Source organism: Eriocheir sinensis, chromosome 54 (assembly GCF_024679095.1).
Source record: "Eriocheir sinensis breed Jianghai 21 chromosome 54, ASM2467909v1, whole genome shotgun sequence".
Taxonomy (NCBI): domain Eukaryota; kingdom Metazoa; phylum Arthropoda; class Malacostraca; order Decapoda; family Varunidae; genus Eriocheir; species Eriocheir sinensis.
In genome coordinates, this window is record NC_066562.1 from 3,992,365 (window position 1) to 4,062,688 (window position 70,324).

At 44.7% G+C, this 70,324-nt stretch overlaps 3 protein-coding genes and 1 long non-coding RNA gene across 8 annotated transcripts in view; 3 read left to right on the forward strand and 1 right to left on the reverse strand.

The window, feature by feature from the left end:
- Positions 1 to 9,823: 9,823 nt before the first annotated feature.
- On the forward strand, positions 9,824 to 23,294 carry LOC126983560 (uncharacterized). 5 transcript variants are annotated; one of them, XM_050836353.1, is made up of 2 exons: positions 9,824 to 10,147; positions 15,031 to 16,770. In XM_050836353.1, the coding sequence occupies exons 1-2, from the start codon at positions 10,013 to 10,015 to the stop codon at positions 16,111 to 16,113; spliced, it is 1,218 nt and encodes a 405-aa protein (XP_050692310.1). In that variant the 5' UTR covers positions 9,824 to 10,012; the 3' UTR covers positions 16,114 to 16,770. The 5 variants fall into 5 exon arrangements, with proteins under 5 accessions (XP_050692310.1, XP_050692309.1, XP_050692312.1 ...); XM_050836352.1 differs by having other exon boundaries at positions 9,828 to 10,111; positions 14,995 to 16,770; XM_050836355.1 differs by lacking the exon at positions 15,031 to 16,770 and adding an exon at positions 20,892 to 23,294 and having other exon boundaries at positions 9,961 to 10,111.
- A 24,468-nt stretch (positions 23,295 to 47,762) lies between these two features.
- LOC126983561 (low-density lipoprotein receptor-related protein 6-like) overlaps positions 47,763 to 70,324 on the forward strand; it is a 38,827-nt gene continuing 16,265 nt past the window's right edge. Inside the window, exons 1-11 of the mRNA XM_050836357.1 lie at positions 47,763 to 47,932; positions 50,790 to 50,872; positions 52,525 to 52,653; positions 54,739 to 54,929; positions 57,257 to 57,467; positions 58,396 to 58,506; positions 64,660 to 64,873; positions 65,482 to 65,645; positions 66,626 to 66,799; positions 67,693 to 67,923; positions 69,851 to 69,992. Coding sequence (XP_050692314.1) covers positions 47,872 to 47,932; positions 50,790 to 50,872; positions 52,525 to 52,653; positions 54,739 to 54,929; positions 57,257 to 57,467; positions 58,396 to 58,506; positions 64,660 to 64,873; positions 65,482 to 65,645; positions 66,626 to 66,799; positions 67,693 to 67,923; positions 69,851 to 69,992 — 1,711 coding nt within the window. The 5' untranslated portion in view covers positions 47,763 to 47,871. The remainder of the gene's footprint in view (positions 47,933 to 50,789; positions 50,873 to 52,524; positions 52,654 to 54,738; positions 54,930 to 57,256; positions 57,468 to 58,395; positions 58,507 to 64,659; positions 64,874 to 65,481; positions 65,646 to 66,625; positions 66,800 to 67,692; positions 67,924 to 69,850; positions 69,993 to 70,324) is intronic.
- On the forward strand, positions 50,885 to 52,518 carry LOC126983563 (uncharacterized). Its single transcript, XR_007735973.1, has 3 exons — positions 50,885 to 51,220; positions 51,627 to 51,846; positions 51,984 to 52,518. It is a non-coding gene; the product is annotated as an uncharacterized LOC126983563 (long non-coding RNA).
- On the reverse strand, positions 59,862 to 64,646 carry LOC126983562 (uncharacterized). Its single transcript, XM_050836358.1, has 2 exons — positions 63,777 to 64,646; positions 59,862 to 61,356 (listed from the first exon to the last, which is right to left on the reverse strand). The coding sequence occupies exons 1-2, from the start codon at positions 64,197 to 64,199 to the stop codon at positions 61,066 to 61,068; spliced, it is 714 nt and encodes a 237-aa protein (XP_050692315.1). The 5' UTR covers positions 64,200 to 64,646; the 3' UTR covers positions 59,862 to 61,065.

Sequence of the window (70,324 nt, forward strand, 5' to 3'; positions counted from 1 at the left end):
CGAATAAGAGAAGGAAGAAAGAGGAAGAAAACAATAAAGAGGAACACGAATAAGAGGAGGAAGAAAGAGGAAGAAAACTATAAAGAGGAACACGAATAAGAGGAGGAAGAAAGAGGAAGAAAAAGAAATCTACAGAGAAGACATTAAAGGAAGAAAAGAGAAGATGAGGAAGAAATACAATAAGAGGAAGAAAAAGAATAAAAAGAGAAAGTATAAGAGGAAGAAAAACAGTAAAGAGGAACACAAATAAGAGAAGAAAGAGGAAAAAAAAGATAAAGATAAAGAAGAAAACAGAAGCAGACGCAATGAAACAAAAAAATAACACATAATCAAGAAAGTTTGCAGTAAAATGAAAATATATGAGTTTGAAATAAATACGCAAGTTCTCCCTGTAAGAGTCCCGTTTTCTCTCTCTCTCTCTCTCTCTCTCTCTCTCTCTCTCTCTCTCTAATCCTAATTTGATCCAACTAATCAAATACCAATCACAGCGAAGTTGATTTGGCATTGCAAGAAGGAGGAGGAGGAAGAGGAAGAAGAGGAGGAGGAAGAGGAGGAGGAGGAGGAGGTGCATACCAACGAGAATGCAAGACATACTCCGAGAAAAAAAATGGAGATAAAAAAAAGGAAAGATGGAAAGGAAGGAAATGCAAGGAAGGAAGGAAGGAAGGAAGGAAGGAAGGAATAATAAAAGGAAGAAAGGGAAGTGTGTGTGTGTGTGTGTGTGTGTGTGTGTGTGTGTGTGTACTAATAAAAAAGAGAATAGGTGACAAGAAGAGGAAGAGGAGAGAAGAAGAACGAAGACGATGAGGAGGAGGAGAAGGACGATGACGAGGACGAGTAAGAGGAAGACGAGGAGTACGACAAAAGGAGAAGAGGAGGAAGAGGAGGAGGAGGAAGAGGAGGAGGAGGAGGCAATAATGGATGAACAAAGAGGAGGAAATGTCACCTTGCAAGACGCTGGGCCCCAATCTTGTCCCTTTGTGTGTGTGTGTGTGTGTGTGTGTGTGTGTGTGTGTGTGTGTGTGTGTGTGTGTGTGTGTGTGCCCCTTCCCTTACCCCCCATCCATATTTCTCTCTCTCTCTCTCTGTTCACAAACTTCCTTTAGACATAATAGAGAGAGAGAGAGAGAGAGAGAGAGAGAGAGAGAGAGAGAGAGAGAGAGAGAGAGAGAGAGGAAATTAGGAAGAGAACACAAGAACCCGTACAAAGTGTGTGTGTGTGCGTGTGTGTGTGTGTGTGTGTGTGTTTACCCCTTAATTATTAGGGAAGCCGAGTTATTCACACACACACACACACACACACACACACACACACACACACTAATAATAATAATAATAATAATAATAATAATAATAATAATAATAATAATAATAATAATAATAATAGTAATAATAATAAACTAACCAACCAATCTCTCTCTCCTCCGCCATCCATCACTCTCTCCCTCATCCCTTCTCTCCCTCACAAACTTTCCTCCATCCTTCCTAAACCCCTCCATCCCACAAGGTATCCTCCTCCTCCTCCTCCTCCTCCTCCTCCTCCTCCTCCTCCTCCTCCTCGTCTCTCTCCTTCTACTTTGTTTTTCTCTTTTTCATTTTGATTTACTTCCTTTTCATTCTCCTCCTCCTCCTCCTCCTCCTCTTCCATCTCACCTTTCTCTTTCTATTCTTCGTCTTGATCTTCCTCCTCCTCCTCCTCTTCCTCCTCTTTGTCTTTCTCCTCCTCTTCTTCCTCTTCGTCTTGATGTTCCTCTGTCTCCTCCTTTTCTTCCTCCTCCTCCTCCTCCTCCTTCTTTCAGTGTTCTTCCTTTTCCTTCTACTCCTCATTATTCATTTTTCCTCTTCCTCATTCTCCTCCTCCTCCATCCATTTCCTTTACTTTCAATTACTTCTCCTTTTCCTCCTCCACCTCCTTCTCTTCACCCTCCTCCTCTTCCTATCTCCTTTTTTTGTTGTTGTTGTTTCTTTCGTCATCTTCATTTTCTCCTCCTTTCCTTGTTCTTTTCTCTACTTTATTTTCATATCTTTAAATTTCCTTCCTATTATATTATTTTTCTTATTTTCCTTTACTTTCATTATTATTCTCTCTCTCTCTCTCTCTCTCTCTCTCTCTCTCACACACACACACATACACACAAACACACACACACACAACACCACAAAGCTTACCTCCCCTCCCTCCTCCTCCTCTTCTCTCCCTCCCTTTCTTTCTCCCTTTCTCCCTCCCTTGCCTAACTTTCCTCCATTCCTTAACCCTTTATCCTCCCCTCCTCCCCCCTCTCCCTCCCTCCCTCCCTCCAATATATCTTAAAACATTTGCATATTTCTCCCCATTCAATTTTTTAATGAAATGACTCAGCGAGGAGGGAAGAAAAATGGAACCAGAGAAAAAGAAAAGGGAAGGAAAAGAGGGACAGATGTAGGAAAATGAGAAGTGAGAAAAGAATTAAAGTAGAAAACAGAGAAGAAATGGAATGAAAAGAGGAACAGATGTAGAAAAAGAGGAGGAGGAAAAGAATTAATGTAGAAAAACACACACCCACAAAAAGAAAGGGAATGAAAAGAGGGACAGATGTAGGAAAATGAGAAGTGAAAGAATAATTACTGTAGAAAAACAAAGAAGAAATGGAATGAAAAGAGGAACAGATGTAGAAAAAGAGGAGGAGGAAAAGAATTAATGTAGAAAAACACACACCCACAAAAAGAAAGGGAATGAAAAGAGGGACAGATGTAGGAAAATGAGAAGTGAAAAAATAATTACTGAAGGAAAACAGAGAAATAAATGGAATGAAAAGAGGAACAGATGTAGGAAAATGATTAAGGTAGAAAAACAAAAACAAAAAAATGGAATGAAAAGAGGAACAGAAGTAGGAAAATGATTAAGGAAGAAAAACAAAAACAAAAAAATGGAATGAAAAGAGGAACAGAAGTAGGAAAATGATTAAGATAGAAAAACAAAAACAAAAAAAGAAATGGAATGAAAAGAGGGACAGATGTAAAAGAGAAAAAATAGCAGAGTTAAAATAAATTAGCTTAGAAAAATTAGAGGAAAAGGAAGAAGTAAAGAAAAATGGTACGAGGAAAAGGTAGGAAAAGGGGGATAGATGTAAGAGGGAAAAAATAGTAGTTAAAATAAAGTAGCTTGGAAAAATTAGAGAAAAAGGAAGAGAAGTGAAGAGATATGGAACCAGAGGAAGAGAAAGGGGAGGAAAAGAGGGACAGATGTGGAAGGGAAAATATAGCAGAGTGAAAATAAAGTAGCTTCGAAAAATTAAAGAAAAAGGAAAAGTAAAGAAAAATGGAAGCAGAGGAAGAGAAAAGGAAGGAAAAGAGGGACAGAATCAAGAGGGAAAATGAAAGAGATAAAAAGAAAAAACGCAAAAACTTCAAGAAAATATAAGAAGTAGAAGAAAAGAGTGAGACAAAATTAGCGTAGAAAGCGAAGAAGAAAAAATAAAAAGAAATAAGTTAAATAAAGAAAAAAAGAAAGATATGAAAAGAAAAAGATACAAGAAAAACATTATGACAAAAAATGGTATAAAAATAATTAGTGTAGAAAACTTGTATATTTAAATGGTTCGATAATTTAACTAGATATATATATAGACAGTTAAATACAGACAGATACATAGAAAAATAGGTTATTCAGTTAGACATGCAACAAACCGATAACAGATTGATCGGTTTTGACACTTTCCATTCTTACATCAGCAATTTCTAAAGGTCAAAGAGGGGGTCAGTCGGGTTCAAATGAGTGTTATTTTAGGTTCATGGTACAGAAGAAGGGTCACACTACCACCAGGGTCATAAAACTACTCCTGGAAATGCCCACAACTCCTACGAAAGCCTTGTCAAATATATGTTTCTTTAGGTTCATGGTACAGAAGAAGGGTCACACTACCACCAGGGTCATAAAACTACTCCTGGAAATGCCCACAACTCCTACGAAAGCCTTGTCAAATATACGTTTCTTTAGGTTCATGGTACAGAAGAAGGGTCACACTACCACCAGGGTCATAAAACTACTCCTGGAAATGCCCACAACTCCTACGAAAGCCTTGTCAAATATATGTTTCTTCAGGTTGATGGTACAGAAGAAGGGTCACACTACCACCAGGGTCATAAAACTACTCCTGGAAATGCCCACAACTCCTACGAAAGCCTTGTCAGATATGTGTTCTTGGGCGGCGAGATGTTTTAAAATACGACCCATTGACTCATAAAAAGTTCAATGGACAAAACAGACGTTAAAGAAGAAAAATGAATGAGTGGAATAAGTTAGTTCATTAGCATTATAACTCATGAATATATTGGAGATGTGAAGATAAAAAAAAGTTAAGTGCAAGGATGAATAAGCTAATGAGGAAAAAAAAAATACTAACAAAAACAAACTCCCTCCTTTCCTCCCTCCCTTCTTTACCCTCCCTTTATCCTCCCTTTATCCTACTCCCCTTCATCTTCCTTTCCTTGCACCCTCTTCTCTATCTTCTCTCTCTCCTCCCTTCTTCACTCTTCTTCCTTTATCCTCCCTTTCTCCTACTTCCCTTCATCTTCCTTTCCTTGCACCCTCTTCTCTATCTTCTCTCTCTCCTCCCTTCTTCACTCTTCTTCCTTTATCCTCCCTTTCTCCTACTTCCCTTCATCTTCCTTTCCTTGCACCCTCTTCTCTATCTTCTCTCTCTCCTCCCTTCTTCACTCTTCTTCCTTTATCCTCCCTTTATCCTCCTTTCCTTCACCATCTTTACTTCCTTACACTCTCTTACTCACCTTCTGTCTCTCTTCCATTCTCTACTCTTCGTTTATTCTCCCTTTCTACTCCTTCCCTTCATCTTCATTTCCTGACACCCTCTTCCCCACCTTCTCTCTCTCCTCCCTTCTTTCCTCTTCTCATGTTCTCCCTTCCTCTTCCCTTCATCACCTTTCCTCTTCTCACCCTCTTTCATCAATCTCTGCTTCCTTCTCCTTCCTTCACTTTTCTTCCTTTCTTCTCTTCTCTTCCTTCCCTCCATCACCTTATTTCTTTCCTCCCTTAAACCCTCTCTCCCTCATCTCTCCTCCCTCCCCCCTTCCCTCTTTTTCCTCCATCCCTCCAACTTCCCTTTGTCTTCTCTCTCTTTTCTCCTCCCTCCTTCCCTCCCCCTTCATACTCATCCATGTTGCCTCTCCCTTTCCCTTCCTTCTTCCCCTCCCTCCCCCACCCTCCTCCCCCACATCCCCTCTCCCCTATATCTCAATCCCTCCTTCCCCATATTCACCTCCATCCTACCCTTTCCCACACATCCCCTTCCTCCCCACACCCCCTCCCCTCCCCTCTATGCCTCAATCCCTCTTCCCCATACTATTTACCTTCATCCTAAACTCCCTCATCCTTCCCCTACCCCCTATCCCTCCCCACCCCCACTCTTGCTTCCCCAATCCTCCCTCCTTCCCCACCATACCTAAACCCCAATTTTCCCCATCTTTACTTCAGTTCTACCCTTCCTCACCCTCGCCTCCCCACCCCCTTCCCACCCCCCCTGTTTTCCCTGTATTTACCTCCGCCCCTACCTGCCTCCCTCCCCCTCCCCCTGTCCCCCCATCCTCACTCCCCCCCCCCGTCAGTCTTTCATTTCCCTCCGTCGAATCAAAAATAGAATTACTCCGCGGCATCAAAACTGTGTGGAATTTCATAAATAATTTCCATTAATTTGTCGCCGCCCAGCATGGAGGGGGGGAGGGAGGGAGAGGGGGAAGGAGGGATGGTGGGAGGAAGGGAGGAGGGAGAGAGGGAATGAGAAGATAGATTGGAAGGAAAAGGGGTGAGAGAGAGAGAGAGAGAGAGAGAGAGAGAGAGAGAGAGAGAGAGAGAGAGAGAGAGAGAGAGAGAGAGAGAGAGAGCAGATGTTTTCTGTATTATCATTTTCTTCCTTCAAAAATGATAATAACAATAATAATAATAATAATAATAATAATAATAATAATAATAATAATAATAATAATAATAACAATAATAATAGTAATAACAATGATATTCTTTTTCACAAACTAACATGAATACTGAGATTTTGGAGTAGGACAACAAGGAGCTAGGAGGCAAAGAAGAAGAAGAAGAAGAAGAAAAAGAAGAAGAAGAAGAAGAAGAAGAAGAAGAAGAAGAAGAGGAGGAGCTGAAAGAAAAATTAAGAGTAAGAGAAGGAGAGAAGATTGAGAATGAGAAGAATAAGAAGAAAACATCAGGAAAGAGAAGAAATTAAGAAAAGATGAAGAAACAGAAGAAGAAAAAAAAGAAGGCGAGGAGGAGGAGGAGAAGGAGGAGGAGGAGGAGGAATGAATATGGAAATACCCAAACAGGGCTCCATCAAAAATCTTCTTTATAATTATTCTTGGTATGAGGCCTAAAGAGGAGGAGGAGGAGGAGGAGGAGGAGGAGGAGGAGGAGGAGGAGGAGGAGGAGGAGGCTTTCTTCTCCCCACCTTGATGTCTCCTCCATATCATCCATTCTCTCTCTCTCTCTCTCTCTCTCTCTCTCTCTCTCTCTCTCTCTCTCTCTCTCTCTCTCTCTCTCTCTCTCTGAAAACGTAAATATAATACATCTTTCAAGGCAAAAAGAGAACGTAGGAAAAAAGAAAGGGAAAGTAAAACAGGACATAGTAAAATAAAAAGAAAGAGAATAACAAAAGACAAGAAGTATTAAAGAAAGTAAGTAAGGAGGAAAATAGAAGTCAAAGAAAGGAAATAAAGATAGAATGGCAATAAAAGGGATAGGAAATAAATGGGAGGCAATAAAATAAAAATAAAAATAAGTGAGGACAGGAAGGATGAGATAATAAGGAAAGGGAAAAGTTTGAGTAGATTAGTATGGAAGAAAAGGCAATAAAGAAGAAGATAGATAGATAATAATGAAGTATGATATAATAGAGAAGAAAGGAAGTTGAAATAAGAAGATAGAGCAGAAAAAAATAGAGAAAAAAAAGAATAGAGAAGAATAGAAAAATAAAATAGAGAAATAAAATAGAGAAATAAAATAGAAAAGAATAGAGAATTAAAATAGAAATAAAATAGAAAAATAAATTAGAGAAATAAAATAGAGAAATAACATAGAGAAGAAAGGAAGTTGAAATAAGTAAATAAGGTGGAAAAAAATAATAAAAAATGAAGAATATAATGAAATATAAGATAATTAGGAGTAAAGGAAAGGTTTTAAGAAAGTAGATAGACAGGAAAAGGCGATAAAAGGAAAGACGAATGATGAACTAAATAAACGAAGGAGGAAGGGGAGAAAAGGCAATGTTTAAGAAGATAAAGAGATAAAATAGATAAGAGTTTAAATATATAAAGACTGAAGACGATAAAGACGAAGATAAGATATAGTAAGATGAGATATTAAAATACAATAACAACTACTACTACTACTACTACTACTATTACTACTACTATTACAACAACAACAACAACAACAACAACAACACATACCTTTTCCGGGGTCGAAGGTTGAGGTGGTGGTGGAGACGGTGATGGTGGGGGGTGAGGGAGGGGGTGGAGGGGGTTGGAGGTGGGGGGTGAAGGGGGTGGTTGCTGGGGTGGTGGTGTGGTGGGGGTGGGAGGGTCCTGCGGGGGGGCGCGTCCTCTGCCCCCCCCCGCCCCCCTCTCCTTCACCTGCCCCCCACCTGTGCGCCCGCTGCGACCTCGGGCCATTACTGTAATAAAGGAATAATTGCATAAATAATTAATTACGTAAATATATACATAAATACATAACTCTCTCTCTCTCTCTCTCTCACTGTGGTCTTTTTATTTTTTTCCTTTTCATATCATACTTTCTTCCTTGTATTGTATTACCTTTTATTTATTTTATTAAACTTCATTTTTTTTATTCTCCCTTTTAAACTTATATTCTCCCTCATATTTCTGTACGTTTCCATGTATGTTTTTTTCTCGTATTCTCCACGTTTTATTTTCTATAGTGTATTGACCTATTTATTCTTTCATTGCATTTCCACTTTGCAGCAGCTTTTTCCTATTTTTTCTTGGCATTCATCTCTACCCTTCATATCATTCTCCTACTCCTTTCCGTGCTCCCCTTCTGTCTGCAGGTATAGGCGTAACAAACTGAAGTGGCGTGATCTCTTAATAATTGCACTTCGGGGCAAAGGAAATACCCTATGACGTGTGTGTGTGTGTGTGTCTGTGTGCGTGTCTGTGTGTGTGTGTGTGTGTGTGTGTGTGTGTGTGTGTGTGTGTGTGTGTGTGTGTGTCCTGTGCAAAGGCGACGATGGCATATTTATGTTAGGTTTGCTTGGATTAAGTTAGGTTAGTTTTTAATTATGTGCGTTTTTACACATACCAAGCTACCCCGTGAATCCCTAACACTACTAATTTCCCTGCCTCTCCTTCCCGATGTGTTACGAAGAGTTTTAAAATAGTTACGGTTAAAGGACATGTATTTTCACCCTTCACCCCATAATATGAATTCGTATGGTATTTGAAGAGGCGGAGAAAAAAGCTAAACTATACATTTACCGATACAATAAACTTTAATACGGTAATGACCAGCATGAGCATAATTAAAGAGGAGCGGAGTGGCTCAACATCTGAGGATTTTCGTATTGGCAGAAATTACCAAAAAAAAAAAAAAACGCCAATATGCACGCAAAGTCAAAGTTAACAAGAATAAACAATAGAAGGGAAAAGATAAGGAAAAGTTAGGTGGAAAAAATATATAAAAAAGTTAGGCAGAGAAAAAATAGGTGGAAAAAAATATATATAAATGCTCCTCCTCCTCCTCCTCCTCCTGCTACTACTACTACTATTACTGCTGCTGTTGCTTCTATACTACTACGTCCACTAGCACTTTACTTTAGAATCCCCGTTACTTAAGGCCAAAGAAAACGATCCCACTTCAAACCCTCACAGAAAACGTCACTTTACCTGGGCTAACTCTACACACCTTTTGGACTTGGTTTATTTCTTCACATTAATTTTTCTAGAAGTTTTCGCCTGTTATTAAGAGTAAGCTGTCTGTTTGTTTCGTTGCATGAATGTACTAAACGTGGTTACATTGTTTTTTTCAGTCACAAATTCTTTCCTCGGCAGCTTCCTTCGCATATGTATCTAACTCTACGCTCCCGCCATCCTTGATCAAATACAAACCCTCGGAAAACTGATATTCCTAGTAACAAGAAGAATAAAAACGAGAAGCTAGGAGCATTAACGAAATAACACAAAAGAGCAGCCTGAAGTCCTTCAAATGTAACTATGATGATGATATTGATGATGATGATGATGATGATAATAATAATAATAATAATAATAATAATAATAATAATAATAATAATAATAATAATAATAATAATAATAACGGGTGGGAAGGAATGGGGGAGTGAGGTGTGTGAAGCTGAAGAGGTCGGTGTGTACGGGGCCTGACAGAGGTGTGCCCGACGCCCTGCTACGCCCAGTGGTGGGCACGGTTCCAATAATCCGCTAACCGCTAACTAGAGAAGCTACCTTTTTTCGTTAGCTGATTAGCGTTTTCGCTAACTTTGGAAACAGTTAGTGGACCAATTAGCTTCCGCTAAATGTAGTTCCTACTCCGCTAACTTTGAGTCCACTAAAACATAGACAGGCTTGTTCTCGTCCGTTGTGGGCAGACACAGCACCAGTTGAGCCACATGGCGCAATAATTCCAGGGCTTCCACTTTTGGATAAATTACGTCTTAAAGTAAGGTCATTGGACAGTTAATAAGGAAACTATATCTAAGCTACAACCGAAGCTAAATCCATAAAAAAAGTTAGCGGTTAGCGGTCTGCGTTAGCTTCCACAAGTTTCTTTTATCAGTTTAGCGGTTTAGCGTAAGAGAAGCTAACTTTTTAGTTAGTAGCTTACAAGTTAGCGAAGCTAACTTTTCGGTTAGCGGTGCCCACCACTGGCTACGCCACACTTGAAGGCTACTCCCTTGTTATCAGGCGAGGCTTTGGTTATCAGCAGCAAGGCTGCAGCGGTGGCGGCCGTCAGTGTGGCCTCAGCACCGTCACGATGCGAGAGGCGCTGTGGCGGGGGTGGTTGTTGTGGGCGAGTCTGGCTGCCGCAGCGAGGGTGGCGACGTCCTCTGTGGTGGCAGGGGAGGTGCCAGAGGTGGTCAGAAAGGGTGGAGGCCAGGGAGAGTGTGAGGTGCTCGATCTTAGTGAGATGTCTCCCGGTTACGTTCTGCCCACAAACATCACCGTGAGGCCCTCGGAGGCAGGGTGGCGGTTGAACGTCACCCTGGGGCGGGGAATGGAGGCAGCAGTGTGTGTGCGGCTGGAGGGCAAGCAGGACAGGCTGAGGGTCACGGTTCTGGCGGAAAGATGTGAAGGAGGGGCCTTGATTGATTACAGCTATATGAACGTGTCTGTCCCGCTTGGCGTCTGGACCAGCCTCAGGGTGGACGTGGCGGCCAACACAGTCATCGTGTCGGCGCCGGACGGAACCAACACCTCGGTGGTGACTCGCGGTTCCCCGCTGCCTCGCAACGGCACGCATATGAAGTTAACAGGGGCGAGGAACGTGGAGGCCGCGGTGGAGTGCCGTATCAGCTGCCCGGGGTACAGACACGCCTCGCCGGGGATTGACAAAAAGGTGATTGTCAAAGAGTGGTCTGAAGACAGTGTGCAGTTCTACTTCCGCCCCGGCAACAAGTTCGTCAAGTTGGATTACGAGGTGGCGTGCACCACGCCGCTGGGCCACATAATGTTTCCTCAAGTGTCGGACATTACACCGGGCTCAAACCTGTACCCGTGGCACCCGGTACACCTGCACCACGGCAGCGGTCTAGCCACGGTGAGCCTCGACAACATGCCGCTGAAGAACAAGACCCTGCCTGAAGGCTGCACCTTCAAGAGGCACACTATCAGAGTGATGGGGGACGGCCTCTTCAGTTTCATCTGTAATCCCTTCAACGGAGAGGTGGAGTGCATGGAGAACGAGGGCAGCTCTGTGGCGTCTGTCGCTGCTACCCAGGCCAGGATGCCGGAGGTCGCTGTAGCGGTGATCACTATCGAAACCATTGTCGTGGTGCTGCTGTTGATAACTGTCTTGTGGTTAGTGAATAAAAGGCATCAATCGCAGAAGCTCTCAAATGAAACAGTTGAAAAGCAGGATAAATATAAGTTGTTGCTGAAAAAGTATCAGCAGCTGGAGAAGGAGCATCAGCTGCTGAAAGAAAATAATATGCAGCAGAACAATCAACAACATGAACAGCATCAGACACAGCAACACCAGCACCAGTAACATTAACAAAGAAATAAACAAATAAAATCAGGAAACTCCAACAACAAATACAGCAAAACAACAAAAAAACACGTTATGGCAAGGCAACACACTATCAAAACAAAACAAAAGTGAGAGGTAGAGGCACAAAAGTTCACGAGATGGCGGACTCACATAAACACTAGCCAGGCAGTGACGAGTGGAGAGTGTACATATGCCCCCACAGACCCTCACCAACACCCAAACGTCTGCCTCTCTGCCACACCGCCACTGCCCCCCTCCCGCCCATATACTTCACCACCACACCCATCAGCCCCTGCTTCCCCCAACCTACCTTCCCCATTTAGCTATCACATCCCCTCCACTCCTCCTTAACACAGACATATTTAACAAGTTTACGATACGGAGGAACTGTCATGGGTCACATTTAGGTACTTATTTAGTTGTAGCATGTGTACCTCTAAAGGGCAGCCGCTTGTTTGTGTGTGTGTGTGTGTGTGTGTGTGTGTGTGTGTGTGTGTGTGTGTGTGTGTAAATGACTATAACTGTGCATGTATTTTTGTGTTTGTTGTTATTTATGTATAGGTATGCAAACATGTAGGTACATTCCTATGCTCAGAAGACATTGCTATTGTTCTAGTCGTTGTTTTTTACTCTGTTATGTGTGTAACTTTTTACGTACTGTTTTTACTATCATTATCATCTTTATCCGTACTCATGTGATTGTTTTAAGTCCCAGTGATGTTATTATTTATTTGAATCCTGTACAAATTCCTTACGATTTCTTCCGATCTTTCGTAACCAGATCAAAATCAGGTGCTGTTCGCCGGCATGGCTGGATAACCTTTATTAAATATTTGTTGATAAGATGACTTACTTTATCTGGCCTCTGTGTGTGTGTGTGTGTGTGTGTGTGTGTGTGTGTGTGTGTGTGTGTGTGTGTGTGTGTGTGTGTGGTGTGTGTGTTATTATTGGTCTGCTCGCAAACAAAACAAAAAGAAAATAAATAGTTAAAAAGTTTAAAAAAATAAGATAAAACGTATTTAAAAAAATATAAACCACTAAATATGAAGGTAATCTAAACAATGTTACTAACTCAATGAAGAAAAGAAAACACCTTTCCATGCACAGTTACAATGAACCATAAACACACACACACACACACACACACACACACACACACACACAGCGTATGACCCGAAGAGCAACGACAAGGGAATGAACTGCTAGAAAGTGTTGTTGAAGAGATGAGAGGACAGACCAAGAAGAATGGATGGATGAAAGGGCTAATAGAAGACAGAAAGGGTGGGAATAAGAGAAGGCACAATAACAAACGACGAAATAAGAAAAGAAGTTAAAGCATGGGACACAAAAATGTGGAAACAAGAAATGCAAGAAAAAGCAACCCTGAAAATATATAGAACCTGGAGAGAAGAGATGGGAGGACAAGAGGAAGTGTACGACAACAGTGATGCATCAGCCATCCTTTTCAACTGCAGAACAAATAACATGAAGCTGAGAGAAAGGAAAAGAGTTAACAACGAGAGTACGGCGTGCATCATGTGTGGAGACGAGCTGGAGGACCTGAGGCACTTCATCCTGCACTGCCCGACCTACGACGAGGAGAGGAGCAGCATCCCCGCACTGCAGCGTCCATACCACCAGGACGAAGAGGACACTATCGGAAGAGCTCTTTTTGAAAACACAGAAATAGAGACAGTAAAGGCAGTACTATATAATTTTTGGCAAAAAAGAGAAAAGAAAGGAAAGGAAGAGGAGACGTAAAGAAATTTAGAAACTCAAAAGACCCAGACCGAGAAAGACCGAGAAAGACCACAGACCCAGAAAAAGCTACATCAGGGAGTGCAGTTACAAAGGCGAGACTCCCGACCGACAACTCAACTCGACTCAACACTAAACCGTCATCTTGAGGTGACCGCCCAAGGAATCTAGAGGAGGGGCAATGGTACCCGAGAGACGGAGGAAGCGGACTCGTTAACCAAATCGCACCTAGATGGCACCACCATGTCTGAAAGGGTGAGGAGGTTAAGCTTGTTCGATAAGTTTAACCTCCTCCTATACCATTACTGCGCGTTGAACAAACTGCTTTTAAAATGATCAAGGTCCCGTATAATTTCTACCGGTGTTGAAAAGTCTGTCACACCTATTATAAATAAAGTTATTGATAGCCTACTCCTGAGAAAAAATTCTCTCTCTCTCTCTCTCTCTCTCTCTCTCTCTCTCTCTCTCTCTTACACACACACACACACACACACACACACACACACACATTGCATTACTTCAACCATATTCGGCTTTCCGTATTTCCAGCTTTGAAAGAGGTTGGAGTGTTTTGACATATGTTAAATAATTTTCTCCTAGAGATTTACAGGAATTACCCCTAGAGCCAGGACTATAAGGTGGAGGAGGAGAAGCATAGCTGAAAGAAAAGTTATAAGTAAGAGATGGGGAGAGGAGTGAGAAAGTGAAGAATAAGGAAGAAGAAAAGACAAAGAAAGCGAAGACTAGAGAACACTGGCATGGTTGGGTTTGGTTAGGTTAGGTCAGGTTAGGTTAGGTACCATCCATGTGCGCCTTCATATTATGGCTAAATGAACATGTATTTTCGCCCTTTGACCCATACTATGAATTCGTGTATAGTATATCCGGAGGCGGAGCTAAACTACTCATTAACCGATATAATATAATTTAGTAGGGTAATTATCAGCGTGAGGCAGAGTGAGAAGTAACTCCACAATTATCGAAAAATGTTCGTACTGGCAGAAAATAGAAGAAAACCCTAGAAAGTGTGAGCGCAAAGTTAAAGTAAATAAGAATAAACAACAGAAAGGAAAAGATGAGGATAAGATAGGTGGTGGAAAAATATAAATAAGATAAGGAAAAGATCGGTGGAAAAGATATATAAAAATGCACCTCCACCTCCTTCTCCAACTCCTCCTCCTCCTTCTCCTACTACTACTACTACTACTACTACTACTACTGCTGCTGCTGCTGCTGTACTAATACTACGTCCACTGGCTCTACCTTACTTTAGAATCCCCGTTACTTAAGGCCAAAGAAAACGATCCTACTGCAAACCCTCACAGAAAACGTCATTTCTATCTGGGCTAACTCTACACACCTTTTGGCCTTGGTTTATTTCTTCACATTAATTTTTATAGAAGTTTTCACCTGGTAAAAGTAAGCTGTCTGTTTTGTTGCATGAGTGTATTAAACGTGGTTATGATTTCGTTTCATCCACAAATTCTTTCCTCGGCAGCTTCCTTCGCAATTTTATCCAACTCTACGCTCCCGCTATCCTCGATTAAATACAAACCTTCGGAAATTAGTAATCCTAATAAATAAAAAAACGAGAAGCTACTAACATTAAAGAAATAACACAAAAATGCACGTTAAAGTCCTTCAAATATAACTATGATAACAACAACAACAACAATAATAATAATAATAATAATAATAATAATAATAATAATAATAATAATAATAATAATAATAATAATAATAATAATAATAATAATAATAATAATAATAATGGTGGGTGGGAGGGAAGAGGAAAGTGAGGTACAGGCTTCACAAGTGTTATCAGGCGAGGCTTTGGTTATCAGCGGAAAATCTGCGGCGGTGGCGGCCGTCAGTGTGGCCTCAGCACCGTCACGATGCGTGGGGCGCTGTGGCGGGGGTGGTTGTGGTGTCTGGCTGCCGCAGCGAGGGTGGCGACGCCCGCTGTGGTGGCAGGGGCGGTGCCAGAGGTGGTCACAAAGGGTGGAGGTCAGGGAGAGTGTGAGGTTCTTGATCTTAGTGAGATGTCTCCCGGTTACGTTCTGCCCACATACCTCACCGTCAAGCCCTCGGAGGCAGGGTGGCGGTTGAACGTCACCCTGGGGCGGGGAACGGAGGCAGCAGTGTGTGTGCGGCTGGAGGGCAAGCAGGACAGACTGAGGATCACGGTTCTGGCGGAAAGATGTGAAGGAGGGGCCGTGAGTGACTACAACTATCTGAATGTGCCTGTCCCGCTTGGCGTCTGGACCAGCCTCAGGGTGGACGTGGCGGCCAACAAAGTCATCGTGTCGGCGCCGGACGGAACCGACACCTCGGTGGTGACTCGCGGTTCCCCGCTGCCTCGCAACGGCACGCATATGGTGTTAACGGGGGCGAGGAACGCGGAGGCCGCGTTGGGGTGCCGTATCAGCTGCCCGGGGTACAGACACGCCTCGCCGGGGATTGACAAAAAGGTGACTGTCAAAGAGTGGTTTGAAGACAGTGTGCAGTTCTACTTCCGCCCCGGCAACAAGTTCGTCAAGTTGGATTACGAGGTGGCGTGCACCACGCCGCTGGGCAACATGATGTTTCCTCAAGTGTCGGACATCACACCGGACTCAAACCTGTACCCGTGGCACCCGGTACACCTGCACCACGGCAGCGGCCTGGCCACGGTGAGCCTCGACAACATGCCGCTGAAGAGCAAGACCCTGCCTGAAGGCTGCACCTTCAAGAGGCACACTATCAGAGTGATGGGGGACGGCCTCTTCAGTTTCATCTGTAATCCCTTCAACGGAGAGGTGGAGTGCATGGAGAACGAGGGCAGCTCTGTGGCGTCTGTCGCTACTACCCAGGCCAGGATGCCGCAGGAGGTCGCTGTAGCGGTGATCACTATCGAATCCATTGCCGTGGCGCTGCTGTTGATAACCGTCTTGTGGTTAGCGAATAAAAGGCATCAATTGCAGTCGTTGCTGATGAAGTATAAGCACCTAAAGAAGGAGCATCAGAATCTTCTGAATGAAAATAAGCTGCTGCAGAAAATCAACAACATGAAAAGCATCAGACACAGCAACACCAGCATCAGTAACATTAACAAAGAAAACAAATAAAATCAAGAAACTCCAGCAACAAATACAGTAAAACAAACAAACAAACGTTATGACAAGGCAATACACTGTCAAAACACCCAAAGGAAGAAAGGGGCAGAAGGAATCGGATAAACACTAGCCAGGCAGTGACGAGTGGAGAGTGTACATATGCCCCCCACAGACCCTCACAAACACCCAAACGTCTGCCTCTCTGCCACGCCGCCACTACCCCCCTCTCGCCCATATACTTTACCACCACACCCATCAGCCCCTGCTTCCCCCAACCTACCTTCCCCATTTAGCTATCACATCCCCTCCACTCCTCCTTAACACAGACATATTTAACAAGTTTACGATACGGAGGATCTATCATGGGTCACATTTAGGTACTTATTTAGTTGTAGCATGTGTACCTCTAAAGGGCAGCCGCTTGTTTGTGTGTGTGTGTGTGTGTGTGTGTGTGTGTGTGTGTGTGTAAATGACTATAACTGTGCATGCATTTTTGTGTTTGTTGTTATTTATGTATAGGAATGCAAACATGAACTTTCCTACGCTTAGACGACAGATTGTTATTGTTCTAGTTGTTTTTTTACTGTTTTTCGTGAAACTTTTTACGTACTGTTATTACTATCATCATCATCTTTATCCGTATTAATGTAATAAATGTTTTAAGTCCCAGTGATGTTATTATTTATTTGAATACAGTACAAAATCCTTACGATTTTTTCCGATCTGTCGTAACCAGGCCATTAGGAGGTGCTGTTCACCGGTATGGCTGGATAAGTTTATCAAATATCTGTTGATAAGATAACTTTATCTGCCCTCTGTGTGTGTGTGTGTGTGTGTGTGTGTGTGTGTGTGTGTGTGTGTGTGTGTGTGTGTGTGTGTGTGTGTGTGTGTGTTCTTGGTCTGCTCGCACACACAAAAAAATAAAATAGAAAATAAATAACAAAATTTGAAGAAAAAATAAGATAAACCGTATTTTAAAAAGGAAGTCTATCCTAAGTATACGCGTGAATAAATGGTAAATAAAACAAACAAGCTATCAATTAATAATGACGTAAGTGAATATATGATAAAGCAATTAAACCACTAAATATTAAACTAATTTTAGCAATGTTACGAACTCAATGAATAAAAGAAAAAACCTTTCCATACACAGTTAGAATGAACCATAAAGTCACACACACACACACACACACACACACACACACACACACACACACACACACACACACACACAGCGTATGACCTGAGGATCAACACCAAACCGTCATCTTGAGGTGACCGCCCAAGGAATCTAGAGGAGGAGGGGCAATGGTACCCGCGAGACGGAGGAAGCGGACTCGTTAACCAAATCACACCTATAGTCTGTCCAAATTAACTTGGCCAATTTGCACCGAGAAGCCCCTCCCCCATACTGGCTAAGCTCCGCCCCCCTTTCACCTGATTGGCTATTGTTGACATCATTTATTGTTTCAATGACACGTACCAAATATATATGATTGAGATAATCTAGCTAGTTTCATGATTAAAAAATATTCGTAATATAATTGAATGATGCCACTCTACTTTAACAACCAATCACATCACCTAAGAAACAAAGTACAATAATAATAATACACCAGTTTTCAAGGGAGAACGGGCCCTTCAAAACAACGAATGTAGCAGCATTGAAGGCGGTAGTAGGCTACCTATAAAGTAAGGCACACTTTCCGTCATTATTTCCTACATAGCTCATTCACATAGGCATACTAAATATAATCACAAAAAGTATCTTCTACAGTAAACTTTCATAGGTAGGAATCGGAGGACGGGCGCGTCGTCTGGCGCGCTCTCCGTCACCCGCTGTTGCGCCGAGCGTACGCAACCGTCCCTCCAAGCCACAGACACAAAAAACTTATGTCTTAATACAATGATTCCTACCTGTATGAAGTTACTGTAGAAGATACTTTTTATGTGATTATATTTAGTATGCCTATGTGAATGAGCCATGTAGGATGTAATGACGGAAAGCGTGCATTATTTTATAGGTAGCCTACTACCGCCTTCAATGCTGCTACATTGCTTGTTTTGAAGGGCCCGTTCTCCCTTGAGAACTGGTGTAATATTATTATTGTACTTTGTTTCTTAGGTGATGTCATTGATTGTTAGAATGCCGTCATTCAATTAAATTACGATTATTTTTTAATCATGAAACTAGCTAGATTATCTCAATCATATATATTTGGTACGTGTCATTGATACAATGCATGATGTCGTGAACAGCCAGTCAGGTGAAAGGGGGCGGAGCTTAGCCAGTATGTGGGAGGGTTTCTCGGTGCAAATTGGCCAAGTTAATTTGGACAGACTTATTATAGATGGAAGCAACCATGTTTGAAAAGGTGAGGTTAAGCTTGTTCGATAAGTTTAACCTCCTCCTATACCATTACTGCGCGTTGATCCAAGTTTTTTTTTTTTTTAATGATTAAGGTCCCATATGACTTCTACCGGTGTTAAAAAGTCTGTCACACCTATTATTATAAATAGAAATTATTGATAACCAAATCCTGAGAAAAAAAATTCTCTCTCTCTCTCTCTCTCTCTCTCTCTCTCTCTCTCTCTCTCTCTCTCACACACACACACACACACACACACACATACTTGTCTCACCGGCTGGATAGATTAGCAGGTCATCGCTAACCCCATAAGCTGAGTGACGGCCGACACCGCTTCTACCTGCACCCCTGCCATCAACTGCGACCTGGTCCTTTTTTGACCTGGGGTTGACCTGGGGCTTAACACCTGACCCGCCACCCAGAAGACCACACCGCCTCCAACCGCACCAACGCACTGCATTCCACCACCTCACCTCCCCCCCACCTCCCCAGACCCCCTATACCCCTTTCATATTGTACATTTTCCTTATTTTTTTGAAAATTGTATTTTAATGTGTATATTTTCAGCTTTACAGCTGCAATCACTTAATAAACCGTTTATTATTATTATTATTATTATTATTATTACACACACACACACACACACACACACACACACACACACACACACACACACACACACATTTCATTACTTCGACCCTATTCGACTTTCCATATTTCCAGCTTTGAAAGTGGTACCCGAAAAAAAATTGGAGTATTTTGACACGTTAAATAAAAATGGATAGTATTTCTCTAAAAGAGATATGTACACAAATCACCCCTAGAGCCAGGACTATAAGGTGGAGGAGGAGGAGCAGAGCTGAAGGAAACGTAAGAGGTGGGGAGAGGAGTGAGAAAGAGTCAGAGATACGTCAGTCCTCGTCGACAGACCGACTTGGTAGGCTAGATTTCGATCGCCGATAGAGTCGGTCTGTCGGCATCCTGCTACGGGCCACCTTTGGCAAAGGCCCGTGGTCCCTCGTGCAGGGAGGGAGCAATCTTTTCCCTCTTAACGTCTTCGGACTAGGGCCCGTTTCCCCTAGTGATACTAGGGGATAAATATTTAAAAACAATGAGAAAGTGAAGAATAAGGAAGAAGAAAAAAAGGAAAGCGAAGACTAGAGAACGCTGGCATGGTTGGGTTCGGTTAGGTTAGGTTAGGTCAGGTTAGGTACCATCCATGTGCGCCTTCATATTATGGCTAAATGAACATGTATTTTCGCCCTTTGACCCATACTATGAATTCGTGTATAGTATATCCGGAGGCGGAGCTGAACTACTCATTAACCGATATAATATAATTTAGTAGGGTAATTATCAGCGTGAGGCAAAATGAGAAGTGACTACACAATTATCGAAAAATGTTCGTACTGGCAGAAAATAGCAGAAAACCCTAGAAAGTGTGCGCGCAAAGTTAAAGTAAACAAAAACAAACAACAAAGGAAAAGATAAGGAAAAGATAGGTGGTGGAAAAATATAAAAAAAAGATAAGGAAAAGATCGGTGGAAAAAAATCATAAAAAATGCACCTCCTCCTCCTCCTCCTAATACTACTATTACTGCTCCTGTTACTACTATACTACTACGTCCACTGGCTCGACTTTACTTTAGATTCCCCGTTACTTAAGGCCCAAAAAAAAAAAGAACCCATTGGAAACCCTCACAGAAAACGTCCCTTTTTCTGGGCTAACTCTACACACCTTTTTGCCTTTTTTTCACACTATTTTTTTCTGGAAGTTTTCCCGTTAAGAGTAAGTTGTCTGTTTTGCTGCATGAATGTATTAAACGTGGTTGTGATTTGTTTTTGTTTTTTTCAGTCACATTCTTTCCTCTGCAGCTTCCTTCGTATGTTTATCTAACTCTACGCTCCCGCCATCCTTGATTAAATACGTACAAACAATCGGAAAATTGATACTCCTAATAACAAGAAAAACGAGAAACTAGGAACATTAAAAAAATTAAACAAAAGTGCAGCTTAAAGTCCTTCAAATACAACTATGATACTACTACTACTACTACTACTACTACTACTAATAATAATAATAATAATAATAATAATAATAATAATAATAATAATAATAATAATAATGATGTGTGGGAAGGAATAGGAGAGTGAGGTGTGTGAAGGTGAAGTGATCGGTGTGCAGGGGACTAGTAAGAGGTGTGCCCGACACCCTGCTACGCCACACTTGAAGGCTACTCCCGTGTTATCAGGCGAGGCTTTGGTTATCAGCGGAAAGTCTGCGACGGTGGCGGCCGTCAGTGTGACCTCAGCACCGTCACGATGCGAGAGGCGTTGTGGCGGGGGTGGTTGTTGTGGGCGAGTCTGGCTGCCGCAGCGAGGGTGGCGACGCCCGCTGTGGTGGCAGGGGCGGTGCCAGAGGTGGTCACAAAGGGTGGAGGCCAGGGAGAGTGTGAGGTGCTCGATCTTAGTGAGGCGTCTCCCGGTTACGTTCTGCCCACAAACCTCACCGTCAGGCCCTCGGAGGCAGGGTGGCGGTTGGACGTCACCCTGGGGCGGGGAATGGAGGCAGCAGTGTGTGTGCGGCTGGAGGGCAAGAAGGACAGGCTGAGGGTCACGGTTCTGGCGGAAAGCTGTGACGGAGGGGCCGTGAGTGACTACAGCTATATGAACGTGCCTGTCCCGCTTGGCGTCTGGACCAGCCTCAGGGTGGACGTGGCGGCCAACACAGTCATCGTGTCGGCGCCGGATGGGATAAACGCCTCGGTGGTGACTCACGGTCCCCCGCTGCCTCGCGACGGCCAGCAGGTGGCGTTGACGGGGGCGAGGAACGTGGAGGCCGCGGCAGGGTGCCGTACCACCTGCCCGGGGTACAGACACGCAGCGCCGGGAAATTATGAAAAGGTGACTGTTAAAGAGTGGTCTGAAGACGCAGTACATTACTACTTCCGCCCCGGTAACGCGTTCGTCAAGCTGGAGTATGAAGTGGCGTGCACAACGTCCCTGGGCCCCACGATGTTCCCTCAAGTGGCGGACATCATGCTGGACCTAAACTTGCCCCGGTACCTGTGGCACACGGTACACCTGCATCACCAAAGCGGCCTGGCCTCGGTGAGCCTCGACAACACATCGCTGAAGAACAAGACTCTGCCTGAAGGCTGCACCTTCAAGAGGCACACTATCAGAGTGATAGGGGACGGCCTCTTCAGTTTCAGCTGTAACCCCTTCAACGGAGACGTGAAGGGGATGGAAGACGAGGGCAGCTCTGTGGCGGGCGTCGCCACCGCCCAGGCCTATATGCCGCTGGAGGCCGCTGTAGTGATAGACATTATCGAAGCCATTGCCTTGGTGCTGTTGTTGATAGCCGTCTTGTGGTTAGTGTATGAAAGGTATCAATTCAAGAAGCGATTAAATGAAATAACTGATAAAGCAGAAGCAAAGAAAACAAAAAAAGACAAAAATATGAACCAATTGTTACCCAATAGTATAAGAACATAAGAAAGTAAGGGGTCTGCAAGAGGTCGGTAGGCCTGTACCAGGCAGTTCTTGTGAACCTAACCCCACCTAACATCACTATCCATGAATTTATCTAATCTTTTTTTAATGTGATTATTGTATTGGCGCTCACAAAATGACTGCCAAGCCTGTTCCACTCATCCACCGAGAATGAAGTGGAGCAGTGGACTGGCCGCGCACCGCTCTTTTGTGCGTTGGCTGGGCTCAGGATTCTGTGTGCGTAGGATACTGGATGTTTTAAGTTAACTGGATGTTTAAACATCCAGTCGACAGACCTGCAGGCTCTGCCTAGCCACCGGAGGGGCGGAGCCAACTCCAACAGCCAATCAGAACCTACTGCGCATCACGTACACGGTGTCCTGAGCCCATCCAGCGCATAAAAGAGCGGTGCGCGGATTCCCTCTTTTTAGGGGGTAAATCCCTGAAATGAAAAAAACAGTCCGTGCTCCCTCGTGCGAGAGGGAGCAATCTTCCCCGCCCCCCCCCCCCCCCCACAGTCCACTACAGTGGCGACTTAATGACATTACTACTACCTAAATCATTGATATAAATGATAAACAGCTGTGGGCCCGATCCCGAACCCTGTGGGACCCCACTTATAACAGCCCAAGTCAGATCTTTTAGCATTGATTTGCACTCTTTGGCACAGACCATTATCTCCCCTCTCGCCAACACACTTCACCACCACACCCCTCAACCCCGACTTTCCCGGTCCCCCATTAGGCTCTCTCGTCCCCTCCTCTCCCAATCACTCACAGTAACACCACGGACATATTTAATAGTTTACGATACAGAGGAACTATAAAGGGCCATATTTATATTTAGGTACTACTCTAGATGTAGCATGTGTATCTCTTAAGGGTAGGCGCGTGTTTGTTTGTGTTTAATAATAATAATAATAATAATAATAATAATAATAATAATAATAATAATAATAATAATAATAATAATAATGTGTATGTATAATTATGACTGTACATGTATTTTTGTGTTTGTTGTTATTTAAGTGTTAGTATATGCAAACGTCTACATTCCTATGCTCAGATGACGTTGTTATTGTTCAAGGTTGTTTTTTTTGTCCTGTTATTGGTATAACTTTTTACGTACTATTATTACTATCATTTATCATCATCCTTATTCGTATTAATGTGATCGTTGGTTCCGCAAGTTCCCATTGATGTTATTATTCATTAGCATCCTGTATAAATTCTTTACGATTTCTTCCGATCTTTAGTAACCTGAACATTAGAAGGTGTTTTTCGCCGGCAAGACTGGAAAACCTTCATTAAATATCTGTTGAAAAGATAACTTATTTTATCTGTCCTCTGTGTGCGTGTGTGCGTGAGAGAGAGAGAGAGAGAGAGTTTAAGAAAAATGTTTTGGTCTGCTCGCACACAAAAAAAATATAAATAAAATAAAAAACAAAAAATAGTTAAATAAGGTAAAACGCATTTTAACAAAGGGAGAATCTAACCTAAGTAAACACATAAATGGTAGATGAAACAAACAAGTTATCATTTAACAATGAAGTGAATATAATTATGGTAAAGCAATTAAATATTAAGGTAATTTCAACAATGTTACTAATTCAATAACAAAAGGAAACATGTAAGAGCAATATCTATTACGAAACCATTCCATACACCGTTAGAATGAACCATAAAAACACACACACACACACACACACACACACACACAGCGTATGACCTGAAGATCAACACCAAACCGTCATCTTGAGGTGACCGCCCAAGGAATCTAGAGGAGGAGGGACAATGGTACCCGCGAGACGGAGGAAGCGGACTCGTTATCCAAATCATACCAAGATGGCAGCAACCATGTGTGAAAGGGTGAGGAAGTTAAGCTCGTTCGATAAGTTAACCTCCTCCTATACCTTTTCAGAGGCATCGAACCCTAACGAAAACCTCCACACAGAAGGCGAACCCCTCGAGTATGAAAAAAAAATCATACAAAAATGAAGAAAAATGGCTTTAAAATTCGAGTATATTTGGATAATAGAAAAAAATATATCTCATTTTAATTAATATAAAAAAATGAAAGAAAAGCAGGCATAAAATTCAATTGCAAAACTGCAGTGTATTCCGGAGAGCTTTCGCCGAACCCCTGATAGTGGTTCACCGAACCCTTGGGGTTCAGTCGAACCCAAGTTAAAAACCACTGTCCTATACCATATGTGGCGAGACCAATAGTGCCCCGCTGAAAAGACACATCCAAGGCGTTTTGAACCAGACGTACGATTCAATTTCGCTCTCCACTTCCCAACGCCACGGTGGTCAGAGGTAGCCACAGACACTCCCCTCTCGCTCCCTTTATTTCTTCTGAGTATATTCATAGGTTATCTCGTTTTATGATTACAGAAGTTATTGATAGCCTACTACTGAGGTAAAAATCTCTCTCTCTCTCTCTCTCTCTCTCTCTCTCTCTCTCTCTCTCTCTCTCTCTCTCTCACACACACACCACCACCACCACCACCACTATCCCCATCACACAAGTAAATCGACATCAAATAGTTGAAACAGTGCCCCCTCACTATGGGCACTACTCCCTCCCCCTCCCCTTTCATTTAATTTCCTTCCCTCCGCTTCCCTTCCCTTCCCTTCCCTCCCTACCTCTGCCCTCCTTCTCCCCCTCGGCACCCCCTTTGTCTTTGCTAATGAATAGGCGGAAAAAAAGGGTTGGAGGCGCCAATTCCAATTTTGTGGGGCCGATTGGGATTTGCGATTCAGTAATTTAAAAAAATGCCTAATGAATCTTGGTCCTTCGCTCTTCTTCAACCAAGTCTACCTTTTTCCATTTTCTTCCATTTGTTCGCTGTCCTTTCTATCCCATTCTTCTTTATTGTTCATTTTGCAATCGTTACTGTACTTGACGCTGTTCTTCATCTCATCAAAGTTGTATTATAGATTAATTTATTGTCCTCTCTCTCTCTCTCTCTCTCTCTCTCTCTCTCTCTCTCTCTCTCTCTCTCTCTCTCTCTCTCTCTCACCTTAACAAATCGACCAAACAAAATCTAACCTCACCAAGGCTAACCTACCTCTATCTTACCTGCACTCAGTCATAAATTCAATATTAACCCTTATGTAGCCTACCGGGGATTAACGTAGTCGTAAAATGATTATCACTTTCCAGAATGCCTCAATACAACTCACATGAACTAACGAAAAGAAAACTCAAATGGAAGAAACACAAAATGGAAAGCAGTAATAAAAAAAAGTAAACACCAATAAGACAAGTGAGAGGTTATAAAGAGGACAAGAAATAACAATAAAAGGAAGACATAATAAATAGGTAGGCAATATAACAGAGGATGAGATAATAGGGAAGGATGAGATATAATAAGGAGGAAAGTAGAAGTTAAAAGAAAGGAAATATGGAGGAAAAGGTGATAAAAGGAAAAATATAGATAACTAAATAAAAGACCGAGTAAACAAAGAAACAAAAGGCAATAAAAAAGATAAAAGATAAAGTACAAAATAACTGAAGTAAATGACCCACCCCTCCCTTCCCTTCCCCTTCCCTTCTCTCCCCTATCCCTACCCTCCTTCCCCAGCCTTCCCTCAACCCACGAAACCAGCTGACCGTTGACCCTGACTAATGACCTTGACCACTCAGCCCTCGCCCCGCCCCAGCCAATCACACCCCATCACTACCTCACTATTGACCAATGACAAGTTACTGGGTGATAATAGGTCGTAATAATCCCCGGTATTATTCTAGTGTTTGCCACACTCACCCCTCGCGACCAAAATTGGCTAGGGGGCCTTTGAGACTGCGGGGAATGCGGCGGTACACGTGAAATGCGTCGCAAATACATAATTTTTGAGTTATGGGGGGTTGAAAAATACCCTAATGTAGGGAAATTCCTTACATTTACCTAGATGTAGGGAAATTCCATACATTCTGGGATTTTTTTACCGCGTACGGAAACCACGCAATTTCACTGTCTCCATACCAAAGGGGGATCGAGGGGGGGCAAATCCCCCCGGTTATGATTCGTTTTAGTACCGTGCCAGTATTTCATTCCCTACCTTATGAAACATCACTAATTCTTCATATATCTTTACTACCAACGTTCAACAATCATGGAAACGCTTTCAAAATCCAATTCAAGGACTATTTATTGTTGAAAATAGCGGATAATATATTCACGAAAGCGCAGCCTCCTCTGGCGGCGGCCGCGGCGACGGTGCAGCCGGCGTTGCGAGAAATACCTCCTCGCAGAAATAAGTCGCATATACATAAGGGGGGGGGGGTCCAGACGGGGGCGCAGCTTCCCCCCTGGTTAGAATGGGGGGTCGAGGGGAGCGAAGCCCCCCCGTTAACAGGTCGTTAAGTTCGGTTGGAGTAGTTTAAATATGCTCCCCGACCCTAAACCCTCTGCGAGCCATTTTGCAGCTGCGGCGGCTGCACCGTCGCCGCGGCCGCCGCCAGAGGAGGCTGCGCTTTCGTGAATATATTATCCGCTATTTTCAACAATAAATATTCCTTGAATTGGATTTTGAAAGCGTTTCCATGATTGTTGAACGTTTGTAGAAAAGATATATGAAGAATTAGTGATGTTTCGTAAGGTAGGGAATGAAATACTGGCACGGTACTAAAACGAACTAGTGGGGTCGCGGTAATGTCTAGGCGTGCGTGATTGGGGTCGCCTGAAAAAAAGGTAGGGACCCATGGCTCAGTAGTTTAAATATTAAGCCCCCCACCTTAAATAACCGATTTCTCCCTTTTTCTTTCCTTCTAAGTACTTGCACCTTCATATTATGGTTGAGGGACATAGGTATTTCGTTCCTTAACTATTATATAAAGGCGTATTATCGTATTTGGAGGCACGGACTCAGTCTCCACAATTACCTTCAATTACTGGTAACACGAACGCGTGAAGCACAGATTCGAAATGCGGTTAGTCAGGATTCACGTGCTCGAACAGGTCGGGCAGGAGGTTCGGGATAACACACACGGCATTACCAGCACTCGGCAGTTGCTCCTAGAACGCGGCGCTGGACGGACCACGAGTGGCCAGTGGTCTTGCTTGTGTCAGTGATAAACAATGAAGATACATCCTAAATCAAGCTTGAGGCTAGTTTTGCACTCGGCAGTTGCTCCAAATTATAATAGGATAATGGTGACTAATAGATAGTGATAATGGGTACTAATGGGTGACTATCTACCTCGTGCCCCCTTAAGGTCTTGGTGTTAATGGGAAATAATAATAAAAAGGATAATGGTAAAAGGGTAAAATGATGGTAATGGGTGATGGGAAGCCTAGTGCCCCATTTAACCTCGTGATAACAGGATAATAGATAGTTATAGGATAATAAATGACAATAGGATAATAGGTAATGGGATATAATGGAAGGGAAGGGAAATAATGGGTGACTCGCGTGCTTCCTTCAACCCACCCATCAAAACCTCAACACACCATCCCAACTTCATCCCCATTTTTCCCCTATCATGCCCCATTATTCCCCGCCATTATGTACTCACGCTGGGCCCCCAATGTCCCTGCTGTCCCCACGCGGCGCCATAACGACACACGGCAAAGCACAACGCGGATTAGGAGCGATAAATACGGAGTACTCAACACTAAGCAGACGCCATGACAGTCACCGAGGAAGAAGAAGAAGAACGAGGGATAGTTTGTTTCGCTTTTGTTTTCTATTTTATTTTCGTGGTTTTTAGTGCTAGCGTGGATTTTATTGGGTTTTTATGTGTTTATTTGGGTTTTATTTACTTATTTGGGGTTTTTAGTAAGGAAAATAGAAGATATTCGTGTTTTTTCCTGTTTTCTGTTCGTTTCCAGCACTTATTTTCGTGATTTTTTTTATTGCTGGCGTTGATTTTATTGGGTTTTGTGTGTTTATTTGCGTTTTATTAATTACTTTTTGTGTTTTCAGTGAGGAAATGTGAAGATAATCGTGTGTTTTCCTGTTATTTTTAGATTGTCGAAATTGGCACATTTTCTCATGCTTTTATTGCTAGCTTGGATTTTATTGCGTGGTTAGGTATTTATTTAAGCTTCATTAATTTATTTTGTGCTTTTTGTGACGATATGATACAGAAATCGTGTTAGTTTGCTGTAAAAAAAGGCGAATATAGCATTTCTTAATCTGATCTAAAGTCATATTTTACGCATTCTCATATCTATTTTCTTCTTATAAAATATTGTCGTACTATTGTGGCAAGGTCTGGTATTGAATTTCATTCTTTATTCTTGTTAATTTATAGTTTGCTGTAAAAATCTTAGTTTCTATTTTTCCATCGGTGCTACAAAACCGTGACCGAGCCGTCGCTGTCTTCTTTGTCACCAAAATCAAAGTATAACATCAACTTTAGATACATGAACAAATAGCTAATATATTTTTAAAAGGTTCATGCACAAGGGAGCAAAAAGGGAAAGAAAATAATCAAGAAGGATGAAAAAGATTTGAAAGGACAAAAAGGGATTCACTAGCCTAGCCTAAACTTTATATACTTGAATACGAAGCTAATATATTCTTAAAAGGTTCATAAACAAGGTAGCAAAAAGTGAGAGAATAATCAAGAAGGAAATATATAATAAGGCGAAAATAAGAAATGGAATGAAAAAAGGGGTCAACTAGCCTAGCCTAAACTTTATATACTTGACCACAAAGCTAATATATTCTTAAAAGGTTCATATAGAAGTGTGCAAAAAGGGAAACTGAATAATCAAGAAGGAAATATATAATGGGGTAAAATAGAGGAATGGAATGAAAAAAGGGATGAACTAGCCTAGCCTAAACTTTCTACACTTGAACACAAAGCTAATATATTCTTAAAAGGTTCATATTTAGGTGTGCAGAAAGGGAAAGAGAATGATCAACAAGGAAATATAAGAGGATGAGAAAGAGGAAGGAAAGCAAACAAAGGGTTAATCCAAAATAGCCTACTCCTCCTTCTCCTTGCTATTATTGTTTATCATCAAATTCCAGGTATTATATCAAATTTGGATACAGAAACATAGGCTAATATATTCTTAAGGCGTTCATATATAAGTGTGCAGAAAGGGGAAGAGAATAAGCAAGAAGGAAATATATGAGGATGAGAAAGAGTAAATAAAGGGATAATTCAAAATAGCCTACTCCTCCCTCTTCTCTCCTGTTGCTCCATTTCTTTCCACAACCTTCCTTATCTTCACTACTTGGCTTCCCTTCTTCCTCTCCAGCCTCCTTCACTTCCCTCTTCCTATGAACTAACCTTCCTTATCAACTTACTTTATTATCTTTCTTCATCATCTTTCTTTATCTTCACTAATCAGCCTTCTTCCATCTCCTTAGACTCCTTCATTTCCCTTTTCCTTTAAACATTACCCTTTCTTTATCAACTTCCTCTATCATCACTACCCTATCTCACTCTATCTTCCCTATCCTCCTTCATCTCCATTATCCCTTTCCCTTCTCCTTTCCTTCTTTTATTAATTCCATCCTCGTCCCTCATAGCCTACTTCATCTCTCTCTCTCTCTCTCTCTCTCTCTCTCTCTCTCTCTCTCTCTCTTCTGCTTATTTCCTTCCCTTATCTTTTCTTTTTCTCCGTTAATGCCCAATCTCTCTAACTAAACATGATATAAACTCTGTCTATTCTTCCCTGCGTTGTGTCCTGACTGAGTTTTGTAAATATATAAAAAAAAGAGTAAACAAAGAGGGATGGCAGTAATTAAAGAGCAAGGCAAGACTCTTAGTAATGAGTTTAGCTTCAACAAAATAAAGATGTTAGCTAGAACTGATTTACTAACAGAGTGGTGGATGAGTGGAACGGGCTTGGCAGTCATGTGGTGAGTGCCAATACGATAATCTTCAAGGAAAAATTACATAAACCTAACCTGACCTAACCAAACTATATCCTAATCTCACCTGACATGCCTCCCAAGATGTCCATATACGATATTCTAACCTAGGCCTACATGAACATTTTTTTAAGTTTCCCTAGTTTCCCGGAAGCTATTAGTCACTGCACTGCATTCAGATAAATACAATACTCCACAAAGTCAGTATTAACCTCAAGCGAGATGTTTAACCTTATTTTCAAAACATAGTGGAAGATGAATGACTGGATAACTAAGATAGATGTTATGTAGGTTTGCAAAAGCTCTCCTGATGAAGTATGATCTTGTGTTCTTATGTTCTCTCAATCCCTTTCCTCTTTATTTCCTCTTATAAATTTTACCGCCATCCATCTGGTTTCTTTTCACACTTTTAAGCAGAGACTCGCCTAAATATTTTCTCCACACTCTTTCATCTCTCGTTTGTCCGTCATTCCCTCCCTCTCTGGCTATCTTTCCTCCATCTATCTCTATCATCTCCCTACAGTTACCCTTCCTCCCTCCCTCCATCTCTCCCTTTCTTCCATCTCTCTCTCCCTTCATCACTTCGTTCCCTTGCTCTCTCCCACACACTCACGTTTTCTCTCACACGTTTAAAGGGAGAATGAAAGTAAATATGTTAGTCTCCCCTTTTACCTTACTTCCTTTTCTATATTTCTTTCCTTCTTAACGATATACCTCCATTCCTACCTCTCTTCCCTTCCTCATTCCTTTCCCTTCCTAATTCCCCTCTTCTTTATCCTTCCTATCTTCCTCAAGCTCCCCTTCTCCCCCTTCTCTGCCACACTCCTCTCTCCTCCATCCTCTACCCCTCTTCCTCCTTCTCTTCCTCACACTTTTCCTCCTTCTCTTGTTCTTCCATCCATCTCTTTCTTCCCTCCATCCCTTCCTTTTCTTCCTCCTTCGTTCTTGTTATCAAATATATTTTATGAAGGACTCAAATTATTCTTTTCCCTTCAATCCTCATCTTTCTTCCCTCTTTCCTCTCCTCCATTCTTTCCTTCCTCTTCCTTTCACCTCTTTGAACATACCAGTACCTCCTCTTCTTCTCTCCTTCCCTCCTTTTCTTTCTCTTCTCTTTCCTTCTCTTCTCTCTCCCTTTCTCTGACCCACTTTCTTTTAAACACAAAATCGTTTTCTTTTACTTTTTCAAGCGGAAACTCGTGTAAATTTATCTGCCTCTCCTCTTCCTCCTTACCTCTTCCTCTCCCGTCTCTCTTCCCCTCTCTCTCTCTCTCTCTCTCTCTCTCTCTCTCTCTCTCTCTCTCTCTCTCTCTCTCTCTCTCTCTCTCTCTCTCTCTCTCTCTCTCTCTCTCTCTCTCTCTCTCTCTCTCTCTCTCTCTCTCTCTCTCTCTCTCTCTCTCTCTCTCTCTCTCTCTCTCTCTCTCTCTCTCTCTCTCTCTCTCTCTCTCTCTTTGCCTTGAAGGGGGACTGTGCTGGGTACCGTGAAAGTTGCGTGTGTTTTTGAGTTAGATATTAATTAAAATAAAATAAAGTTGATATGTCGATTTGCGAGAGGAAATATAGGAGTAGATAAAAGGTACTAATATTTTGTCGTTCGTGATTTTTGTTGTTTAATAGAAAAGGCGCCCGCATGTTAGATAATTAAGATGAAACGAAGGAATGAAATTGGAATGAAACTGAAACATGTTGGAAATTCCTTTGTTGAATGTTAGTGAAAAGGAGAATTTTAACTTAGAAGCAGAAAAATGTGAAAAATCATTATATACAAAAAGAAAAAAAAGAGCAATACGAGAGATAAAAAAAAAATAGATACAAAAGAGAATATGATGAATTTGAAGATGAAGGAATAAAAAGGGAATAAATTAAAAAAATACAAATAAATTAATAGATAAGAAATGAAAGCTTAAAAAAAATTATGCATCTCTTCTTTTGTGTATTTATGTGAAGGAAAAAGAGGAAGAGAAGAAGGAGGAGGAGGAGGAGGAGGAGGAGGAGGGCGCTGCCAACAATGAATAAATTTGTTGATATCTTGCTTCCTATTAATTTTTTCTCTCTCTCTCTCTCTCTCTCTCTCTCTCTCTCTCTCTCTCTCTCTCTCTCTCTCTCTCTCTCTCTCTCTCTCTCTCTCTCTTATTATGATTACGGTTGTTACTTTTAATCGTCTTCATCAACATTCAATTCATCCACTTTTATTTTATCTTTTTTCTTTTGTTATTTTCTTCTTTTTCTTCCTTTTCTTTATCTTAGTTTTCTTCTTCTTCTTCTTCTTCTTACTCTTCTTCTTTTCTTTCTTCTTCTTCTTCTTCTTCTTCTTCCTTTTCTTCTTTTTCTTCTTTTTCTTCTTCTTCTTTTTCTTCTTATTTACATTCTCTTCCTCTTTCTTGCTTTCCTTTCTTGTAGCTATTCTCCTCCTCCTCCTCCTCCTCCTCTTCCTCCTCCTCCTCCTCTTTTATTCTTTTACTTGCATTCTTCCATTTTCCTCCTCCTCTTCCTTCTGCATAATTTATCTTCCTTCTTTCAATAATTCTTCTTCCTTTGATACTTCAGTCTTCCTCCTCCTCCTCCTCCTCCTCCTCCTCTAAAATCTAGTGATCCCATCTTCTTTAAATCACTACCTTCCTCCTCCTCCTCCTCCTCCTCCTGTCTCTTACACCTGTTCACTCTTCTTATTCTATTTTTCAGTGATTATTGCTCCTCCTCCTCCTCCTCTTCCTCCTCCTCCTCCTCCTCCTCTTCCTCCTCCTCCTCCTCCAGCTATATTTCCTCACCTCATCTTCCTTCTTCCTCTCCTCCTACTTCTTATTTGTATCTTCTACCTCCTCCTCCTCCTCCTCCTCTTGGTCTTCTTATTTCCCCTCTCCCCTTCCCCCTCCTCCTTGCCTCCTTATCTTCTTTTCTCTCTCCCCCTCCTCCTCCTCCTCCTCCTCCATCTTCCTCTCCTCCTCAATATTATCTCCTCCACCAAATATATCTCCTCTCCTCACCTCTCCTCCTCCTCCAACTTCTATTAATCCTCCTTCATCCTCTTCCATTTCCTCCTCCACTTCCTCTTCCATCTGCTCCACTTCCTCCTCATCTTCCATTTTTTTCCTTCTTTCATTCCTTCTTCTTCTCTTTTTTCTCTTCTTCCTTCTCTTCTTCCTCCTCCTTTTCCTCTTCTATTCCATCTCCTTTTCATCCTCTTTTATTTATTTATTCGTCTCTTACTTTCTTTCTCCTCCTCCTCGTCTTCCTCCTCTTTCTCCTCCTCTTCCTCCTCCTCCTCGTTTGCTTCCACCTCCTCCATCCCTTCTCCTCCTCATCTTTCTCGTTTGTTGTTGTTGCTGTTGTTGTTCTTGTTCATCTTGTTCTTCTTGTTCTTGTTGTTCTTATTATTATTATTCCTACTACTGTTTCGAATCGAGTAATCCGTCACTACAACAACCTTCCTGCAAAAGTGTTCAGTGCGGAACGATCAACGCCTTTAAAAATCGCATTGACTCACTTTTTTTTTTTTAACCCCCGTCAAGAGTGAAGTGAACGGCCCCTCGCGTACGACTGCAAGGGCTTTAAACTCATACACACACACACACACACACACACATTTAACAAAGCTTTCATAGAGGTTTGGGGGGATTTTCACGGGTAGTCTTATGACCCTGGTGGTAGTCTGACCCTTCTTCTGTATCATAAATGTGAAGAAACAAATTTAAACCCGATTAACCATCTTTTTGGACTTTGGAATTAGTTGATGTGAGATTCGGAAGCGTCTGAGAACACTGGCCTTGAGAAACGTTCATAACAAGAGCCACAAACGTTTGATAATACTAATGTTCGATCGCTATTTCACACGCTTCCATCTCTCTCATCAGCTATTTCCAAAGGCCGTAAAGGAGGTCAATCGGGTTCTAATGAGTGTTTCTTTAGGTTCATGGTGCAGAGGAAGGGTCAGACTACCACCAGGGTCATAAAACTACCCCTGGAAATGCCCACAACTCCTACGAAAGCCTTGTCAAATGTGTGTTTCTTTAGGTTCACGGTACAGAAGAAGGATCAGACTACCAGCAGGGTCATGGAACTACCCCTGGAAATGCCCACAACTCCTAGGAAAGCCTTGTCAAATGTGTGTTTCTTTAGCTTCACGGTACAGAGGAAGGGTCAAACTACCACCAGGGTCATGAAACTACCCCTGCAAATGCCCACAACTCCTAGGAAAGCCTTGTCAAATGTGTGTTTCTTTAGCTTCACGGTACAGAGGAAGGGTCAGACTACCATCAGGGTCATGAAACTCCCCCTGGAAATGCCCACAACTCCTAGGAAAGTCAAGTCAAATATGTGTGTTTTGGCCGTCGAAATGTAAGAGTCTCCCCCTAAATCACTAAAGCTGTCAGCCTTGTTATGGGCCAATAGACTTTATGATAGCTGTTCTTTTTTATGTTTCTGTGTTTTCATATTTAATCCTCTTCCTCCTTCTCTTCTTCTTCCTCCTCCTCCTCCTCCTCCTCTTCCTTCTTCTTGTCTGCTTCATTTCGTATTCCTCCTCCATATTCTTCTAACTTTTTTTTTTCTCCTCTTCTTCTTCTTCCTCCTCCTTCTCCTTCCTTTTATTTGTCTCCTCACTAATAATGCAACTCCTCCTCCTCCTCCTTCTTCTTCTTCCTTCTCCTCCTCCTCCTTCCTCCTTCTCCTCCTCCTCCTCCTCCTTCCACCTCCTTATCCTCCTCCTCCTCCTCCTCCTCCTCTTCTTTATCTATCTTTATTGACTTCTCTCTTGATTCTCTTCTTCCTCTTCTCTTTATCTTCTTAATAATGTTCGTCTTCCTCCTCCTCCTCCTCCTCCTCTTTTCCTCTTCCTCCATTTTGCTTTCCTCATCCATTTTCTCTGCTTCTTCTTTTCCTCCTCTCTCCTCTCCTCCTCCTCCTCCTCCTCCTCCTCCATCTTCCCCATCTTACAAGTAACTTAGCAATAACTTCCTAAAAATCATGAGAGAGAGAGAGAGAGAGAGAGAGAGAGAGAGAGAGAGAGAGAATCTTCTTTGTCAGTCTTCCCGTTTTCCTTTTTCTTTTTTTCTTCATTTTTCTTTATTTTCTTCCTAACCTTTTTTTCCCCTTTTGTCCTTTACTACTACTACTACTACTACTACTACTACTACTACTTACTACTATTATTATTATTATTATTTCATTGCTATGGGATTTTGTTCATAGATATTTTGTTAACATATAATTTAGTAACAGACAGACAGACAGACAGACAGCGTTATCAGGTTCCTCGAGGGGGGGAGGAGGGAGATAGTTCAGGTGGAGATAAAGACGGAGAGAGAGAGAGAGAGAGAGAGAGAGAGAGAGAGAGAGAGAGAGAGAGAGAGATTCTTTGTCAATACTCTCCGTTTCCCTTCATCTCATCCATGTTTTCTCCTCCTCCTCCTCTCCTCCTCCTCCTCCTCCTGTTTTCATATCCTGTTCCACAACCAATACCATCTCCTCCTCCTCCTCTTCTTCCTCCTCCTCCTCCTCCTCCTTCTGCTTATCTGATTTCTCTTATCCTATTCCTCCTCCCCCCTCCTTATCCATCTTATCTATTTCTTCCTCCTTCTCTTCTTCTTCCTCCTCCTCCTCCTCCTTCTCCTCTTCCTCCTGCTCTTCCTTCTTCCAATTTTACTCGTTCCCTCACCTCACATTACTCCTCCTCCTCCTCCTCTCTTCTTTGTCTTCCTCTTCTCATATATATTTTTTCTCTCATCACTTTCATCTAAATGTGAGTTAGGAAATGAAAAGGAAGGAAGATAAGAGAAAAATTATAAAAAAAGAAAACCAGAGAGAGAGAGAGAGAGTAATTTTTCCACTATTTTTTTTTACGTTCAAACTTGTTCACCGCCAGAGGAAAGTTTTGAGCTAACTTTGGGAGAGTATTGATCAGGGAGAGTGACGGGCTGCTCTCTCTCTCTCTCTCTCTCTCTCTCTCTCTCTCTCTCTCTCTCTCTCTTTGTCACTCTACTAGAAAATTCGTTCCTTGCTTTCGATTCGCTTCGCTAACTTTTGTGTTTTAAAATATTTTGTTGATTTATTATGAATTAGAAGGATTTTTACTATTACTACTACTACTACTACTACTACTACTGCGCCTGTTACTACTGCAACTACTACTACTACTACTACTACCATATTTCAACTACTACCAAATTTCAACTACTACTACTACTACTACTACTACCACTACTACTACTACTACTACTACTACTACCACTACTACTACTACTACTACTACTACTACTACTACTACTACTACTACTACTACTACTACTACTACTACTACTACTTCCTCCACCATTCAGTTTTAATCATCAGCTTCAAAAAGAGAGAAAAAAACAAGTCATTTAACGAACAAATCATCAATAGAAATCAAGGAAAATAAAGAAAACAACAAAGAAAATTATAATAAAAGAAAAAAAAGCAAGATAAAATGATGAAATAATGATAATAATGAGATAATAAAAGTGATTGGAAAAGTAAATACAGATAAAGGGTTGTAGAGTTAATTAAATGGACTCAGGTAATTAATAAAGGGAAAATCTCAGGTAATTGGGACGTATTTTTTTAAAGGGTCTGCAAAATAAGTCCCACCTGTATTTTTTAAAGGTCTGCAAAATAAGTCGCACCCTTTATTTACCTCAGTTTCTCTTTAATTGTGAGGATATTAATAGTCCAGAACCCGTTTTCTGTGTGATGAAGTGTGTGTGTGTGTGTGTGTGTGTGTGTGTGTGTGTGTGTGTGTGTGTGTGTGTGTGTGTGTGTGTCGCTATGCTCTCTCTCTCTCTCTCTCTCTCTCTCTCTCTCTCTCTCTCTCTCTCTCTCTCTCTCTCTCTCTTTTACTCAATATATATCGCTTTGTTGCCGCTTTTCCTGCTCTCTCTCTCTCTCTCTCTCTCTCTCTCTCTCTCTCTCTCTCTCTCTCTCTCTCTCTCTCTCTCTCTCTCTCTCTCTCTCTCTCTCTCTCTCTCTCTCTCTGGAGGAGGGAAGAAGAGGAGGAAGGAGGAGGAAGAAGGGAGGAGAAGGAGAGAGAAAGAGAGAGAGAGAGAGGAAGAGAGAGAGAGAGAGAGAGAGAGAGAGAGAGAGAGAGAGAGAGAGAGAGAGAGAGAATATTGAAAGGAGGAAAGAAAAATCTCTAAAAAAATGTTTGACCAATTTTTATTTTCTCTTTCTCTCCCTTCCGCTCTTCCTCCATTTTCTCTTCCTTTTTTCCTCTTCTCTCCATTCCTCCTCTTTTTCCTCTCTCCTTTATTTTCTCCTCTCTTTCCTTCTTTCTTTCCTCTTTTTCCTCTTTTTCTTGTCTTCCCTCCTTTCTTCCTCTCTCCTCTTCCTTCCTTCTTTCCTTCTATCTTCTTCCTCCTCCTCCTCCTCCTCCTCCATTAATGTTTCATCTTTCTCTCTTCCGCTTCATCTACTAATCCATTTTTCGTCCTCTCCTCCTCCTCCTCCTCCTCCTCCTCCTCCTCTTCCTCCATCTAACCTCTAACCCTTTCTTATCTTCCTATACCCTTTACTTTCCTCCTCTTCCTCCTCCTCCTCTTTCTCCTTTTCCTCTTTCTCCTCCTCTTCCATTTTTCTCTTTTTCCTCTTCTTCTTTAACTCACTACTTATTTTCGTTTCCTCTTCCTCTTCCTCCTCTTCTTCGACCATTTATTTTTCCTATCCCTCTTCCTCCCCCTCCCCCTCCCTCCTCCTCCCCCTCCCCCTCCCTCCTCTTCTTCGTAAGGCCATAACTAGGAAGCTTTATTAGTAAACTTCATGTATTTTGTGTTCCTTTTTTTGTTCATTCTTCGTCAAATTCGCGTCCTTTGTTTGCTGTGCAGGCGCCGGGGAGAAGGATTAGGGCGGGGCGTGAAGGAGCTAACCCACAAGGCGGCGGGAGAGAGGAAAACACGCCTTGTGGATGAGGGGAATAAGGGCGGGAATGAAGCGTGAGGGGGAAGGTGTCGGTGAGGAGAGTGTGTGTTGAAGGGGTGAAGGTAAGGATGAATCTTTAACTGTGTTGTCTTGTGTTGTTGAGAGAGAGAGAGAGAGAGAGAGAGAGAGAGAGAGAGAGAGAGAGAGAGAGAGAGAGAGAGAGAGAGGGGGAGGGGGGGAGGGGCATTGTTATGTGTCTCAATCCATCCTGTCTCTCTTCTTGCCTCCCTCTTTCTCTCTCTCAGCGACTCCTCCAGTTAAGGTAAGAAGGAAGGAAGGAGGGAGGGGTGAGGGGTGAGGGTCGTGCGGGGCCGCGAGGGAGAGGATGCTTGATGCTGTGAATCAATAGCTGTTGTGGTTTGTGACTGACTCACAAGTTTCCTGTTTCCTGCCCCTCACAACTTGTGTCCGCGCCCCGCCGCCCGTGCCCCACCGTGCCCGCCCCGCCCCGCTCGGCCCCGCCCCGCCCCGGCCCCGCAGCGTGCCCCTCACAGCTCCCCTCGCCACAGCTCGTGAGGGGAAACTATCTACCGTCGTGCGCCCGCCACCCGCGCGGGTCCCATTCACAGCACAGCACGGCACAGCACCCCTCGCAGCCCTGCACAGCCCCCAGCACAGCCCCCACAGCAAACACAGCACCCCACACACGCCCAGGGCCTGCCCAGCACGCCCGGGGCCCGCCGCCGCGGCCCTGGCGGGCGTGGGCCCCGCACGCCGCCCCCCGTGGCCGCAGCACAAGTTTGCCGACACACTCACACAACTTGTCGCCGTATCAATATTTACGCTCGTGGCGCCTCACCTGCTGCTGCCGCGGGCCACTCCGCGGCTCTGCTGCGCCTCACTGGCGGCCGCGGCGCCGTTTTTGCCGTCGGGACACACCTGAAGCCATGCCCAAAAGCCACACACGATTAAATCTTGGAAAGTTGTGCGACTCAGAAAAAGTTTGCTGACTTTACTTGCCAAGTCTGGAAAGATGGCTGGGCCGCACGCATGCCAGCTGCGGGCGGCACCTCGCACTATTTTACGGCCCCTCCCGCGGCGCTCTGGCCCCGCCGCGGCCTGCCCCACGCCCGGCCTGTTTTCGCTGGTGCCAGGGCCGCTGGCCTGCCGCCTGCCGTGCCCTGCAGGCCAAGCAAACACACGATATTAAACTTTTACTAAAACGCTACCCGGCACCTCGCCGCGGCCCCACAATGCTCTGCGCACTCGCCAATCGATAGGGGCGCGATTTCCCTTAATTTGAAGTTGGACGTAAGTTTTGAAACAATGTCATTAAGCCTTGAGGGGCGGCGGGCCGGGGCGCCCCGGGCTGGCCTGGCGCGGGGCAGGGCGCGGGCACGCGGCGGGGCGCGGCGGGGCAGGTCGGGGCACGGAACACCTCGGATCAGGAGCCACAACGCAGCAGCCAACTTTCGGCCGCGGCGCACACACGCACGCACACACGCCACACACGCACACCACAACACCGGCACACGCAACACAAACCCAAACTTGTACAACTCATCCCAGGACGGGGGAAAAAACGCCAACTCAAAAACGACTTGAGGAATAACGGAGGGAAGGCGGGAAAGTGTTAATGAGACTTTGGCAAATTCCGTGACGCGGCGCATCCTCGGTGCGCACCCCCCCCCTGCTGCCCCCCGCCCCCCTGCCCCCCCTGCAATGCCCGGGCGAGGGGAGGGGGCAGAGAGAGAGAGAGAGAGAGAGAGAGAGAGAGAAGGGGGGAGGTTGGAGTATTATGAGAAAAATAGTTCGAGAAAGATAAATTATAGAAATGAGGAAAGTAAGAGGAAAAATTTGTAATGGGAAGAGAAGCATTAGAGAGAGAGAGAGAGAGAGAGAGAGAGAGAGAGAGAGAGAGAGTCCTGCTGACGTCATCCATAAAATCAGCAAATAATACGGTGAATCAAGGTCGTGAAACAGTATATGATTTGACCTCCATGACTGACATCTTCCTCTTCTTCTTCTTCTTCTTCTTCTTCTTCTTCTTCTTCATGCTTGTGTTGTTTTGGTCATCATATTTGTTTTTCTTCTTCTTTTTCTTCTTTTTTTCTTCTTCTTTCATCTATTTCTTCTTCTTCCTCTTCTTCCCTCTTTCTTCTCTTTTCTCCTGTCTCTTTTTTTTCTTTTTCATATTATTCTATTTCTTTATTTCTTTGTTCTTTCCTTTTCAGCTATCATCATCATCATCATCATCATCATCTCCTTTTTCCTCTTCTTCTTCTTCTTCTTCTATCTCTTTCTTTCCTCTTCTCTCTTATCTTATACGACCCTTTCTTTTCACTCCTCTACCTCAATCTTACTTTCCTTTTCTATCTTTCATTCTTCCTTATTCTTCCTCTTCTTCCTTATCTCCTCCTCCTCCTTCATCTTCATCTTTCTACCTATCTTTTCAACATTGAGTCCTCGATATCTCCTCCTCCTCCTCCTCCTCCTCCTCCTCCTCCTAAGTAATAGCGGATGACAAGATACACAAGTTCGTTTTCTCTTAAGATTTATCGAGTCAGAGAAAAGAAAGAAAACGGGGAAAGGGAGCAACAGGTAATGACTAAGAGGGGAGGCTTTGTACACACACACACACACACACACACACACACACAGATGATGGCGTTGGGAGGGATGTTTGTGTGTTTTTTTTTGTTTTTTTTATTGTTTGTTTGTTTGTTTGGTGGTGGTGGTGGTGGTTGTGGTGGTGTTTTTGATGTTTTTGTTTTTGTTCTTTTTGTTTTTTTGTTTTTCTTTTTTCGTTTCCTTATTATTTTTATTTTTCCTTTTTTTTCATTCTCCTTCTTCTTCTCTTTCTCTTCTCTCTCCTTCTTCTTCTTCTTCTTCTTCTTAGTAATGCAAGAAGATTCGAACTGGTGGCGATCTGAAAGTAGATTAAAAGTTGGTATATGGTAAAAAAAAATCCTGTTACGAATTGTTTCAAAAGCTTTCTAAAGGGAGGAAAATGAAGCTATAGGACATTAGTTTGAAGGAGTTAGAGCGGTCACCCCTCTTCGGCACAGCTGAATGTAGGCGTTATTCCAGCAGGACGGAAAGATAGATGTTGAAAAGCAGAGACGAAAGAGTGACCAGGCAGCAGGGAAGCACAGTTTTAAGGATAATAGGATTGTTGTTGTTGTTCAAAGCACCGTTGCCAGATTATCGTACTCAGAGCCTCGTATTTACCTGTTTCTGAGCCATAGCCATTGCCAAAGAAACACCAATAACTAACTACTTTAACGATAACTTTATATGAAGGCAGTTATTGGGGTCGACGAGGCAGTTTTAGGTCGGAAATCGGGAAACATAGGAGGCTGAGTACGACAATCTGGCAACACAGGTTCAAAGATTGCTCCCTCCATATAGCGGGGGGCACGGACCTTTGCCAATGGATGCATGCACAAGACTTCCCACCTAAGCTCAGCCCTATGCCGTCCCACTTCCTTTTGCAAGAGTTAACCAGTAGTATCCATTCTTTCATCTCTTTATCTGAAAAGAATATATTGAACAGACTTCCTTCGTCAGTAATTCCTTCTTCTCAAACTCCCCCCCTTCCCCACCCCCTATGATGTTCCCCTTCCTAATATAAGAGTTAAGCAGCACCTCCATTCTTTTATATCTTCCACTGAAACACTATACTGATCAGACTTGCTTCGTCCTTTCTTCTTAAACTCACCCCAACGCTGTCCCCCTTCCTAATGCAAGAGGTAACCAGCGCCTTCATTCTTTCATCTCTTCCAATTTATATTATAAGAGGCGAATCAGGTAGAAAGGGAGGAGTGCGGACACTATAAGCCGCCTGTCCGTGCAGCCGCCCCCGAACACCGGAGACGCCGAGGAGAACACGACAGTGAAAGCGATGAGGCGGAAGGAGAAAGCGGAGCAGAGAACTCAGCAGACTATAGTGACGGAGGGGCAGAGGGGGAGGGTAATTAATATCTTAGTCGGCGCGTCTTTCCTCCTTCAAATGGTCACTCCTCCAGGATATCCTTCGGCGCCTTTCTTGTGGCGGGGCGGGCTGCGGTGTGTTGGGGGGGCGGCGTGTTGCGGGTTTTTGTTAGTGTTGCGTGTTGCGGTTCTCGTGGGTGTTGCGTGTTGCGGGTTTTGTGGGAGCGACAGGTTGCGGTTTATTTATTTTTTTATTTCTACAGTATATTTTATTGTTTTTACTTTTTTATTGTTTTATTGATCTCTTCTATTTTATTTCATTATATATATATATATATATATATATATATATATATATATATATATATATATATATATATATTTCTATATATATATATATATATATATATATATATATATATATATATATATATATATATATAGATATATATATATATATATATATGTATATATATATATATATATATATATATATATATATATATATATTTTTGTTTTTTGTTTTGAGGGGCCTGGTGATCGGCCCCAACCCGTTGTGACACAGGCAAGTGTTTATAGTGGCGCCATCTTGCTTGGCTCGTGCTGCCCTCCGGAATTCATCTTTGATCCTCCGGGTTGACGGGTGGCCTTCAGGACCTGCATCAATGAGAGGTTCTGTTAATCCTGGTCCTGCCGCCGCGGGGCACCGGACGGCGACGTCCACGGTTGGCTTGTGCCTCCTGGCCCAGAGGCGGACCAGGGCCTGGCGCTCCCATGCCGCCGGGCTGTCCGCGATGAGAAAACCAGACGGGGTCAGCGCGCCCTCAGCCGTCAGCCACGCCTCGTCAGGCTGGGCCATCGCGGCCCGGCTCTGGTACACGTTCACGCCCTCGCCGGGCAGCCTGAACGCGGCCCGCTACATGTGCGGTCCACTCTTTGCCTCCGGTCAGCTACAACAAGTTGGCGATGGTGCTGCATCCCGGCCTTGGGCAGGTTAGGACGCTCCCTCGCCGGGGCATGCAGCGGGCAGCGGCTCCATGGTCTTTTCCTCGAAGGGACATAAACGGGCACAGAACCTGTCTTTTTTAGGACAACTTGAAAACAGGGGCGGCGCTTTGCTTCTGCATTCCGGAAACGAGTGACAAAATCTAAAGGCGTCTCATGGGCATGCCAGGTTCTCGGCGGGTTCCTTTGTTCGTTGCGCGCTCCGCAGAACCAGACAGCAAACGAACGCCACAACGTTGAACACGATGGAAAGAATGACAAAGTAATGAGCGGCCTGCAGCGTGCCCGGCAGGGAGCGTGTGTCCTGCCACCCACAACAAGAAGGACTTCACATTGTTGGCCGTGATGCATGTGAACGCACACCAGCGATGAAAGTATAGTAGTTAAGTGTGCGCGCTGCACCAGCAGACGCAGCGGCGCCGGGGGGCCGCAGCGCCGCCTCGGGTCGCTGCTCGGCGTCTCTCGGCGTCACATGGCTGCTGTAGGAGGAGACGAATACGTATACATACAGCGCCGCGAGGCCCGCCACACACAGCAGGAGGCAGGGGGCGCCGCCGATGAGGCCTAATCGTCCACCCCGTCCACACAGCCAAGCTTCAGCCGCCGCCAGAAGGCGAGGGGGCAGCGCCCCTCGTCCACCCCAAGGTGCGTGAGCAGCACCAGCACGGCTCTCCGCCATGAAGGTGTTCCTCCTTCTCTGTCCCCCACCACGAACACCTCCCTCGTCTTGGTGTGCACAGCTCCCCCTCATCAGTCCCGCCCTGCTCACCACGAGCACTCGGTGTAACCTGTATTATTATACCCGGTGTCGGACACGGACTTTTGGGGAGCTCGGAGTTGATAAAGTCCAAGAGGGAGTCTAGAGAGTTAAATGGCAATATGTATCTAAATGTAGATCTTATAAAGGGGCTCCATGAGAGCGCCCTTGAGCGCCTGAGGACGCTATTAAGGCCTGTGATGCCAAGAATAATCCTGAAACGCCTTTTCTGTAAATAATTTATCTAACTGGTGGTGCTGTGCCTGAGAGACGAGCACAGGGGCCACGCGCTTATGCCCCAAACTTTACCTTACCTTCTCCTCTTTTACACTTTCTTATTTTCCTCCTCTTCCTCCTCCTCCCCATCATCATCATCATCATCATCATCATCATCCGTTTTCTACGTAGTTACATGAACAGAATAGTTTAAAAAAAGTCGTAGGAGGAAAATCGGCTTGTGGTATATAGCTCACCAACGCACACACACACACACACACACGCGACCACGGGAAGGATGTGAGGGATTCTTTTTTTGTCATCAGAAGAGGACGATTGTGGCTATAAGGCCGCTGGAGGAATGAGTGTGGGGGTAGGGAGGAGGCGGTGGAAGAAAGGGGAGGAGGGGGAGAAGGAAGGGAAGAATTATGGGAGGAAGTAATGAAAGAGGGAAGGAAGGAAGGAAGGGAGTAAGGGAGGATGAAGAAGACGTGTGTGTGTGTGTGTGTGTGTGTGTGTGTGTGTGTGTGTGTGTGTGTGCATACCTCCGCACTGTGACGCTGCATGAGATGGTGTTAAGATGCTTGCCTGCCTGCGCTTATCGCCTTCAGACGCCGCCGCCCATGTCCTGCCGCCTGCTGGGTATCCTCGGCAAGTCTCTTACACGAATCCCACCGCTGCCACCAATGTAATGTCACTGAATTGCCCACTCTTATATAGATAGATAGATAGATAGAGAGAGAGAGAGAGAGAGAGAGAGAGAGAGAGAGAGAGAGAGAGAGAGAGAGAGAGAGAGAGAGAGAGAGAAAGAGAAAGAGAAAGAGAAAGAGAAAGAGAAAGAGAAAGAGACAGAGACAGAGACAGAGACAGAGTGTTATACCCGTTCAATCTCGTTTGCAATAAAGTTATAACAGGATTAATATTTTCAGAACCTCACGGGAACACTTGGTGATGCAGATACTGGTAACTGTGTGCGCCATTGCCTTGTGGTTAAGAGAAAAAGAAAAAAAAGAAAAGAAATAGTTCACAGAGAGATATGTAGACAGACAGAAAGATAGATAGATAGATAGAGATAGTCTGATTGATTTATAAATAGATAGATAGATATATAGATAGATAGACTAATAGGTTTATAGATAGATAGATGGTTTCACAGACAGATTAACCAATGAAAACATGAAATTTGATGTATATATAATTATGTATAGGACCAAAAATATATTGGCTCAGTCCCCCCTTGAAAAAAAATACGCAGACGTCCTTGTGTGTGTGTGTGTGTGTGTGTGTGTGTGTGTGTGTGTGTGTGTGTGTGTGTGTTTGACCTTACCTGCTTGTTCTAAATCTATTGTTTTTTTATAAGATTAACTCACGTTCACAATGCCCTGAAGCACTATTCATTTCTGTATTAAAAATTCTTAAAGTTGTGCACACCTCTGATACACACACACACACACACACACACACACACACACACACATATCACCATCAATTAATGAGAGAGAGAGAGAGAGAGAGAGAGAGAGAGAGAGAGAGAGAGAGAGAGAGAGAGAGAGTTACCGTCTCTTCATTATTTTTTTCACACAAGATAAAAAAAAACGAAAACTAAAGGAATGAAAAAATAAAATATAAAAGGGAAGAAAGAAAAAAATTGCAAGAAGAAAAAAAGGAGGTAAAAAGGAATTCACAGATTTTAGAGACAGAAGGATAGATAGATAGATAGATAGATAGATAGATAGATAGATAGATAGATAGATAGATAGATAGATAGGGAGAGAGGGAGACAACTGACTGACTGAAAGACCGAATATATGAATACCAGAGAGAGAGAGAGAGAGAGAGAGAGAGAGAGAGAGAGAGAGAGAGAGAGAATAAAAACTGAGGAGGGGGAGGGAGGAAAGACTTACATTGGAGGAAAGATGAAGGAGAAAAGGAAAGAAAAATGGGATATTTAAAGAAAATGGTATGAGAGAGAGAGAGAGAGAGAGAGAGAGAGAGAGAGAGAGAGAGAGAGAGAGAGAGAGAGAGAGAGAAAGGGGAAGAATAGGAGACGAGAGAAGTAAATGGAGGAAAGAAATGGGGAAATAGGAGAGAAAGGAAGAAAGGTACGGAAGGAGAAAGGAAAGAAAAGGAAGGGGGAAGAAAGAAGAGGGGAGAGAAAATGGAGGAGGATGGAGGGAAGGGAAGAAGAAGAGGGAGAAGAGGAAGAGGAGGGGAAGAGGAAGAGAACTAGGAATGGGGAATGGGAGAAAGAGGAAGGAGGAAGGAGGAGGGAGGGAAGGGAGGGAGAGAAGAGAGGAGGAGGAATGGGAGGGAAGGGGAAGGGGAGAGAAAGAGGGAAGAGGAATAGGGAAGAAGGAAGGGGGGAATGGAAGAGAGGGATAGGAGGGAGGGAAGGGAGGGAATGGGTATGGAGGGAGGAAGAATGGGAGGGAGAGGAATGGGAGAGAGAGAAAGAGGGAAGAGGGAGAAGAGAGAAGGAAGGGAGGAATGGAGGAAATGATCATGGAGGAAAGGATAGGAGGGAGGGAAGGGAGGGAATAGGTATGGAGGGGGGAGGAATGGGAGGGAGAGAGGGAGGGAGGGAGGGAGGGAGAGGCGGCAGCAATGAGAGAGAGAGATTATTGTGACCAAAGAGATGCCGACATGACCAAGCGATTTTTTTTTCTTTTTCTTTCTTTCTTTCTTCTCTCTCTCTCTCTCTCTCTCTCTCTCTCTCTCTCTCTCTCTCTCTCTCTCTCTCTCTCTCTCTCTCTCTCTTTCTCTTTCTTTCTCTTCGTCGATAAAAGAAAAGGGAGAGAAAGGAGAAGGAAACGAAGGAAAGAAATGGAGGAAAGGGAGGAAAGAGGGAGAGAGGGGAAGAGAAAGAAAAGGGGAGAGAAAAGGGAGATCGAAAGAAATGGAGGAATGGGAGAGAAATTGGAGGAAAGAAATGGAGGGAAAAAGGGAAGAGAAAGAAATTGAGGAAAGAAATAGGGATGGGAGAGAAGGGAAGAAAGGGGAGGAAAGAAATAGGGAAGAAGAAGGAATAAAGAAGAGGGGAGAGAAAACGGATGAAGATGGAGGCAAAGGAAGAAGAGGGAAGGAAAAAGAGGGGAAAGAAAATGGAGAGAAGAAGAAATAAGAAAAAGGGAAGAGAAAGAAATGGGGAATGGGAGAGAATTAAGGGAAGAAAAGGGAAGAAGAGAAGAGAAAGAATAAAGAAGAGGGGAGAGAAAACGGATGAAGATGGAGGCAAGGGAAGAAGAGGGGAAGAGGTATACTGTGCAAACGAATGTAAATTAGTCCTCTTGTAACGTAGAAATTCCGGGAAAATCTAACAAGTTCGCGTGGCCTCCATACACGTTATACAGCCGTAGGAAATGACTCAGTGATCCCGTTTTAGTGCCGTGTGAAGCCTAATTCCCCCAGCGAGTGAATAAAAACGGCCATAAAACAGTGCGTGAGCGAGAAGGGCCAGAACTAGCGTGGGCCGCGGAGGGGACGCGCCGCGGCCATTGGGGGGCGGAGGAGCATAGCGTATAAAGATGTACGACGATTACCAAAAAACGCGAGAATCAAAACAGCTTCGGAATAGTCAGTTTGTCTTTTCTGGTCTTTTAAAATGTAAAACTAGCCATATTTTTTACTGTAAATTTGATGGGATACCGTTATTGGTGTGGGCGCAGTAGTTTTGAGAGAGAGAAATATAACTGCGATATGCTGAGTACGACAATGTGGTAAGGCTGAGCACTGGCACCGATAATTTCAGTACCGGTAATAGCGGTACTGAAAAATTTGGTACCGACAGTATCAGTGCCGGTACCGATATTGGGGCTTTTACAGTAGGCTAGAAGGGTCTTTATAGTCTGCACCCTCAAGATGTAAAACAAATTCCCTTTCTCTAGATACTATTTGCCCCGAGGTCCACTCTCTCGGTGGCCGTTGCGAGCTACAAACAGTAAAGAATTACCGTCAACTTAACAAATCAACCTAATACCTAACCTAACCGAACTATATCTAACCTGACCAAATACTGCCAAAATACGCTAATGTGCTAGACCGCGCTCATAAACTTGGATATAATTATCCAGATCAGAGGGCAAGTATTTTACGGTACCGGTACTAAGACGTTTGGTACCGATATCAGATAGGAACCACTAACATCGGTACTTGTTTATCGGTACCCTCCAGCCTCAGAGTGTGATGGCCGCGGGGTGAGAGAGGAGCTGCCGAGGAGGTGTTGTGTCAGTGTGCCTCCCAGGGTGTCATGCCGCTGTGCCGGTGCCCCGCGCGGCGATGAGCGGCCATAATGCTCCCGCCCCGCCCCTGCACCGCCCCGCTGCTCCTCGCCCTCGCCGCCCTGGCCATAGGTGAGCCTCCGCCACCTCTCTCATTTACGGGCTAATTATCATATTTCTCGCCATATTTACCGGGTGGGACTCTCCATATTTTATTATCTATCATTCCCCCGTGCCCTGGTGTCCTGGGGGGCTGGGGGATGCACACACGGGGTAAAAAATAGGTCAAAATAGCACAAGAGTTGATACAAGGAGGGTTTGTTTACATGGGGAGGGGGGGGGGGGGAGGTGCTCGAGAGGGAGAGAGAGAAAAAACGTGGATAATTAAACTTAATATCTAATAACTAACAAATGGGAAGAAACAACAACATGCCAGAGTAACTAAGGATGAACTAGCACCCTAAAACACTCAAGAGGAAGAAGAGGAGGAGTGTTTGAAAGAGAAAAAATGTAAATAATTAAACTAAATATCTAATAACTATCAAATGGAAGGAAACAACAACAACCCAGAGGAACTAATAGAAAGATCTGGCCCCCTAAAACACTCAAGAGGAAGAGGAATTGATAGGGACTGAGAAAAAGGAATTAATAGGGACAGAAAAGAGAATTAAGAAAGGCTAAGAAAGAGGAATTAAGAGGAACTGTAAAAAGGGAATTAAAAGGAACTGTAAGTAGAAAATTAAAAGGGACTGAAGGAGGAATTATGAGGGACTGAGAAAAAGGAATTAATAGGGACTGAGAAAAGGGAATTAAGAAAGGCTAAGAAAAAGGAATTAAGAGGAACTGTAAGAAGGGAATTAAAAGGGATTGAGGAAAAGGAATTATGAGGGACTAAGAAAAAGGAATTAAGAGGAACTGTAAGAAGGGAATTAAAAGGGATTGAGGAAAAGGAATTATGAGGGACTAAGAAAAAGGAATTAAGAGGAACTGTAAGAAGGGAATTAAAAGGGATTGAGGAAAAGGAATTATGAGGGACTAAGAAAAAGGAATTAAGAGGAACTGTAAGAAGGGAATTAAAAGGGATTGAGGAAAAGGAATTATGAGGGACTAAGAAAAAGGAATTAAGAGGAACTGTAAGAAGAGAATTAAAAGGGACTGAGGAAAAGGAATTATGAGGGACTGAGAAAAAGGAATTAAAGGGAACTGTAAGAAGGGAATTAAAAGAGACTGAGAAAAAGATATTAAAAGGAACTGAAAAAATGAAATGAAAAGGAGCATGTTTGAGGGAGGCCAAAATGTTTCCTCTTGGCCTCTAAACACCCAATGGAGCTAAAAGAAAGAAAGAAAAAAATCAAAACTATCAAACAGTCAAGTGGGAGAAAAAGCAATAACAACAACAACAAAAATAGGAAGAGGCGATAAAGAAAATAAATACCGAGGGCGGGAATGAGTGTGGGAGGCTGATGTATTTTGTGTTATTTATTGTTTTTCTTGTCTTATTTTTGGATTTTGTGTGTGAGTATGCATGTGTGTGTGCGTGTGTGTGTCATGTTCCCTCGAATGCATAGGACTACAAATTCTCTCTCTCTCTCTCTCTCTCCTCTGAAATTTAATATAAGACTTGTGGTGTTGGCGCCATTGATAAGGATGATAAGGGGGCTGATAGCGTGTGTGTGCCTTTGTGTGTGTACCTAGTTGTGATATGGGCTACACTTCTCCAACTCTCAGATTATAAAGTTTAGGTTTATGGTCATGAATAGTTTTGGGCTAATATGGAAATAAAGGTAGCCATCTAAGGAAAATTAAATATATTGATGTATAAAGTTTATGAGCACATTGTATTTTGGCAGTGGGGGGTGTCAGGTTAGGTTAGAGCAGTGGGGGGTGTCAGGTTAGAGCAGTGGGGTGTGAGGTTTAGAGCAGTGGGGGTGTGAGGTTAGAGCAGTGGGGAAGTGGGGGTGTCAGGTTAGAGCAGTGGGGGTGTTAGAGCAGTGGGGGTGTTAGAGCAGTGGGGGGGTGAGGTTAGGTTAGAGCAGTGGGGGGTGTCAGGTTAGAGTAGTGGGGGGGTGAGGTTAGGTTAGAGTAGTGGGGGGTGTCAGGTTAGAGCAGTGGGGGGTGTCAGGTTAGAGCAGTGGGGGGTGTCAGGTTAGAGCAGTGGGGGGTGTCAGGTTAGAGCAGTGGGGGGTGTCAGGTTAGAGCAGTGGGGGGTGTCTGGTTTGGTTAGGTTACTTAAGTTAGGCCAGGTCAGGTTATGTAAGGTTAGATTTGTCAAATACATGATACACTTGACGCTGTGCCTTTCACTGTAGTCACGGGTGATTGGTGTGTAGGTAGATAGGTACTTCTGGAATAGGGCTGACATAGAGGAGGCAATAAAGAAACTAAAAGTAGGAATGGTCCCTCTAAGCGAGAAAATGAGAAAAAAATCATCACTCACGCAAACTATTTCATAATACATATCAACGCATTTGTGATGAGTTTATGCATCATCTATTTTGGGGGGTTTATATCATGGCAAAAATTTGGCCCGTTGCTGGTACACGGTAAAGCCACAAATTTGGCCCGTCGCTGGTACTGAGTTAAGGAAGAGATGAAGTTAGAGAATTTGCCAGAACAGGATGAAGTACACTAATTTTACACAAAGAGGTGAAGAACTTTAAGGAAGAGATGAAGTTAGAGCATTTGCCAGAACAGGATGAAGTACACTAACACTACACAGAGAGGTGAAGAACTTTAAGGAAGAGATGAAGTTAGAGCATTTGCCAGAACAAGATGAAGTACACTAATTTTACACAGAGAGGTGAAGAACTTTAAGGAAGAGATGAAGTTAGAGCATTTGCCAGAACAAGATGAAGTACACTTACACCATATAGATAGTTGGAGCACATTAGGAAAGGTCTTTATCATCCAACAGTTTAATAATATATGATGATGGCCTGCTGTTACCTGCTTCCATGCCTCCTGCTAACCATGTCCCCCCTCCCCCCAGGCTACCCCGAGCTGCTCTTTGCAAATCGGAAGGACATTCGGATTATTGAGGTCGGCAAGGAACGGCACCAGGTGATTGTAAAGGTGAGTCTGACAGGTGTGTGATTGAAAGTGAAGGTGAGTTTGACAGGTGTGGAAAGGTGAGTGAACAGGTGTGTGAAAGTGAAAGGGGCAGGTGTGTGATTGAAGGTGAAAGTGAAGGTGAGTTTGACAGGTGTGGGAAGGTGAGCTTGACAGGTGTGTGATTGTGAAGATGAGTGAGTTGACAGATATGTGTTAAAGGAAGGAAGGAAAACATGAGAGAAGAAAGGAAAGAATGATTGAAGGAAAGGTGAGGGAGGTGTCAAGTGTGAAGAAAGGAAGGCAGGAAAAAAAATAGAAAGAAGGTAGGAAGGAAGGAAGAAAATGAGAGAAGAAAGGGAGGAAGGAAATGTGAAGGAGAGAACAGATGTGTGAAAAAGGAAGGCAGGAAAAAAATGAGAGAATGAAGGGAAACTAAGGAGAGGGAGATGACATATGTGTGAAGAAGGGAGACAGGAATAAAATGAGAAAGAAGGAAGGAAGGAAAGGTGAAGGAGAGGACAGATGTGTGAAAAAGGAAGGCAGGAAAAAAATGAGAGAAGGAAGGGAAACTAAGGAGAGGGAGATGACATATGTGAAGAAGGAGACAGGAATAAAATGAGAAAGAAGGAAGGAAGGAAAGGTGAAGGAAAGAAGGAAGGAATTGAAGGAGAGGACAGATGTGTGAAAAAGGAAGGCAAAAAAAAAAGAGAAGAAAAGGAAAAAAAGGGGGAGATGGGAGACAGGAATAAAATGAGAAAGAAGGAAGGAAGGAAAGGTGAAGGAGAGGACAGATGTGTGAAAAAGGAAGGCAGGAAAAAAATGAGAGAAGGAAGGGAAACTAAGGAGAGGGAGATGACATATGTGTGAAGAAGGGAGACAGGAATAAAATGAGAAAGAAGGAAGGAAGGAAAGGTGAAGGAGAGGACAGATGTGTGAAAAAGGAAGGCATAAAAAAAAGAGAGAAGGAAGGAAAATTAAGGTAAGGGAGATGACAGGTGTGTGAAGAAGGGAGACAGGAATAAAATGAGAAAGAAGGAAGGAAGGAAAGGTGAAGGAGAGGACAGATGTGTGAAAAAGGAAGGCATAAAAAAAAAGAGAGAAGAAAGGGAAACTAAGGAGAGGGAGATGACAGGTGTGTGAAGAAGGAAGGCAGGAAAACAGTGAGAGAAAGACAGAGGGAAGGAAGGAAAGAAAGAAGGAAGGAAGGAAGAGTGAGGGTATAGGCAGATGTGTGATTGTGAAGTGTTCAAGTATCTCCTAAAAAAATTACAGGCAGTGCTTTTTTATATATGACCAAAACAACAAAACTGATTACAATTGATTAGAAAGGAGGACGAGGAGATGTCAGTATGATGTTGGGTCTTATCACCATCAACACCACTGCTTTCCCTATCACCACCCACCACCACTACCCACATCACCACTAATTCCACCTCCACCCATCACCACTACCTCCACCACCACCGGAAGGCAGTAAATAGCACCCATCACCACCCCTATCACCACCATTCTACCCATCACCACTTAGGGTTTCTTTATACTCAGCTAACTCACCATCCATTCACCACCACAATCACCACTTACCCATCTGATACTAATACAGCATGTGACACCATTATACGATTTTGTCAAGTTAGGATGTCGCTCACTGCCTCTATTAATCACCGCCGCAGGATGTCACGGATGCAGCCTGCGTGGACTACTACTACGAGGGCCAGTTGGTGTGCTGGACGGATATCGACAATGAGCTCATCAAGTGTGTCCAGGTCAACACTACACAGGGAGCCAAGGACCACAAGGAGGTGAGGGGAAAGAGAGGGAGGAACGGGGAAGGGGATGAAAAGGAAGAATGGTAAGGGAAAAGAAGAAAGAGGAAGAGGAATGGTGAAGGAAAGGGAAAGAAATGGAAGAATTGTAAGGGAAAAGAGGAAAGGGGATGAAAAGGAAGAATGGTAAGGGAAAAGAGGAAAGGGGAGGAAAAGGAGGAATGGTAAGAGAAAAGAGGAAAGGGGAGGAAAAGGAAGAGAGGAAAGGGGAGGAAAAGGAGGAATGGTAAGAGAAAAGAGGAAAGGGGAGGAAAAGGAGGAATGGTAAGGGAAAAGAGGAAAGGGGAGGAAAAGGAGGAATGGTAAGGGAAAAGAGGAAAGGGGAGGAAAAGGAGGAATGGTAAGAGAAAAGAGGAAAGGGGAGGAAAAGGAAGAATGGTAAGGGAAAAGAGGGAAAAGGAGAAGAAAAGGAGGAAAAGAGGAAAGGGGAGGAAAAGGAAGAATGGTAAGGGAAAAGAGGAAAGGGGAGGAAAAGGAAGAATGGTAAGGGAAAAGAGGAAAGGGGAGGAAAAGGAGGAATGGTAAGAGAAAAGAGGAAAGGGGAGGAAAAGGAAGAATGGTAAGGGAAAAGAGGAAAGGGGAGGAAAAGGAGGAATGGTGAAGGAAAAGAGAATAAAAGGGGAAGGAAAGGAAAGATGGAGAAATTAAAAAAACAACATGGAAGCAAAGTTGAGGAAAAGGAAGGAAAAGAAAGAAAGATTGAAAACAAGACGAAGAAAATGGAATATAAGGAGAGAGAGAGAGATCAAATCAATACAGAAATTCCAAAATCATTATCAGACTTTAGTTTTATCAGTTAAATCAACCTCTTATTTTTGTAACTGTTATTGGAGCAGTTCCTTGTTGGTTTTATTTCTTACTTTTTTGTTTAATTACCTTGAGCTGTCTTCCTTGTTGTAAAAAAAAAAAAAAAAAAAAAAATCTCCCAGTCAATCATAAACGAGTTCTTCCCTCGTACCTTAATCGCTTCTTCCTTGCCTCCTTTCGTACCAAGGTTAACACATTGAAGCATTTACAAACCCTTATTTCCACCATTATTTAACACCATTCTTATACAACACCCAGTTATCCACCCTTTCCCCCTTATATCTCCTCACCCCATGTGGACGTGATTGGCGATGTTATGGGAGATGAACGGGATGGAGGGGAGGATAGTGTGCGGGAGGAAGGAAGAGACAGTTAACTTGGTAGCTGCGGGGATCATGTTTCTTAATGGCCCCTCTAAGCGAAAAAAAAGAAAAAAAAATCATCACTCGCGCAAACCATTTCATAATACATATCGACGCATTTGTGATCAGTTTATGCATCATCTATTTTGGGGGGTTTATATCATGGCAAAAATTTGGCCCATCGCTGGTACATGGTAAAGCTACAAATATGGCCCATCTCTGCTACCGGGTTAAAAAGGGCTGATAAAATATAAACTGGAATTAATGTTGAGGGATGTGATATAAGAAAAGGCTACAAAGGAGAGGAAATGACAACTATATATGATGAAGACTGTGTAAAGGAATATGATAATGGAGATGAAAAGTAAATTGTATGGGAACAGGGAAGTAAAAAGGGAGGAGGAGAACAATTGGAAAGAATATCCTGCAATTGACCCATCTTTCAGCCACCTCCTTGGATTCTTGTTAGGAGCAGCGAGTAGCGGGCTTTTTTTATTATTATTGTTTCCTTTTTTGTGCCCTTGAGCTGTCTCCTTTGTTGTAAAAAAGAAAAGAAAATGGGATAGAAAATTGGAGGCATTATAGGGAATGAAAGATTAAGAAAACATCCCACACCTTGCTTAACCCCAATCTCTCTTTTGTACCCCTCCATGCAGCCCTTCCCATCCCTCCACATCCCCAGGGCCCCTAGTCACCCACACCCCATGGAACTCCAGGCCCCATTTATACCCCCACTCAGCCCTTCCCCATCCCTCCACATCCCCAGGGCTCCTAGTCACCCACACCCCACATAACCCCAGGCCCCATTTATACCCCCACTCAGCCCTTTCCCATCCCTCCCCACACCCACAATCCCAGGACCCCCACACTCATCCACTCCCCATTCCCACAGGTGACAGTCATTTCCCGGGGCATTGTGTCACCGGATGGCCTGGCGGTGGACTGGCTGGGCCGCAAGCTGTACTGGACCGACTCCGACACCAACAAAGTGGAGGTGGCGGGCCTGTACAGCGGCCTGCGTCGGGTGTTGTACTGGCAAGACCTGGACCAGCCCCGGGCCATCGCGCTGGTGCCGTCAGAAGGGTGAGCGATGAGGGTGGTGATGGTGGTGATCTTTTTTTCTTCTTCTTCTTCTATTCTTCTTCCAGAGCTGTCAAAACCTCTTCAGTCTCTCCAATACCCAGCACTGTCAAAACCTCTTCAGTCTCTCCAATACCCAGCACTGTCAAAACCTCTTCAGTCTCTCCAATACCCAGCACTGTCAAAACCTCTTCAGTCTCTCCAATACCCAGCACTGTCAAAACCTCTTCAGTCTCTCCAATACCCAGCACTGTCAAAACCTCTTCAGTCTCTCCAATACCCAGCACTGTCAAAACCTCTTCAGTCTCTCAATACCCAGCGCTGTCAAAACCTCTTAAGTCTCTCCCATACCCAGCACTGTCAAAACCTCTTCAGTCTCTCAATACCCAGCACTGTCAAAACCTCTTCAGTCTCTCCAGTACCCAGCACTGTCAAAACCTCTTCAGTCTCTCCCATACCCAGCACTGTCAAAACCTCTTCAGTCTCTCCAATACCCAGCGTTGTCAAAACCTCTTCAGTCTCTCCAATACCCAGCGCTGTCAAAACCTCTTAAGTCTCTCCAATACCCAGTGCTGTCAAAACCTCTTCAGTCTCTCAATACCCAGCACTGTCAAAACCTCTTCAGTCTCTCCAATACCCAGCGCTGTCAAAACCTCTTAAGTCTCTCAATACCCAGCGTTGTCAAAACCTCTTCAGTCTCTCCAATACCCAGTGCTGTCAAAACCTCTTCAGTCTCTCAATACCCAGTGCTGTCAAAACCTCTTCAGTCTCTCAATACCCAGCACTGTCAAAACCTCTTCAGTCTCTCAATACCCAGCACTGTCAAAACCTCTTCAGTCTCCAATACCCAGCACTGTCAAAACCTCTTCAGTCTCTCAATACTCAGCGCTGTCAAAACCTCTTAAGTCTCTCCCATACCCAGCACTGTCAAAACCTCTTCAGTCTCTCAATACCCAGCACTGTCAAAACCTCTTCAGTCTCTCAAATACCCAGCACTGTCAAAACCTCTTCAGTCTCTCAATACCCAGCACTGTCAAAACCTCTTCAGTCTCTCAATACCCAGCACTGTCAAAACCTCTTCAGTCTCTCCCATACCCAGCACTGTCAAAACCTCTTCAGTCTCTCCCATACCCAGCACTGTCAAAACCTCTTCAGTCTCTCCAATACCCAGCACTGTCAAAACCTCTTCAGTCTCTCCAATACCCAGCACTGTCAAAACCTCTTAAGTCTCTCCAATACCCAGCGCTGTCAAAACCTCTTCAGTCTCTCAATACCCAGCACTGTCAAAACCTCTTCAATCTCTCCAATACCCAGCGCTGTCAAAACCTCTTAAGTCTCTCAATACCCAGCGTTGTCAAAACCTCTTCAGTCTCTCCAATACCCAGTGCTGTCAAAACCTCTTCAGTCTCTCAATACCCAGTGCTGTCAAAACCTCTTCAGTCTCTCAATACCCAGCACTGTCAAAACCTCTTCAGTCTCTCAATACCCAGCGCTGTCAAAACCTCTTAAGTCTCTCCCATACCCAGCACTGTCAAAACCTCTTCAGTCTCTCCAATACCCAGTGCTGTCAAAACCTCTTCAGTCTCTCAATACCCAGCACTGTCAAAACCTCTTCAGTCTCTCAATACCCAGCACTGTCAAAACCTCTTCAGTCTCTCAATACCCAGCACTGTCAAAACCTCTTCAGTCTCCAATACCCAGCACTGTCAAAACCTCTTCAGTCTCTCAATACCCAGCGCTGTCAAAACCTCTTCAGTCTCCAATACCCAGCACTGTCAAAACCTCTTCAGTCTCTCAATACCCAGCACTGTCAAAACCTCTTCAGTCTCTCAATACCCAGCACTGTCAAAACCTCTTCAGTCTCTCAATACCCAGCACTGTCAAAACCTCTTCAGTCTCCAATACCCAGCACTGTCAAAACCTCTTCAGTCTCTCAATACCCAGCGCTGTCAAAACCTCTTAAGTCTCTCCCATACCCAGCACTGTCAAAACCTCTTCAGTCTCTCACTACCCAGCACTGTCAAAACCTCTTCAGTCTCTCCAATACCCAGCGCTGTCAAAACCTCTTCAGTCTCTCCAATACCCAGCACTGTCAAAACCTCTTCAGTCTCTCAATACCCAGCGCTGTCAAAACCTCTTCAGTCTCTCCCATACCCAGCACTGTCAAAACCTCTTCAGTCTCTCAGTACCCAGCACTGTCAAAACCTCTTAAGTCTCTCAATACCCAGCGCTGTCAAAACCTCAATACACTGCCTCCAAGTCTCCTACAGTCTTACCCGGCCCATGAAACACCACCAATGCTAACCAACCCCCCTTCCTCCGCACCCCAGGCTAATGTTCTGGACCGACTGGGGCGAGAACCCTAAGATAGAGCGGGCGGGCATGAACGGCGACTCTGCCACGCGCGTCGTCATCGTAAAGGACGAGATATTCTGGCCCAACGGACTCACCATCGACACCCAGCGCCGCGTCATCTACTGGGCCGATGCAAAGTTCTCCTACATTGCCTCCGTGGACTTTGATGGCCGCAGTAGGAAGGAGGTAAGGAGGAGGAGGAGGAGGAAGAGGAAGAGAAAATATGGTAGGAAGGGGAAGGGCTTTAATGGGCACAGGAGGAGGGAGGTAAGGAAGAAGAGAAAAGAGAACAGAAGCTGGAGGAGGAGGAGGAGGAAGAGGAAGAAAAAGGAGGAGGAAGAGAAAATATGGTAAGAAGGGGAAGGGCTTTGATGGGCACAGGAGGAGGGAGGTAAGGAAGAAGAGAGAAGAAAACAGAAGCTGGAGGAGGAGGAGGAAGAGGAAGGAGATAACTAGGAGGAGGAAGAGAAAGATTGGTTGGAAGGGGAATGATTTTGATGGGCACAGAAGGAATGAAGATTAGAAGGTAGAAGGACTTGGGAAACTTGAGGAAAGAGGGAAGGAAAGGAGGAGGAGGAGGAGATAAACAGGCAAAAGAGGAAGAGGAAGAGAAAGTGAGGTAGACAAGGGAATAGGAGTTAAGTAGGAGAATAAAAGAGGAAGATGAATAATGGTGGAAAGGGAAGAGGAGGAGGAGGAGGAAATGAGGTAGGAAGGGAAAGAGGAGGAGGAAGAGGAACTGTGGTAAGAAGGGAAGAGGTAAACAAGAGGAAATGGGATATGGAGGGGAAGGAGAGGTAAACAGGAGGAAGAGGAGGAAATGGGAGAGGGAGGGGAAGAAGAGGAGGAGGAAGAGGAAGAGAACATTGATGAGGGCACAGAAGGAAGAGGTCAATCAGGAGGAGGAGGAGGAAGAAGAAGAAGAGGAGGAGGAGGAGGAGGAGGAGGAATCATATAAGCAAAGGAAAGGAAGCAATCATTTAAACCTTTAAGACTTTCACCTCCACCCCTTATCATCTACTACCACCACTACTACTACTACTACTACTTCTACTTTTACTTCTAACCCCCCTAATAATGAGCAGAGGTGTGATGTGTCGTCCCCCTCCTACAGGTAGTACAGGGGAAACTGCCACACCCCTTCGCCCTCACATACTTCAACCACACACTGTACTGGACGGACTGGGAGACGCGCGCCATCCACTACTGCACCATTGATGAGGGGGTAAGTGTGGGAGAGAGAGGGAGAGGTTGTTTTTCATGTTCTGTTTTGTTTCCATTGTTGTTCCTGTCCAAGCTTGAGTGTGTGTGGGAGAGAGTTTATGGGAAAGTGTATGAGAGGTTTTTGAGAGTAGGTGGGTGTGTAAGAGTGTAAGAGAGAGAGAGAGAGAGAGAGAGATGCACATAAAAACTTGGTAAATTTGTGACCCGGAAGAAAAGAAAAAGAATAATATAGGAGAAAGAGAGATGCGCATAAAAACTTGGTATATTTGTGACTGGAAGAAAAGAAGAAAAATAGTATAGGAAAGAGAGAGAGAGAGAGATTGTTTAGGCTTTCCATGACATTCTTGGGACAGCTTATCAAGTCTTGCACTGTCACAATAACCTCCTCCTTCCTTCCTTCCTCCCTCCTTCCTCCCTTCTATCCTTCCTTCCTTCCTTCTCTCTCCTCATACTTTGCTATCATGAGTGTACGTGGAACCATAACAAAGGAGGTTGATATAAACATTTTTCTTAGGTTTATTTTTATTTGTCTTATCTACTTACTTTTCTCTTTACATTAAGAACATAAGAACGTAAAGAGTCCACAAGAGGCAGCTCCTGTAATCCTAACCCCACCTCACCTCACTATCCATGAATTTATCCAGCCTCTTCTTGAATGTATCTATGTTGTTGCCACCTACAACATGACTGCCAAGCCTGTTCCACTCATTCACCACTCTTTTAGTAAACCAGTTCTTGCCTATGTCTGTTGAATCTGAATTTATGTACATAAGTGTTTTTTTTAGGTTCACTTTTATTTGTTTTATGTACTTACTTTTAGTCTACTTTTTCACTTTATTCACCTAGTTTTGTCATTTTGTCATAGGATTTTTGGCATCTTATTTTTACAGTGTTTCTTCCTGTACTCAAATTATCCATGGGTCATATTCTGTAACATCTCATGGCTTACACACCCACATTCGATAAGGCCTTAGCAGTGGTTGTGGGTATTTCCATGGGTAGTTTAATGAGCCTAGTGATAGTTGTACAAGGCTTCTGCACCATGAACAGGATGAACACACATGGGAACCCAACCAATCTCCTTTGCGGCCTTTGGGAATATTCATTGTGAGAGCCAAAAGTGTCTGAGAATATTGCCTGTTTTATTTATTGAGGCATCTTGAGTTTAGAGTTACTTCTGAGTGGTTGATCAAAGCAATAGAAAGGGAAGAAAATATATGTTAGGGCCATGCAAGCGCTGCCCAATGTTTTAGTAATATATTAGCATGAACCAGAGTATTCCTATTCTGGACATTTTTTTATTTTTTTATTTATTTATTTATTTATTTATTTATTTATTTATTTATTTATTTATTTTTTGGCCGACTTTGTTTTTTTGTTTCCCGTCACTGCCTGGCAACATGACCACCTCCATCACTCCACAGTTTACTCTCTCACCTTTGATAGACTTCTTTTTCATCACTATCATCTTTTCTTCTTCTTCTTCATTGCCTTCTTCTTGTGCTTCTTTCTCTTCTTCTTTTGCTTCTTCTTCTATCTCAACTTATTCTTCTATCTCATTCTAATTCTTTCTTTTCTCTTTTATTTCATTTTTTCTTTTTTCTCGTCCCTTCCTCCTCTTCCTTCTTCACCTTCTTCTTCTTCTTTTCATTTATCATCCTTATTTTCCCTTCCATAGACTTCCATAGACATAGACCTCACAGTTGCCTTCTTCATTTCCACCACCTGTTTTGTTTTTGAGAGGAAGTTCCTGGTGGAGGGAAGTGATATTTGCATGAACTGTGATACCTTGCCTTATTGACAACTCTGTTCCCTCAGTAGTCAGCTCTTGAGGGGACAGTGCCATTACACGATGCTCCAAACTTACAAAATTGACCTCTTGACCACTTCTCTACCCTTGTCTTCCCTTTTATTTATTTATTTATTTATTTATTTTTTTTTTTTTTTTAGGAGCATAACTAGCGGGCATTGTTGTTTGTATTTGTTTTGAGATTTGCCACTCTCTCTTTAAGCCACTCCACCCCCCTTTTTTATAGGAGCAGTGCTTGTGGTCTTTTATGCATTTATTTGTTTTTGCCCTTGAGCTGTTTCCTTTACTGTAGAAAGAAAAAAAAGTATTGGCCAGTCCTCAGTCTATCACAGCAGCCCTGGGAAGAGGTTCGGGCCCCACCCGGAAAGACTTCATATTTGTCTCTGACTATAGTAGAAAAGCTGACAGACATGGATAGTATAGGTTGTGTTGAGTGCTTACCATGACACTGTTTTGGAAGGTGCCAGTGGTGGTGATGGTGGTGGCAGCGGTGGTGGTGGTGATGGTGGTGGCAGCGGTGGTGGTGGTGATGGTGGTGGCAGCGGTGGTGGTGGTGATGGTGGTGGCAGCGGTGGTGGTGGTGATGGTGGTGGCAGCGGTGGTGATGGTGGTGGCAGCAGTGGTGGTGGTGGTGGTGGAAGCAGCCACCACCTGCCTCAGTAACACAGCAGGGTCTAGGTGGTCTGGGTCACTGGTTGGCCTTGGGCTGGGTCCTCTGCTTGGTGCTGGCCTGGGTGCTGTGTGTCAGCCTCACCGTGTGGCCCCGGCAGGGACCCCTCCAGGCCACCCACACCACACCAGCACCAGCATGGCCACACTCACCACCACACTGATGGCCACCAGGACGGTGATCACCAACACCAGAGGATGGCTGGTGGTGGGGGTGGTGGTGGTGTTGGCAGCAGTGGTGGTGGTGGTGTTGGCAGCCGGGTAACCCCACCGTGTGTAAGGGCTGGCCGTCACTTTGGAGGGCAGGCCATCCTGGAATGTGAGGGTCATGACTGTGGCCTTCCCTGTGGCCTTCAGGAGGCTGAGGGTCACCTGTGGCCCTGCTGCCTCCACCTGCAGGTGTACCACAGGGTCAGGCTGGAGAGTGGCCCGGGAAGTGTTGCGGATTGGCGAGCTGCAACAAGTCATGGTGCCCAACATGACCACTCCACCAAGCTTCTGACTCCACCATACCTTAACCACACCGTGCTGGAACCCTCTGTCATCCCTCAGGCGGAGATTCATGTCCCAGCCACACCGCCTGCTCTTGACCTGGCAGTGGTTATTGAGGCTGAGCAGGATGGGCAGGGCCAGGGTGACTGCATCCTCAGTGGTGTAACACGGTGCGGCAGGGTCTTGTGGGGCCTGTGTGGTAGGCAGGGTGTGGTAATGGGCAGCACACCACCAGGCCTGGGGTGTGGCTGTGGCTGTGTGGCCCCAGCAGAGCAACAGCAGGGGCAGCAGCAGCCCAGCCATGCCAGAGGCTGAGGAGGAGCAGAGCCACTGAAAGAGAGGAAGGAGGAACTTGGGCTGTTCCCTTCCTCCTTTAGCTACCCCTCCTTCCTTCCCTCTCTCCCTCCCTCTCATATCTCACATCCTCTTCTGTATGGATGATAGTGATGCACATGTCTAGCATTCTTAGTAGTGAGGAAAGTGTGTGTGTAATTCACCACGGCCTGATCACGAGTTGGACTCGCTTTTGCCAGCAGGTACCCTCACGACGCGAGCAAGTGCTCATTCTTGTCAATCTCTGGGTACTGCCAGGACCTCACACACCACACACCCCATCCCCCTTGCTCAAGGGGGGACAGTAACCACTCCTAGTCAACGGAAAGAATCCGGCCTGAGCAGGACTCGAACCACCGCCTGTTTGGCCATGAAGCCTTGCAGCGTGGCGCTCTAGCCGATTGAGCTACCGGAGCGGTGTGTGTGTGTGTGTGTGTGTGTGTGTGTGTGTGTGTGTGTGTGTCTTTTTTGTTACTTTTTATCTTTTCTCAGTCTTAGGTTCCTTATTATCTCCCTCATTGCTTCCAGTATTACCCCCCCCTCCCCCCCCTCTATATGAATACAACACCCCACACACCCACACACATCCTCTTCCTACCACCCAGTGCTCACTCACCCCCTCTGTCCCATCCCCCCCCATTCCCCATTCCTCCCTCCCATGCATGTCACCACTCACCCCTCCCACCCGTGACTGCCTCCCCTCCCCACTTGTTTATCCACCCACTCATTGCCACCCCACACCCACTCGTAAAGCAAAAGTTCACCCATACACACCCACCACTACCCACCCACTCCCACCTCAGTACCTCCCCCTTACACCAAAACCCCCATTACCACACCAACCATCACCCATCACACATCCAGCATCCATACATCCACCAACCCACCCATCCCCACACACCAACCATCACCCACTGCTGCCCCAAAATACCCACCACACACCCAGCACCCATACATCCACCCTCATCACCACACACCATCACCCATCCATTTCCACCTCAGTCCTCACCCCCCCACACCTACATATTCCCCCTTCCCCTACACCCATACCCAGCACTCAACACCCACCCATTTCCAGCTTAATCCTTCCCCTCCCCCAGTACCCCATCCTCACACCCATACCCACACACCCACTTAGCATCATCTGCCCACTGAGAGAGAGAGAGAGAGAGAGAGAGAGAGAGAGAGAGAGATGTTTTGGTTTTCCATGACATTATTGGGACAGCTTATCAAGTCTTGCTCTGTTCTCAGTCACAATAGCCTCCTTCTTTCTTCCTTCCTTCCTTCCTTCCTCCCTTCCCTCCTTCCTTCCTCCCTTCTTCCTCCTCAGACTTGTTATCGTGAGCATTCGTAGGACCATAACAAAGGAATTTGATACGTGTGTACATAAATATTTTTCTCAGGTTTATTTTTATTTCTCTTATCTACTTACTTTTTACTTTACATTTTTAGTTTACTTTTTTACTTTATTTGGTTTATTTTGAGTCATTTCACTATTTGATTTTCGGCCTCCTATTTTTACAGTTCCTTGTACTCAAATTATATTATTCATATTCATGGTGGTGGTGGTGGTGCTGCCTCAGTAACACAGCAGGGTCTAGGTGGTCTGGGTCACTGGTTGGCCTTGGGCTGGGTCCTCTGCTTGGTGCTGGCCTGGGTGCTGTGTGTCAGCCTCACCGTGTGGCCCCGGCAGGGACCCCTCCAGGCCACCCACACCACACCAGCACCAGCATGGCCACACTCACCACCACACTGATGGCCACCAGGACGGTGATCACCAACACCAGAGGATGGCTGGTGGTGGGGGTGGTGGTGGTGTTGGCAGCAGTGGTGGTGGTGGTGGTGTTGGCAGCCGGGTAACCCCACCGTGTGTAAGGGCTGGCCGTCACTTTGGAGGGCAGGCCATCCTGGAATGTGAGGGTCATGACCGTGGCCTTCCCTGTGGCCTTCAGGAGGCTGAGGGTCACCTGTGGCCCTGCTGCCTCCACCTGCAGGTGTACCACAGGGTCAGGCTGGAGAGTGACCCGGTAAGTGTTGAGATTTGACGAGTTGCAACAGGTCACGATGCCCAACATGACCACTCCACCAAGCTTCTCACTCCACCTCACCTTAACCACACCTTGCTCGAGCCCTGTGCCATCCAGCAGGTGGAGATTCATGCCCCAGCCACACCGCCTGCTCTTGACCTGGCAGTGGTTCTTCAGGCTGAGCAGGATGGGCAGGGCCAGGGTGACTGCATCCTCATTGGTGTAGCACGGTGCGGCAGGGTCTTGTGGGGCCTGCGTAGTAGGCAGGGTGTGGTAATGGGCCGCACACCACCAGGCCTGGGGTGAGGCTGTGGCTGTGTGGCCCCAGCAGAGCAGCAGCAGGGGCAGCAGCAGCCCAGCCATGCCACTGAACCACTGAAAGGAAGGAAGGAGGAACTTGGGCTATACCCTCCCTCCCTCCTTTATCCACCCTGCCTTCCTTCCCTCCCTCCTCTTATCCCATATCTCACATTCTCTTCTGTACGAGTGATTGTGAGGCACGTCTGTCATTCTTAGTAGTGAGGAAACTGTGTGTGCGTGTGTGTGTGTGTGTGTTTGTGTCTGTGTATGCTTATGTCCTCTTGTTTGTTACTTGTTATCATTTCCCAATTTTGTGTGTCTTATAATTTCCTTGTGCTCTCATAGCTTCCTTTAGTAACTGTTTGGGGCTTTGTTAGGTTAGGTTAAGTTTAGGGAGCTGCCTTGTGTGTGCCAGTCAGCCTCTTGCAGTCTCCCTATGTTCTTGTGTTCTTGCCTATCCTCCCCTCTCCCCATACCCCCCACCCACACCCACACCCACTCACCACCACCCACTCATTTCCAGAGGAGCTGCAAGGAACAACACCAGATAGGGGCGGGCCTGTCACCCATGTACCTCCATGTCTACGACCCAGCCCAGCAGCCCCATGTCCACACCCCATGCCAGAAGAACAATGGGGGGTGTAGCCATCTCTGCCTGGCCGCCCCGCCACCCAAAAACTACTCCTGCGCGTGTCCGACCGGTGTGAAGCTGTTGGATCAGTTTAATTGTTCAGATGGTGAGTTGTTTTTATTTTATTTATTTATTTATTTATTTATTTTTTTTTTTTATTTTTTTTTTTTTTTTTTTTTTTTGTGTGTAGTTTTTTTTCTTATTCCCCATCTTCTTCAACCCTTCAACACACACCCACACCCTTTCTCTTCCCCTTTTCATCCCTTCTTCCCCATCATCCTCTCCCTGTTAACACTCATTTCCCCTCTTTCCCATCCTATCTACCCTTCTTCAATCCCTCAACACACACACACACACACACACACACACACACACACACACACACACACCTTCTTTTCATCCCATCTTTCTCATCTTCTCTCTATCTTCAGTCCCTCAACACACACCTACACCCATTTTCTTCCCCTTTTCACCCCATCAATCCCATCATCTTCACCCCATCTTCTTCCTAATCAAGTCTCATCTCCCCTTCCCCAATCAAGTCTCATCTCCCCTTCCCCATCATATCAGCTCTTTCTTTACCCCTTCAACACTCCCACTTCCCCTTTATCTAACCCCTCACCCCATCATCTTCACCCCTTCCTTGACCCTTCAACACCCACACACATCCTTTCGCCTCCCATTCTCACCCCATCTCCCCCATCGTCTCCCCAGGCCCAGAGGAGATGCTGATTCTGGCGCGGAGGACGGATCTGCGACGCATCTCCCTTGACACCCCAGACCACACCGCTGTCGTCATCCCTATGTCTGGGGTGAAGCATGCCATCGCTGTGGACTATGACCCCATTGACGGATTTATATACTGGACGGATGATGAGGTGAGGGGGGTGAGGGGTGAAGGATAGAGTTGGGTTGAGTTGATGGGGTTGGGGGTAGAGGGTTAGGGGTTAAAGGCTAGAGTTAGGTTAGGGAGTGGGTAAGGATGGGTTAGGGGGTTAGATGAAGGGTAAGGGTTGGAGAAGAGGGTTAAGTTAGGAAGATGAAGGGTGTTAGAGAAAGGGTAGTGTTGGGTTAGGATGGTTTAGGGAGGCAGAGAGAGGGAGAGAGTTTGACACCACCAGTAAAGTACACAACACAGGCAAAGGTGTGGGTTCAGAGTTGGAGTCAGGCGTTGAAGAGTACTTTTGGGTGGAGTTGGAGTTGGTAAAATTATCTTGACTCTGACACTTTTATGTGATCAGTTCTTGTGTAATATACTTGACTGCACTGCTAGGCCAGTGTTGCCTTTGAGGGGAATTCACACAAAATTTGTGGATGAATTAGCTGTTGTGGAGCTCTTGTGGGAGAACATTTCAAGTGAGCAATTTATGGGAAGTTTTTGTGGAAATATTGATTTAATGTGGATTTCATTTTGTGGAAATGCTATATTTTGGTGAGGGGAGTGGAGTTGGAGTCAAAATTGCAACTTTAAAATTTCCTAGAGTTGGTGTCATAATTGGAATTTTTAAAATCCGACCTCCACACCCCTGGACACATGACAGGAGGGCAGGTGTGATGATGCCTCAGTGGTGGTGACAGAACCAATGATGTACACAACACAGACAGGAGAGGAGGACAGGTGTGATGATGGAACCGTGATAACACTCAAACTTGACCTCTCTTCTGGCCTCTCATTCTTTTTGCTTTTGATGGAGCAGTGTATAACAGGCTTTTTTGATGATTTTGTTTACTGCCCTTGAGCTGCCTCCCTTGCCATTAAAAAAAAAAAAAAAAACAGCGTAGAACATGCCGCAGAACAGGAGGGGAGGTGTGAATGGTGGTGTTGAGTGGTGCCAACAAGTGGTGATGACACACACAGGTGGAGTGCATCCAGCGGTCGCGTCTTGACGGCTCGGGGCAGGAGGTGGTGGTGTCGACGGAAGTGCTGAACCCGGACGGCGTGGCGGTGGACTGGATCGCACGGAACCTCTACTGGACGGACACTGGACCGGACCGCATTGAGGTGGCCAGGCTGAACGGGACATCCAGGAAGGTGAGGGTGAGGGGGGTGATGGGGAAGGGGTACAGGAGCAGGGAGAGGGGAGGAAGGAGGGAATGATAAATCTAGTAAGGTGAGGGTGAGGGGGTGATGGGGATGGGGAGTGGGGCAGGGAGAGGTGGGGAAGGAGGGAATGGCACATCTAGGAAGGTGAGGGTGAGGGGGATGATGGGGAAGGGGAGAGGGGCAGGGAGTGATAGGAAGGAGAGAATGACACATCTAGGAAGGTGAGGGTGATGGGAGGTGATGGGGAAGGGGTCGAGGGGCAGGGATAGGTGAGGAAGGGGTGGGGAAAGGAGGGAGAGGTGCAGGGAGTGATAGGAAGGTGAGAATGGCACATCTAGGAAGGTGAGGGTGATGGGAGGTGATGGGGAAGGGGGAGAGGGGCAGGGAGAGGTGGGGAAGGGGTGGGGAAAGGGGGAGAGGTGCAGGGAGTGATAGGAAGGTGAGAATGGCACATCTAGAAAGGTAAGTGTGGTGGGGAAGGGGTAGAGGGGCAGGGGGAGGTGAGGAAGGGGTGGGAAGAAGGGAAAGCTGCAGGGAGTGATAGGAAGGGGAGAATGAACCTTCCTTCTTCCTCCTGCCTTCCTTCTTTCCCTAATATTTTTTTCTTCCTTCTCCATACCCGTCATTCCCCCTTTCCTTCAATCTCTTCCTTCCTACCTTCCTTATTTTGTCACGTGTTCCTCTCTTCTTTCCATTCATCCATCCTTCCTTTTTACCTAAGTTTCATCCACCTTCCATTCTGTGTTTCTCCCTTTTTTCTTTTCATCCCTCCTTCCTTTCTAACTTTCTCCTACATTCTTTCATATCGTTCCCATTCTCCCTTCTTCCCTTCCTTCCCTTCCTACAACCTCCCCCACTCATCCACTCACCCACACTTCCAGATCCTCATCACCGACAACCTGGATGAACCGAGAGCCATTGCTATAGACCCGGATGGCGGCCTCATGTTCTGGACGGACTGGGGCGTTCATCCGAAGATTGAGAGGGCAGCGCTGGATGGCACGGAGAGGCAGCTGGTCATCGGCACGGACCTGGCCTGGCCGAACGGTGTGGTCATTGATGTGGAGCTGAGCCGCATCTTCTGGTGTGACGCGAAGATGGACGTGATTGAGGTGAGTGGAGATGGATGGAAGGGGTGGAAAGGGGAACGTTGAAGAGGGGGAGGGATAGAGAGATTGAGATAGGAGTAGTGAGGTGGAACGGGTGGAAGGGAAAGAAGGAAAAGAAGTGGAGATGAGAGTTTGAGTTGAGATGGATGGAGGGGGTGGAAAGGAAGGGGAAAGGTTGAAGCGGTGGAGGGATGGAAAGAGAATGGGGTGAGGTGATATTGGATGGGTAGGGAAGGGGTGGAGAGATGAAGAGAAATTGAGATTAGTGATGGGTATGGAAGGGGTGTATTAGGGAAAGGGGAAGGGATGGGATGAGGGAAGGGAAGGATGAAGGGAGGGAGATTGAGGTAGTAAGTCTTGGGTGTGGAGGGTCAGGAATGGGAAAGGGATGAAGGATGATTGTGATTAGTGATGGACAGAGCTGGGACTACCGATTGACATTTGGGATCGGTACTACCGGCGGTAGATTACTGCTACCGATACCGATCATTCGGTATTTTGAAGAAACTACCGAATACCGCTACCGATCGCATGATTGGCAGTCAATCGGTATCGGTAGATTGAAAAAGCGCTGGACTTTTTGTTAAGACTTAAGAGAAGACGACCCGGCAAAATGAACGGACAAGTTTCAACACGTTGGCGAAAGATCTATGGGAAGCAGTTAGCAGGAAATTCCAGGTATTACTTTGACGTCATCACGCTTAGCCAATCACCGCCGTTCTGGGCGTTCTCAGCCAATCAGAGGCAGCCACGACCTAGCAGATTCTCGCTCCGCCAAAAGTTTTGGCGGGAGCCCCACTCTGTTTGGCCTGCCGACGCGAGTAGCCTACACCTACGCCTAGCTCCTCGCCTCGACAACGTGCTCAGCCTCATCGCCTAGTGTTTTAAGTGGCAGTGTTTTTAAGTCCACCCGCCGCGGCAGCAGCACTTAATCGTTTTGTGCTTTTAACTTTTCAAGTGATTTTCCTTTTTTAAACTTTATTTTACATTAAAAAAGTTTTGATCAAGTCAGTGAACTATTTAATCATATTGTTACGAACCAGAGGTTAGGATATGCTGTGTGTTGAGTGAGTGTTTTGTATGTGGCGCGGCGGGGCCCGTGTGTAGGAGTGTGTGAACCCTGTAAGAGGGACGCGGCAGAGTGAGGCTAGTCACGTAAGCCAGTGTCACGTGTGAGGCAGCGTGGGGGAGAGGTGAGGTGTGGAGGCAGAGAAATAACTTAAAAAGTGTGTTATGGGCCTTTAAAAGCATTTTTTTATTATATAATTATAGTTTTTTAATCTACCGATACCGAATCTATACCGATCGGTAGATTTCTGAAAAATCTACCGATCTACCGATACCGATTGGACGCGGCTCGCTACCGACTACCGATACCGGTGGTAGATTTTTTCTACAGAATCCCAGCTCTGGTGATGGATATTGAAGGGAATGGGAGGGAAGGGGAAGGGTAAACAGTGGTGTGAAGGGAAGGGAAGGGATTGAGCAATGAAGAGAGAAGAAGGGAGAAAAGAGAGAAGGGTAAGGAAGGGGGAAGGGATGAAGGATGATTGAGGTAAGTGATGGGTATTGAAGGGAATGGGAGGGAAGGGGAAGGGTAAACAGTGGTGTGAAGGGAAGGGAAGGGAAGGGGTTGAGAGATAAAGAGAGAAAGGGAGAGAGACAGAGACCCTCACCCTCACCTCACTGTCCTTCCCCAACACACCCTTCCTCCCTTACAGAACTCCTCCCTGAATGTATGCGAGAGAGAGAAAGAGAGAAAGACGCCCACCCCACCTCACATCACCTTCACCAACACCCTTCCTCCCTTACAGAACTCCTCCCTGAATGTATGTTTGTGAGAGAGAGAGAGAGAGAGAGAGAGAGAGAGAGACCCCCCCCCCCCCACTCCACCTCACCTGACCTCCCTTAACCATCACCATCCCTACAGAGCTCCTCCCTGGATGGTTCAGACAGGCGGGTGGTCCTCAGAGACTACCTCCCTCATGTGTTTGGCCTCTCCCTGCTGGGCGACCACATCTACTGGACCGACTGGCAAAGACGCAGCATCGAGAGGGTCAACAAACTCACAGGTCAGGTCACACGGGGTCATGGGGGGGTCGGGAGGGGAGGGGTGTTGCTTTGTGCTGGGTCAGGTTAGGTTATTTTTTTTTTTTTTTTTTCTGTTTCCTTGCTGTTGTCCTGTCTTCCTTCCTTTCTACTCTCCATCCTTTCCTTCCTTCCTTTCTATCCCATCTTTCTCTTCCTTCTTTCTCTTTCCATTTTCTTCTTTCTTTCCTCCTCTTCCTACTTTCCTTCCCTCATGTTATTTCTCTTTCTTCCTTTTTCCTCCTCCTTTCATTCCTTCTTTCCTTATCTCCTTCCTACCTTCATTCCCCTCCCATCTTCCTTCCCATGCTTTTTC

Excerpts from the sequence above, each read along its gene's own strand:
- LOC126983560 (XM_050836353.1), top strand. The coding sequence starts at position 10,013 with ATGCGAGAGGCGCTGTGGCGGGGGTGGTTGTTGTGGGCGAGTCTGGCT. Across the intron at positions 10,148-15,030 it reads GAGGCCAGGGAGAGTGTGAG|GTTCTTGATCTTAGTGAGAT; the intron begins GTGCTCGATCTT and ends GGAGAGTGTGAG.
- LOC126983562 (XM_050836358.1), bottom strand. The coding sequence starts at position 64,199 with ATGGCTGGGCTGCTGCTGCCCCTGCTGCTGCTCTGCTGGGGCCACACA. Across the intron at positions 61,357-63,776 it reads TGGAGGCAGCAGGGCCACAG|GTGACCCTCAGCCTCCTGAA; the intron begins GTGACCCTCAGC and ends GCAGGGCCACAG.